The sequence below is a fragment of the Lithobates pipiens genome, unplaced genomic scaffold, assembly GCF_037356315.1.
Source record: "Lithobates pipiens isolate NorthernLeopardFrog02 unplaced genomic scaffold, aLitPip1_a1.2 Scaffold_8, whole genome shotgun sequence".
NCBI lineage: Eukaryota > Metazoa > Chordata > Amphibia > Anura > Ranidae > Lithobates > Lithobates pipiens.
In genome coordinates, this window is record NW_027507903.1 from 226,941,071 (window position 1) to 227,013,159 (window position 72,089).

A 72,089-nucleotide genomic window follows, 5' to 3' on the forward strand; every position below is an offset into this window, starting at 1 on the left:
GAGGCGGTCCGGAAGAGGGCAAGAGTTTAAGAGGGCAATAACTACTATGTATACAATTTTGTACTGACATTGATTTTAATGTTTCTATTCTATTGTTAATTACTTTCTCAAAAAGAGGTATTAATTTTTAAATAATTTCCTGGTCTGTCCTCACAATCCTGAGGGGTTATGCTGTGCCTTGTGCACTGGGCCTTTTTCTTGTTTGTCTGCTGGATTGGCCAGACCAGGCTATACACACACTGCCATTCTACAAATCCTCAAAACTGTAAGAACTTCAGACAATAGTCTGTCAAACGACAATCTCCTTCTGGTTTTCATACCTCGTGTAGGAGGCTTAAGAGTGGGATGTTTAGTACTGTGATGCCACGTACACGCGACCGGACTTTCCGTCAGAATAAACTCTGACGGTCTTTCCAACTTGCCTACACACGATCACATCAAAGTCCGTTCGTTTGGAACGTGATGACATACGACGGGGCTAGAAAAGGAAGTTCAATAGCTGCCCTTGCGTCATATTTGGTCCATCGGAACAGCATACAGACGAATGGCTTTACCGATAGGAATTGATTCCGTCGGAAAGATTTAAAACATGTTCTATTTTTAGGTTTGTAGGAATTTTTGAAGAAAAAAGTCTGATGAAGCCCACACACAATCGGAATATCCAATGAAATGATTCCACTGGACCTTTTCCGCCGGAAAGTCCGGTCATGTGTACGTGGCATTAGAAAACAATGGTTCCATTACATTATGCAATGCTCTTAACAGGCATTTTAGGCAGCTTTCACATGGAGAAGAGCACAAAGAAGGACCCTAATATTTGATTGTGCTAATTCATTGTCCACCAAGCAGGAAGGAACTTGAATAGCTGCAACATTAAATATTGGTGTCCCCCTTCACATACATTATATTACCAAAAGATTAGGGATGCCTACACTTGAACTTTAATCCCAATCTTAGTCTGTAGGGTTCAATATTGAGTTGGCACACACTTTGCAGCTATAACAGCTTCATCTCTTCTGGGGAGGATATCTACAAGTTTAAGGAGTGTGTCTATGGCAGTGATGGCGAACCTTGGCACCCCAGATGTTTTGGAACTACATTTCCCATGATGCTCATGCACTCTGCAGTGTAGTTGAGCATCATGGGAAATGTAGTTCCAAAACATCTGGGGTGCCAAGGTTCGCCATCATTGGTCTATGGGAATGTTTGACCATTCTTCTTGCATTTGTGAGGTCAGGCACTGATGTTGGACGAGAAGGCCTGGCTAGCAGTCTCCAGTCTAATTCACCCCAAAGGTGTTCTATCAGGTTAAGGTCAGGACTCTGAGCAGGCCAGTCAAGTTCCTCCACCCCAAACTCACACATCCATGTCTTTATGGACCTTTATGGAGGGGGCATCACGGTGTGGGGTTGTTTTTCAGGGGTTGGGCTTGGCTTTTTAGTTCCAGTGAAGGGAACTCTTAAGGCATCAGCATACCAAGACATTTCGGACAATTTCATGCTCCCAACTTCGTGGGAAAAGTTTGGGGATGGCCCCTTTCTGTTCCAACATGACTCCGCACCAGTTGACAAACAAGGTCCATAAAGACATGGATGAGTAAGTTTGGGGTGGAGGAACTTGACTGGCCTGCACGGAATCCTGACCTCAACATGGCAGAACACCTTTGGGATGAATTAGAGTAGAGACTGTGAGCCAGGCCCTCTTGTCCACATCAGTGCCCAACCTCACAAATGCTCTTCTGGAAGAATGGTCAAACATTCCCATAGACACACTCCTAAACCTTGGGGACAGCCTTCCCAGAAGAGTTGAATCTGCAATAGCTGCAAAGGGTGGGCCAACTAAATATTGACCCCAACAGACTAAGACTGGGATGCCATTAAAGTTCATGTGTGTGTAAAGGCAGACGTTCCAATACTTTTGGTAATATAGTGTATGTGTATTTCAGATACAAGGGTTTCACTTTACAAAAGTCAAAAATAAAAAGATAAAAATGAACAGCCTATTAAATTATAAATACCAAACTAGTTTTTGCTACACTGTTCACCTTCATTCCAAAGATTTCTCCCTACAGAACTTTTCTGACACATGTCATCTAATGGGCAACAGCATCCAAACCAACTTTCTCTGAGCTCAGGTCATTATTGACCCACTTCAGCCTGGCAGTAGACAGTGAAAGAAGAAGCTGCACAGTGATGAGCTTATCCCCGTGTCATTCTTCTCCCCTCTCCTATCAACATGCTTCTTGTCAGCACATGACCTATTCTGCTCCTTGAGCTACTTCTTTCCCTAACATTCCAGCTCTGCTGTACAAGGACTGGAGGATGCTGATACAATGCTACCCCTGCAGGAGCCGCTGGAATATTGTTGGTTCCTTACTTTGCCTCTTCAACCCCAAGAACAGACTCAACCCCACTGGCGCACCTGGTAGTAGTGTAGTGTAAATACCACAGTAAAACACATAGGTTATAGTGAACATAGAAAGTACTCCCTTCTTCACTCCAGCACCACAGTCTCAGCAGGCCCGCTTAACCACAATACCTGACCCAGTGCACTGAATCAAAACCCAGTGTGGATCCATTTGCATGAGGGGTTCATGCTGGGACTTGTAGTTCTTCACTTTTGGGGGGTCACATCCCCAGAAGTTAAGGACTACAAGTCCCAGCATGAACCCTGGCTGAGATGATGTGACCTCCACCTCTGCAGCCAGCTCATGCTCCCATAACACTCATGCTCCACATGACGCATATGTTCTATTTCAGGCACTGCCCCTGACCTCACCCCACCCCTTGACTCTGTAGAGGTGCTCCTGGCACAGTCAGTGACAGTTCCCTTCCCTCAGGCAGGCTCTGAGGCATATGCCACAGAACTGGAGATGGACAGAGGAGGTGGGTGGAGCCAAACAGTAACAGGCACGGAGGAAGCTCCCAGGACCATGATGTCATTAGTTGCTAGATTCCCTGGTAGCAGGCGATCCTAGCAACCATTGCAGCCAATAGAGGCCAGCAGTGGAACAAACGTATCTTGGCCAGCCGGGTTACTCGACAAGTAAAGCGGAGCTGCTGCTTCAGTGGCCTTTTCTGGGGGCATCAAATCGGCACAAAGGGAAATTGGCACCATGCCCCCTGGCCCAGTCCGTCTCTGTCTCCAGCTCTTAAAATCAGCTCACTTTTGAAAGTGTATGACCTGTGTTACACCACAATGGCAGGAACTCAGCTGCCATTATTTGGTTTTATTTTAGAGGTTTATCCCTGCCTTTCACCAGCATAGTGAGTGTAATGTGTCCCTGGACCACAATGTCAGTGACAGGGTACACATGGCCACAGACATATGGTCCAGTAAGCATGTACAGGGACTCCATATTCATGGCACACTGGGCAAGATTTCAGGTGGCTTAGAAGGATGAAGGATGGGGTGGCAGAGCTGGTGGTGGCACAATGTGTCTTATCTGGGGATGACAGTGCATTCACCTGTACCCACTCCTTCTCACACAATGTTGTACATTACAATGACAGTAACTTTCTGGTTACCCTTCAACTAGTAAAAATCCCACATGTACCTTGTCTGGCAGATGTCCTCATCTTGGTGGTCGAGTATTTATCCACAAGTTCCCTGACTTGCAGAAGGTCATTAAGGGTTTGTGGCAACTTATTTTTTTTCATAATCAAGTAGTTTTTTATTCGTATAAAAAGAAAAACACAATTTTATACATCTTTCAAGGTGGCCAATTAAGGTGGTGATATCTGGTTAGAGGTCACCTGGCACCAACATCATCTCCCTGCCAAATGCTTCATTTGTGACACCCCATGCTCTGGAACTCACCATTGGCCATGTTGCAGAGGTTGCAACAGCAGCAGTGTGCTATCAATAAAAACCTGTACAATTATGGCATGAGGAAGGCTCTGGGGAGCTGGAGTTTGTTTCACAGTGACAATGGATCATCATTCAGGATGCATGTATATTTTTGGAACCTTTTGAAGAGACAGATATAATGGTGAGCTGCTATGAGGCAGGATTGATGATATAATCTTTCTTGTGTTAATTCCGGAGCACACATTTTGCGGCCTGATAAAATGGACACTGGAGTTTCAGCAGTAGGTGGAAGAGGAGGATGTGTCACTGTCTCACAGCCAGTGGAATCCTTTGTTCACTGCTTCCATCACTATAAGGCAAAGAAGGAATTCAAAGAGGAGGAGGGTTGCGGTACTGGTGATGAGAAAGAGAAAACGGGAGAAGCTTCAAGAGGGATGTTTCACCCCTTCAAAACAAAGAGAGACAGTAGCAGATAATGTTATGCACAAATGCCTGCACAAAGACCCAAGGATCTGGCTTATCAAGGAAAGGGGCCATTATTGAGTGGCCACCCTATTAAATTACTGATACAAGGGTAAATGGATGCTATTTTGCCATCTCAGAGACAGCCAAAGATGTGTCGCTTTAAGGAAGTGCTGTGTAAGAACCCCTTTCCCTGATGTTGGCATGATATCCTCTGATGACAATGTGCCTTTGATCTTCTGATCCCTAAAACAGGGAGCATCAGAAGTAGTAGTGGCTGCCTCAGTGGCCAGGAACACTTGCAGACAGCACTCACAGGGAATGCCTGAACCAGATGATTGTTGGCTGCATCATTTCCAAAGCCATGGATTAATAGCTGCCTGAGTGGGCCTTAAGAGTGTTCCTTGTGAACAGGCTCACTTTCAGTAAAATATACTGCAGTCTTAGATTACCAATGACTACAACCCTCCCCCCCCCCCAAAAAAAAAAATTATAAACTGCCTTGTGTTCCCCTGTTATTATGCAGCTTAACCAGCCACTGAACAATATTTGTGGCTATTATCTCTCTGACAAAACACTCTAATTTGTATTGCAAGGAAAAACTTGCCTCTTCTGTGCTATGTTTTAGCTGTATATCATGCAATTGCTATGACTAAAAGCTGTGTACAAATATATATTTTACCTTTGCATTAATATTTACCTTTCCAGATTAGTAATTCTCAATTGCTAAAAACAGTTTAATACATTTTAATTATTTAATTCAATCAACAGAATATAATAATTGTATTTCTTGTTTAATCTGCAAAATAAACAAAAATCAGATGTGGCAACATCTGTTTAAAGACTTATTTCCAGTCCAGGAAAGGTAATTTCCAGGATAAATTACCTTTTTCTTTTGAAAAGGGTTTGGAGATTACTGAAGCGAGTAAGTGGTAACCTAGATCCAACATCAAAATGAAACAGCCTGCATATGATCTAATTCAGCAAATGAACTCACTGAAAGTAATGAATGCTAGCAAGCCACTATCATTAATGTGGTCACTGATATAAATAAGCCTGGCATAGTCATTTAGTTGTATTTGTTATTGCTATCATGCTATTAGGGGACTGCTTATCACCTACTTGTATTTCCCTTTTGCTTTTGTGTTTTTCTCCATGGCTAAGCTTATACAGACATGTAATAGGGCTCTTGTAAGGCATTTTAACTAAAAACTAAGCCACACAGGCCTATACACTTATTAAAATTTGTCAGGCATCACATTTTACCTCATCGGCTGTATATTTATTGAGTCGCTTCCCTCAACCATTCTCATCTGTTCTGTAGAGTGTTGATAATACAGAGTAAATAGACTCTGCAAAACATGAAAGCTGAGTTGTAGGAGAGCCCTTGTGAATGTAGCTTTGACCCCATTAGGGAGATTTTCCTTCACTTTCTGTCCCAATGCAATTTTGTTTTTAACTGTGTCCCAATTGGACAGGTAACATTTTCCCCATTATGAAAACAGGAAGGGCTTAGTCAGGGTTTAGTCTGCATTTTAGGGATATCTGATGAGGAAATTCACTACAATAAGCAATGGAATGGAACTCTTTCTCTATGTATTTCACAGATTAATCAAGAGCATAATCTAGTAGGCTTGTGCAATTCGTTTCGTAACGAATCGAAATTCGGCTGAATTTTGCATCTTTCGGACATTCGAATGCATCCGAATGTCCAAATAAAAAAATAACGAATTAATTCAAATGAATTCGAATGAATTCGAATGAATGTGGTAATTATTTAAAGATCTAATGAAACAAAAGGTCAGCTCAAAGTAAATCTTATAGTCCAATCAGCTAATTAATTTTGTGCCGGAGGTTGGATTACTGGCAAAGTGCATTCCTGAGAACTGAGTGAGAAGGGTGTTGTATTGTATTTGAGCAGAGGAGAAGAGACGTTGTCATTGTGTGTGTTAAAAGATTCAATAAACAAACGACTTTCCAAACTACGAATCATTATCACGAATGTCTATACATACATAAATAGTGAATTTCAACTAATATGAACGAATGAATTCGACACTCTACGAATAATAACGAATTATCCGAAAACGTATTTACGTAACATAACAAATATAACAGAACGAAATGATGTATTTTACGAATGACAACGAACCGAAACTAAACGAAATTTTCCAATGTGCAAAAGTCTATAATCTAGGCTATTCTGCAATAAACATATATCAAAAAAGGTAAGGTCATTACAGCATAGCCTCGATTATGCCCATGATGAAGCAGAATCTACCTTCTTGAAATGCATGAAAAAAAGGCTCAATTCCATTGCCTATTGTAGTAAAAAATATGCTTTTGAAACTAACGTGACATTTTAGGATAGATAAAGTTGATCTGTATGGATAGCAAACATGTTGGATGAGATTAATAATAATCTGAGGCTGCATATTATGAACTGTGAACTATATACTATAAGCATATTCATGGTGGTTTTATATGTTTAATAAACAAAATACTGCATTATTTTGTTTATGTCTATTTGAGGTTTTTGTTATATTTGCCTTTAGTGTTATCTGCATTTAAAACATAAGGCATTGTTTTGCGTTGACTGACCTTACACTTGCTATTGTGGTTTTATATGTTGTTACATTTTTTAAATTATAATTTAATTTTAATATACCCTAAATGTCTGTTGCTTTAATCACTTATAAACTGTCACTGAGGAAAAGTGACTTTTTCTATATATGGTTGTTCTCTACCCACTGATAAGCCTCAGGTTGTGATAAAGTGTAGCAGGAAGTCGAGATCTAAGTTGGTGATGGTGTATATGCAATAGACATAGACATGCACATATACACTGACTGCTGCTCCTGTTACTATTTTCACAAAGACCACTCCTGAAGCAGCCACTCTATTTTTTTTATTTAGGTCGAAAGAAGGTGGGAGTTAACCATTAACCATTAAATGTAATCACCTACCAACTTATAATAAGTAGACACTCTACTTCCTTCTACACTTCACCCAATAGGAAGACAGACAGCAAAGAAAATCTGGATCTTTGCTTTATCCATAATTATATCAAATCTTTTGGCTTGAGCTGGGCTTTAACAAGTCTGTTCGCAAAGAAGTCTAGCCCATAGCATACAGGAATATTTTACCTTTCACGAGCTTAGAGTAGTCAAGAGAAAGAAAGACCTGAAAGTCTCTGATTACTTACTCTGCGCATTATTTGTGAGAGAACCAGTGAGAGCTGCAGGGGATACAGAGATTGAAATTCCCAGAAATGTTGGTTTCCTATTGGACTTTGGAGTACCAGTTCTCTGCAGAAAAGCACTGTTGAACAGCCCAGGTGGCGGAAGTGGTAATTATCCAGTCTCTTTTAGACCTTTAATACATGACTAGGTTTTTTTTTAAATTATACTTAAAATATAGATTTGTTGGCTGCAGTGCCACCATTCCATTAGAAGTAATTAACCTTTAGGGAGTATCTCATCAACAGTTGCATTTGTTAGACATGTGCATTCATTTTTAGTGATGGACGAACTTCCGACGGGACGTTTCGCGAACGCGAAACGCGAACGGGCACAAACGTTCGCGAAAACGACCGTTCGCCGCGGGCTCCATTGACTTCAATGGGAGGCGAATTTCGCAAACCTTTAGGTCGAATTTGCGGCCACGGGGTAATTATTAGGGGGTAGCACGTAGTCCCACCACCTGGACAATAGCATAATACATGTATGAGGTGAATTTGGGATCGATAACTACAAGCATTTTTTTTTTATTTGGGAAATTGTTCTGACAATTCAGGACTATGGAGCTAATGAAGGCAATGGAGGAGAGGGAAGGTCAGGGACCAGGGTAGGCAAACAAGAGGGTGCAGGAGATACAGAGCACTGACAGCAGCACCGTAATACAGAGCACTGACATCAGCACCGTGACATACAGCGCTGACAGCAGCTCCGTGACATACAGCGCTGACAGCAGCTCCGTGACATACAGCGCTGACAGCAGCTCCGTGACATACAGCGCTGACAGCAGCTCCGTGACATACAGCGCTGACAGCAGCTCCGTGACATACAGCGCTGACAGCAGCACCGTGACATACAGCGCTGACAGCAGCTCCGTGACATACAGCGCTGACAGCAGCTCCGTGACATACAGCGCTGACAGCAGCTCCGTGACATACAGCACTGACAGCAGCTCCGTGACATACAGCGCTGACAGCAGCTCCGTGACATACAGCGCTGACAGCAGCACCGTGACATACAGCGCTGACAGCAGCTCCGTGACATACAGCGCTGACAGCAGCTCCGTGACATACAGCGCTGACAGCAGCTCCGTGACATACAGCGCTGACAGCAGCTCCGTGACATACAGCGCTGACAGCAGCTCCGTGACATACAGCGCTGACAGCAGCTCCGTGACATACAGCGCTGACAGCAGCTCCGTGACATACAGCGCTGACAGCAGCTCCGTGACATACAGCGCTGACAGCAGCTCCGTGACATACAGCGCTGACAGCAGCACCGTAAGCAGCCCCAGGAGGAAGTCAGCACAGCACAGGGATGGTGTGATCCCCTCATAATAAGAACCCCCAGGAGGAAGTCAGCACAGCACAGGGATGGTGGGAGCCCCTCATAATAAGAACACCCAGGAGGAAGTCAGCACAGCACAGGGATGGTGGGAACCCCTCATAATAAGCAGCCCCAGTAGAAATATGACACCGCTCAACCTCTTCAAAGAGGAGGGTAGGGGCATATAGTACGGTGTGCTTTTTTGGGTCAGGGAAGTGAGCCAAATGAATTAAGAAGGTCTGTGTGCTTGATTCCAAAAATTGTTTATAGACATATACATGGTCTACTGATCACATGTGTTGAATTCCTCCGAGATCCATGCCTCATTCATTTTTAGAAATGTGAGGTAGTTAACACTGTGGTGAGCTAGGCGAGTACGCTTATCGGTCACAATCCCCCCTGCTGCGCTGAACGTCCTTTCGGACAGGACACTGGATGAGGGGCAAGCCAACAGTTCGATTGCAAATTGGGCAAGCTCTGGCCAGAGGTCAAGCCTGCCCACCCAGTAGTCTAGGGGTTCATCACTCCTCAGAGCGTCCACATCGGCCGTTAACCCAATGTAGTCGGACACCTGACGGTCTAGGCGTTCCCTGATGCTGGATCCGGATGACACCTGTCGATGGGTCGGCTGAAAGAATGACCTCATATCCGAAGTCACCAACACATCTTCAAACCGGCCTCTTCTTGCAGGCGCTGTTGGATTGGTACCCGCAAATCCTTCTCTGGGAGTGGGAATTGCTCCTCTGCCAGCGCACGCAAAAGCAGAATGCAGCATTTCTCGAAGCAAGGCCTGGAAGTGCTGCATTCTGACAGCCCTCTGCGACGGCGGTAACATTTCCGCCATTTTGTGTTTGTACCGGGGGTCTAAGTACGTTGCCACCCAGTACTGGTCCTTGACCCTCATGCTTTTTATACGGGGGTCCCTATTAAAACACTGGAGCATGAAGGCCCCCATTTGCACTAAAGTGGAAGCGGTGTGGTGGCCTGGCTCCTGCTCATCATCCAGGATAATGTCGTCCTCTTCATTCTCCTCTCCCCATCCTCGCACAACAGGGATCCCAGAAAGGTTTAAAGCATGCTCTTCTTGCTCCTGCTCATCCGCCCCGGCACCATCCTCCTCTGACTCCTCATCAGACTCCTGTTGTTGACTTGTCTCAGATAGAGTAGCCCCCCCTGGGAATTCATCCAGCATTGCGACTTCCTCATCTTCCCGCTCCTGCTCCTCCACAGCCTGATCAATGACACGACGCAATGCACGCTCCAGAAAGAAGGCATAAGGTACCATGTCACTGATGGCGCCATGGCTGCGACTGACCAGTTTGGTGATCTCCTCAAATGGCCGCAGAAGTCTGCATGTGTCGCGCATGAGCAGCCACTGGCGCGGTGAAAAAAAACCCAGCTCCCCAGAACCGTTTCTTTCGCAGAGTTCATACAGGTAGACGTTAACTGCACGTTTCTGCTGGAGCAGCCTATCAAGCATATAGAAGGTTGAGTTCCATCGCGTCGGGCAATCGCAAATAAGACGTCTGACCGGCAGATGGTGTCGCCGCTGAATGTCAGCAAGGCGAGCCATGGCCGTGTAAGATCTTCTGAAATGGGCCGAGATTTTCCTTGCCTGCCGCAAGATGTCCTGGACCCCAGGGTATTTGACAAGGAATCGCTGCACGACCAAGTTTAAGACGTGTGCCATGCACGGCACGTGCGTGATTTTGCCCTGTTTCAATGCGCTAAGCAGATTGGCACCGTTGTCACACACCACTTTACCAACTGTCAAATTGAGCGGTGTTAGCCACTCATCTGCCTGTGAACGCAAAGCTGAAAGGAGTGCCGGGCCAGTGTGGCTCTTTGCTTCCAGGCACAACAGACGCAGCACGGCATGGCAACGTCTCACCTGGCATGTGGAATAGGTTCTGGGGAGCTTGGGCGGTGCAGTGGAAGAGACGCTAGCAGCGGAAAAGGAGGAGGCAGCTGAGGAGGAGAGGGAGGAGGATGGAGTAGGAGGAGGAGAAGAAGAGTCAGGCCTGCATGCAATCCGTGGCGGTAAAACCAAATCTACACGGGTGCCACGGGTTACATGCTTGACGGCCGTCAGAAGGTTCACCCAGTGGGCAGTAAAACTGATATACCTTCCCTGCCCGTGTTTGCTAGACCACGTGTCTGTGGTCAGATGTATCTTGGCACCGACACTGTGTGCCAGAGATACATTCACTTGCCGCTGAACATGGCCATATAGCTCTGGGATGCCCTTCTCTGAGAAATACTTCCTTCCTGGGACCTTCCATTGTGGTGTTCCAATGGCCACAAATTTGCGAAAGGCCTCCGAGTCCACCAGTTTATATGGCAGTAGTTGGCGGGCTATGAGTTCTGACAAGCCAGCCGCCAACCGTTGGGCAAGAGGGTTATCCGGCGTCATCATTTTTTTACGCTCAAACATTAGGCCCACGGAAGCCTGCCTTTTTGCAGAAAAATGTGAGCTTGGCGTGATGGAAGGTGGAGTGGAGGACAATTGTGAGGAGAGAGGAGAAGGAGAAGTAGAAGACGAGGCTGGACGGTGAGAGCCTGCAGTGTGGCTTTGTGTGTTCCGTTGCTCCCACTGGGCTCGGTGATGGCTGCTCATGTGCCTTCTTAAGGCGGTCGTCCCTAGGTGAGTATTGGGCTTACCGCGACTAACGCGTTGACTGCAAAGATTGCAGATGGCAACGCTATTGTCAGCAGCGGACACGTTAAAAAAAGCCCACACTGCGGAGCCATGTGCCGGTGTCCTGGGAGCGCCAGATGTGACCGTACATGGTCGATGACTCGCTCCTGATACATTTGCAGTCTGCTTTGTCCCTGCTGTGCAATGTAAGTCATTGCTGCTTCTCCTCCCTATCTGCTGGTCCATATCTCCCTCTGAACTCCCCTCCTCTTCCTCTCTTGTGGGCACCCACGTGACATCACTAGACACGTCATCATCAACGTCACCTTCCCCACCGCTATAAGTAGAGTAGGCAGCAACACCGGGGACCAACCTCCTCCTTGGGCTGATCTGGGTACTGGCGTCAGACTGCTGAGTAGCGCTTGTTGCTACCTCCTCTTCCTGATCCAATACCAAGAGTGGCTGCGCATCAGAAATGTCCTCTTGATATGGATCGGAAAATAATTCCAGTGACTCAAGCGGAAGGTATGTGGTGGTGGTGGTGGTGGTCGTGTTGTTGGTGGTAGTGTCTTTGGGGGTGCACATAGCAGAGAGTGAAGAAGAGGGTGCAGATCGAGAGGATGAGGAGGGTGCAGAAGAGTAAGGCTGAGCGAGCCACTCAACCAAGTCTGGTGCATCCTTTAAAGTAATTGAACGCACCTTCTGCAACTTCCCACTTTGGCTCAAGCCTGTTGCTCCTGCCCTACCCCTACCACCCCTGCGGAAGGGCCTGCCTCTTCCTCTGCATGTCATTTTTTAAATGACCCTGTGACAAAACTCTTAGTCCCTATACCGCTGAAGGACTGCTGCAGTATAGGTGAGCGGTCAGCAGTGGTGCACGTCAACCCTATCTATTGTGGACCTATAGCGGTCCTTACAGAACAGCAGACTGTACCGCACTCAAGCCTATGTACCGTAGCACCCTATACCAAGTTACCAGTCCTTATAAGAACTTTTGTGGACCAAGCAGGTTGTGTATTAGTGTTTAGCAGACTGTACGTCAGTCCCTATACCGCTGAAGGACTGCTGCAGTATAGGGCAGCGGTCAGCAGTGGTGCACGTCAACCCTATCTATTGTGGACCGATAGCGGTCCTTACAGAACAGCAGACTGTACCGCACTCAAGCCTATGTACCGTAGCACCCTATACCAAGTTACCAGTCCTTATAAGAACTTTTGTGGACCAAGCAGGTTGTGTGTTAGTGTTTAGCAGACTGTGCGTCAGTCCCTATACCGCTGAAGGACTGCTGCAGTATAGGGCAGCGGTCAGCAGTAGTGCACGGCAACCCTATGTATTGTGGACCGATAGCGGTCCTTACAGAACAGCAGACTGTAACGCACTCAGGCCTATGTACCGTAGCACCCTATACCAAGTTACCAGTCCTTATAAGAACTTTTGTGGACCAAGCAGGTTGTGTGTTAGTGATTAGCAGACTGTACGTCAGTCCCTATACCAATGAAGGACTGCTGCAGTATAGGGCAGCGGTCAGCAGTAGTGCACGGCAACCCTATGTATTGTGGACCGATAGCGGTCCTTACAGAACAGCAGACTGTAACGCACTCAGGCCTATGTACCGTAGCACCCTATACCAAGTTACCAGTCCTTATAAAAACTTTTGTGGACCAAGCAGGTTGTGTGTTAGTGTTTAGCAGACTGTGCGTCAGTCCCTATACCGCTGAAGGACTGCTGCAGTATAGGGCAGCGGTCAGCAGTGGTGCACGTCAACCCTATCTATTGTGGACCGATAGCGGTCCTTACAGAACAGCAGACTGTACCGCACTCAAGCCTATGTACCGTAGCACCCTATACCAAGTTACCAGTCCTTATAAGAACTTTTGTGGACCAAGCAGGTTGTGTATTAGTGTTTAGCAGACTGTACGTCAGTCCCTATACCGCTGAAGGACTGCTGCAGTATAGGGCAGCGGTCAGCAGTGGTGCACGTCAACCCTATCTATTGTGGACCGATAGCGGTCCTTACAGAACAGCAGACTGTACCGCACTCAAGCCTATGTACCGTAGCACCCTATACCAAGTTACCAGTCCTTATAAGAACTTTTGTGGAACAAGCAGGTTGTGTGTTAGTGATTAGCAGACTGTACGTCAGTCCCTATACCAATGAAGGACTGCTGCAGTATAGGGCAGCGGTCAGCAGTAGTGCACGGCAACCCTATGTATTGTGGACCGATAGCGGTCCTTACAGAACAGCAGACTGTACTGCACTCAGGCCTATGTACCGTAGCACCCTATACCAAGTTACCAGTCCTTATAAAAACTTTTGTGGACCAAGCAGGTTGTGTGTTAGTGTTTAGCAGACTGTGCGTCAGTCCCTATACCGCTGAAGGACTGCTGCAGTATAGGGCAGCGGTCAGCAGTAGTGCACGGCAACCCTATGTATTGTGGACCGATAGCGGTCCTTACAGAACAGCAGACTGTAACGCACTCAGGCCTATGTACCGTAGCACCCTATACCAAGTTACCAGTCCTTATAAGAACTTTTGTGGACCAAGCAGGTTGTGTGTTAGTGATTAGCAGACTGTACGTCAGTCCCTATACCAATGAAGGACTGCTGCAGTATAGGGCAGCGGTCAGCAGTAGTGCACGGCAACCCTATGTATTGTGGACCGATAGCGGTCCTTACAGAACAGCAGACTGTAACGCACTCAGGCCTATGTACCGTAGCACCCTATACCAAGTTACCAGTCCTTATAAGAACTTTTGTGGAACAAGCAGGTTGTGTGTTAGTGATTAGCAGACTGTACGTCAGTCCCTATACCAATGAAGGACTGCTGCAGTATAGGGCAGCGGTCAGCAGTAGTGCACGGCAACCCTATGTATTGTGGACCGATAGCGGTCCTTACAGAACAGCAGACTGTAACGCACTCAGGCCTATGTACCGTAGCACCCTATACCAAGTTACCAGTCCTTATAAGAACTTTTGTGGACCAAGCAGGTTGTGTGTTAGTGATTAGCAGACTGTACGTCAGTCCCTATACCAATGAAGGACTGCTGCAGTATAGGGCAGCGGTCAGCAGTAGTGCACGGCAACCCTATGTATTGTGGACCGATAGCGGTCCTTACAGAACAGCAGACTGTACTGCACTCAGGCCTATGTACCGTAGCACCCTATACCAAGTTACCAGTCCTTATAAAAACTTTTGTGGACCAAGCAGGTTGTGTGTTAGTGTTTAGCAGACTGTGCGTCAGTCCCTATACCGCTGAAGGACTGCTGCAGTATAGGGCAGCGGTCAGCAGTAGTGCACGGCAACCCTATGTATTGTGGACCGATAGCGGTCCTTACAGAACAGCAGACTGTAACGCACTCAGGCCTATGTACCGTAGCACCCTATACCAAGTTACCAGTCCTTATAAGAACTTTTGTGGACCAAGCAGGTTGTGTGTTAGTGATTAGCAGACTGTACGTCAGTCCCTATACCAATGAAGGACTGCTGCAGTATAGGGCAGCGGTCAGCAGTGGTGCACGTCAACCCTATCTATTGTGGACCGATAGCGGTCCTTACAGAACAGCAGACTGTACCGCACTCAAGCCTATGTACCGTAGCACCCTATACCAAGTTACCAGTCCTTATAAGAACTTTTGTGGACCAAGCAGGTTGTGTGTTAGTGTTTAGCAGACTGTGCGTCAGTCCCTATACCGCTGAAGGACTGCTGCAGTATAGGGCAGCGGTCAGCAGTAGTGCACGGCAACCCTATGTATTGTGGACCGATAGCGGTCCTTACAGAACAGCAGACTGTAACGCACTCAGGCCTATGTACCGTAGCACCCTATACCAAGTTACCAGTCCTTATAAGAACTTTTGTGGACCAAGCAGGTTGTGTGTTAGTGATTAGCAGACTGTACGTCAGTCCCTATACCAATGAAGGACTGCTGCAGTATAGGGCAGCGGTCAGCAGTAGTGCACGGCAACCCTATGTATTGTGGACCGATAGCGGTCCTTACAGAACAGCAGACTGTAACGCACTCAGGCCTATGTACCGTAGCACCCTATACCAAGTTACCAGTCCTTATAAAAACTTTTGTGGACCAAGCAGGTTGTGTGTTAGTGTTTAGCAGACTGTGCGTCAGTCCCTATACCGCTGAAGGACTGCTGCAGTATAGGGCAGCGGTCAGCAGTGGTGCACGTCAACCCTATCTATTGTGGACCGATAGCGGTCCTTACAGAACAGCAGACTGTACCGCACTCAAGCCTATGTACCGTAGCACCCTATACCAAGTTACCAGTCCTTATAAGAACTTTTGTGGACCAAGCAGGTTGTGTATTAGTGTTTAGCAGACTGTACGTCAGTCCCTATACCGCTGAAGGACTGCTGCAGTATAGGGCAGCGGTCAGCAGTGGTGCACGTCAACCCTATCTATTGTGGACCGATAGCGGTCCTTACAGAACAGCAGACTGTACCGCACTCAAGCCTATGTACCGTAGCACCCTATACCAAGTTACCAGTCCTTATAAGAACTTTTGTGGAACAAGCAGGTTGTGTGTTAGTGATTAGCAGACTGTACGTCAGTCCCTATACCAATGAAGGACTGCTGCAGTATAGGGCAGCGGTCAGCAGTAGTGCACGGCAACCCTATGTATTGTGGACCGATAGCGGTCCTTACAGAACAGCAGACTGTACTGCACTCAGGCCTATGTACCGTAGCACCCTATACCAAGTTACCAGTCCTTATAAAAACTTTTGTGGACCAAGCAGGTTGTGTGTTAGTGTTTAGCAGACTGTGCGTCAGTCCCTATACCGCTGAAGGACTGCTGCAGTATAGGGCAGCGGTCAGCAGTAGTGCACGGCAACCCTATGTATTGTGGACCGATAGCGGTCCTTACAGAACAGCAGACTGTAACGCACTCAGGCCTATGTACCGTAGCACCCTATACCAAGTTACCAGTCCTTATAAGAACTTTTGTGGACCAAGCAGGTTGTGTGTTAGTGATTAGCAGACTGTACGTCAGTCCCTATACCAATGAAGGACTGCTGCAGTATAGGGCAGCGGTCAGCAGTAGTGCACGGCAACCCTATGTATTGTGGACCGATAGCGGTCCTTACAGAACAGCAGACTGTAACGCACTCAGGCCTATGTACCGTAGCACCCTATACCAAGTTACCAGTCCTTATAAGAACTTTTGTGGAACAAGCAGGTTGTGTGTTAGTGATTAGCAGACTGTACGTCAGTCCCTATACCAATGAAGGACTGCTGCAGTATAGGGCAGCGGTCAGCAGTAGTGCACGGCAACCCTATGTATTGTGGACCGATAGCGGTCCTTACAGAACAGCAGACTGTAACGCACTCAGGCCTATGTACCGTAGCACCCTATACCAAGTTACCAGTCCTTATAAGAACTTTTGTGGACCAAGCAGGTTGTGTGTTAGTGATTAGCAGACTGTACGTCAGTCCCTATACCAATGAAGGACTGCTGCAGTATAGGGCAGCGGTCAGCAGTAGTGCACGGCAACCCTATGTATTGTGGACCGATAGCGGTCCTTACAGAACAGCAGACTGTACTGCACTCAGGCCTATGTACCGTAGCACCCTATACCAAGTTACCAGTCCTTATAAAAACTTTTGTGGACCAAGCAGGTTGTGTGTTAGTGTTTAGCAGACTGTGCGTCAGTCCCTATACCGCTGAAGGACTGCTGCAGTATAGGGCAGCGGTCAGCAGTAGTGCACGGCAACCCTATGTATTGTGGACCGATAGCGGTCCTTACAGAACAGCAGACTGTAACGCACTCAGGCCTATGTACCGTAGCACCCTATACCAAGTTACCAGTCCTTATAAGAACTTTTGTGGACCAAGCAGGTTGTGTGTTAGTGATTAGCAGACTGTACGTCAGTCCCTATACCAATGAAGGACTGCTGCAGTATAGGGCAGCGGTCAGCAGTAGTGCACGGCAACCCTATGTATTGTGGACCGATAGCGGTCCTTACAGAACAGCAGACTGTACCGCACCCAAGCCTATGTACCGTAGCACCCTAGACAGACCAAGTTACCAGTCCTGATAAAGAGCTTTGTGGAACAAGTGAGTTGTGAATGATTAGCAGACTGCAGCAGAAGGGCAGCAGTCAAGTATAATATTCTTTCTATATTTGGAAGAAAGAATATTATACGTGTACAAGCCTATTACCGTACCACTGATACCAGTCCTGAAAAGAACCTTTGTGGAACTAATAGTAACAGCAAGTCTTTAAAATTATCCTCACTGCCTGACACACTGCTTCCTGCCTGTCCCTATACAAATTGGCAAAAAAGAGTAGGCTGGAACGATTAGCTGGAACAGCTCTTTTGTGGACCTGATAGTAACAGCTAATGATGATGATGATGATGATGATGAAGAAAGACTAATCTGGCTGAGCTGTCCCTAAAATAGCAGCATACAGCGCTCTGTCCCTTTATCTAAACTGACAAAAGAAACTCAGGCTGCTGACCTAACACCTATACCAGTCCTGAAAAGAACTTTTGTGTACCAAATAGCTAGCGTTTTCTCTGTCCCTACTCCACACAGGATCCTTTCCCTACAGTGACAGAAGAAAGAATGTAAAATGGCCACCGGATCGGGTGTATTTATAGGTTAGGGGGAATGTCCAAGTGTCCATGAGCTGTCATGTCTCAATTGGTTGTCCTGTAACACATGATAAACGTGTCACGAAAGGTTAAAGTTCTTGTATACATTAAACACGTAAGTCCGCCGGGGCGAACGACGGAAAAAGGCGTTCGAACCCGCGGACGGCGAAAGTCGGAAATTCGCCGCGAAACGACCGCCGGGCGAACCGTTCGGCCATCACTATTCATTTTCGTCCAAATGCATTTTCATTCGAATTTCAGCTATTTTCGTTTTCATTTTGACAAACGATAACAAAAGCGCAGAATACGAAAAACGAAAGATCCAACATAAATAAATGCTTTATTTTCGTTTTCATTGTTACAACAGTTCGATAAAGAATAGGAGATTCGACGTGACTCTGACAATAACAATCTGTCTATAGAACCTGTGGTCGAATGTGCCTAACCTTACCTCTATTAGTCCAAGATTATATAAGAGAAAATATTCGACAGAGAAAAAAGATTTGACAGAGAGAAAAGATTCTGCAAGTTACTGTCCTAAAAAGTGTTTGGGGACCCGGGTCCTGCCCCAGGGGACATGTATCAATGCAAAAAAAAGTTTTAAAAACTGCAGTTTTTTCAGGAGCAGTGATTTTAATAATGATTAAAGTGAAACAATAAAAGTGTAATATTCCTTTAAATTTCGTAGGGGGGGGGGGGGGGTCTATAGTATGCCTGTGAAGAGGCTCATGTTTCTGGTGCTTAGAACTGTCCCTGCACAAAGTGTCATTTATGCAGGAAAAAAAGTCCTTTAAAATCACTCGCAGCTATTATGAATTGTCGGCTCCGTAATACAGAGAACACTCATTGAAAGTCATTGTTAAAAAAATAAAAAAATAAATAAAAAAGCGTGGGGGTCCCCCAAATTCAATTACCAGGCCCTTCAGGTCTGGTATGGATATTAAGGGGAACCCTGCCTCAAATTTAATAAAATATTTGACGTGGGGTTCCCCCTAAATATCCATAACCAGACCCTTCAGGTGTGGTATAGATATTAAGGGGAACTCCGCGTAAAATAAAAAAAAATTGACATGGGGGTCCCCCTAAAAATCCATACCAGACCCTTTATCCGAGCACGCAACCTGGTAGGCCGCAGGAAAAGAGGGGGGACGAGAGAGCGGCCCCCCTCCCTCCTGAACCGTACCAGGCCACATGCCCTCAACATTGGGAGGATGCTTTGGAGGTCTGTGACCCCTCAAAGCACCTTGTCCCCATGTTAATGAGAACAAGGGCCTCATCCTCACAACCCTGGCCGGTGGTTGTGAGGGTCTGCGGGCGGGGGGCTTATCAGAATCTGGAAGCCCCCTTTAACAAGGGGACCCCCAGATCCCGCCCCCCCTTGTTTGAAATGGTAAGGGGGTACAAAAGTACCCCTACCATTTCACAAAGAAAGTGTAAAAAATTGTTAAATAAGACAAACACACTTTTGAAAAATTCCTTTATTAAAAATAAAAAATAAATAAAAAAAAGATTCCAGCAGTGGTAATCCACTACGGACGGTCATCCCTCCAGCGATGGCTGATCTAAATCAGCGCAGCGAATCCATCCTTCTTCTGTCTCCACGTAGGAGACACTGCAGGGATTCCGGCGGCCTGACGTTTCTTATATACGGAGGGGCCACCCGTCACCTGACCCCGCCCCCTCTGATGCAAGGGGAAACCCGGGGTTCCCTGTGACGTATGGGTGGCCCCGCACCCCTCTGATGTAACACAGGCAGGTTTCCTTACATCAGAGGGGGGCGGGGTCACCCATACGTCACGGGGAACCCCGGGTTTCCCCTTGTGTCAGAGGGGGTGGGGTCAGGTGACGGGTGGCCCCGCCCTCCGTATATAAGAAACGTCAGGCCGCCGGAATCCCTGCAGTGTCTCCTCCATGGAGACAGAAGAAGGATGCTGCGCTGATTCAGATGAGCCATCGCTGGACCCCGGAGAGATGATCGTCCGTCGCTGGATAGCAAGAGTGGATTAGCACCGCTGGAATCTTTTTTTTATTTTTTTTTATTTTTAATAAAGGAATTTTTCAAAAGTGTGTTTGTCTTATTTAACTATTTTTTACACTTTCTTTGTGAAATGGTAGGGGTACCCCTTACCATTTCAAACAGGGGGGGGGGGCCGGGATCTGGGGGTCCCCTTGTTAAAGGGGGCTTCCAGATTCTGATAAGCCCCCCGTCCGCAGACCCCCACAACCACCGGCCAGGGTTGTGGGGATGAGGCCCTTGTCCTCATCAACATGGGGACAAGGTGCTTTGAGGGGTCACAGAACCCCAAAGCATTCCCCCAATGTTGAGGGCATGTGGCCTGGTACGGTTCAGGAGGGAGGGGGGCCGCTCTGTCGCCCCCCTCTTTTCCTGCGGCCTGCCAGGTTGCGTGCTGGGATAAAGGGTCTGGTATGGATTTTTAGGGGGGCCCCCACGTAAATTTTTTTTTTAAATTTGACGCGGAGTTCCCCTTAATATCCATACCAGACCTGAAGGGTCTGGTTATGGATATTTAGGGGGAACCCCACGTCAAATATTTTCTTAAATTTGAGGCAGGGTTCCCCTTAATATCCATACCAGACCTGAAGGGCCTGGTAATTGAATTTGGGGGACCCCCACGTTTTTTTTTAATTAATTAATTAATTTTTTTATCAATAACTTTCAACGAGTGTTCTCTGTATTACGGAGCCGACAATTCATAATAGCTGCGAGTGATTTTAAAGGACTTTTTTTCCTGCATAAATGACCCTTTGTGCAGGGACAGTTCTAAGCACCAGAAACATGAGCCCCTTCACAGGCATACTATAGATACCCCTCCCCCCTACGAAATTTAAAGGAATATTACACTTTTATTGTTTCACTTTAATCATTATTAAAATCACTGCTCCTGAAAAAACTGCAGTGTTTAATACTTTTTTTTGCATTGATACATGTCCCCTGGGGCAGGACCCGGGTCCCCAAACACTTTTTAGGACAGTAACTTGCAAATTAGTCTTTACAATTAGCACTTTAGATTTGGAACGTTGGAGTCCCATAGACTTTAATAGGGTTCTAAAGTATGCTCTATACTAGCTCCGTCGAATCTTCTTTATACATTCGACAGACACCATAAGCCTTCAAAGACAGATTCGATCGTAATTCATGTGGATTTTTGAACGAATGCAATTTTTGAACGAAAAACGAAATAAATAAAAACGAATTTCGGGAGTAACTAAATAAATTAAGTTTTCGGACGAAAACGAAATTCCTAAACTTAATATTTTACTCTGCACATGTCTAGCATTTGTCTTGCAGGGGATAGCTAAAATTTCACTATCTTGGTGCAGATTCAATCACCTGAGCAGGCAACTACATTTTTGTAGGCATTCTGTATACCAACTAAGTACAGAAAGCCTCCAGTTTTCCATATTGCATTGAATTTCACAGAACGGTACAGGATCGCAGAAAAAGAAAGATCATTTTAATATTATATAGCAATCGTATATGTTATTTTTTTTTCTTTATATTTTTTCCACGTGGAGTTACCCTTTAAGTAAAAAAATGTAGAGAACATGTGTAAAATGTCTTGTAAACATTTCTCAAGCAAGTTAATTTGATTGTATGATAAAACACGTATATATTCATGTATAATTTGCTATGTAAATGATTGGTGTTTTGGAAATACCAGAAAAAATTAATCTGAATCAGTTTTTTAATAATAAAAAGTAGGGTGAGCAGGGGGAGAAGAGTGCAGGCAGGAGGAAGGCGCTGCTGCAAGGAGACAACCCTACCAGGGGTGGAAGCCAGAGTCTGTATGGAGAGGATGTTGGACAGTGCTGGGAGTGAGCTGGGAGATAAAAGATTCTTCCTCAGCCCAGCCTATTTTGTGACGGTAACAATATTTCTTAATTGTGTCTGAATCCGTTTTTTAATAAAAAAAGTAGGGTGAGCAGGGGGAGAAGAGCACAGGCAGGAGGAAGCCGCTGCTGCAGGGAGACAACCCGACCAGGGGTGGAAGCCAGAGTCTGGATGGAGAGGATGTCGGACACTGCTGGGAGTGAGCTGGAAGATAAGAGATTCTTCCTCAGCCAAGCCTATTTTGTAACTAGTAACAATATTTCTGTGTCTGCTTTTTATATTAAAGAACATTTTGAGAACTTATAGAACTTATAGATGTTTAAATATTTTCACTTTTTGGATGTTTGGCTTTAATGCATTTTACAAAGAATGTGCTCTTGGACTATCTACACATGTTAATATTATCAATATAATGATTCTTCCTAGCTATGAAGAGTTACAACATGAAACTAAGGCTAATGCAACAGTGAAATGCAACCGTAATATTTTCTTGAAGCTATTGCTGAATCATTTGGTATTCTATTCCCCTTAATGAAAACAATATGTTTATTTTACTATAGTGTCGGGATGAGCTTAAGCTTCAGTATGAGCACAAATTCATCTGAAAGCTTCCCACTGTCAATAGTTTTTAAGGATGCCAAAGATTGCAGGCACTGCCGAGTCCTGAACAACTAGTGACATTACTGGCCCCATTCTCTTACATGGCCAAGAATCCCAGGGTGATCAGGTGGAGTGGTGGTGCCTTCCCTAACCAAGTATGGCCATGGCCAAAGACCAAATCCAGCCATATCTATATGTCTCTTACTCATCAGCATAGAGGGGAGCCGGATATTTAGGGGCCCCCTTATCCTCAATGGGCCAACAGATTCTTTTCAATCCCCCCTTGCACCCCACAGTCACTAGGCCAGAGTCGAGGCCCTTGTCAAATTTAACATACCCCCCTTTCCTGGCCTGCCAGGCTGTGTACATGGATTAAGGGTCTGGTATGAATTCAAGGGGGCCCCACTTACCTCTCTTTTGCTGGGTTCCCCTCTTAAAATCTGTACCAGATTCAAAGAATCTGGTATTAATTTTGGAATAGGGATTGTTATTTGTCTCGTGACCATCCCCTATTGAATTTTGGGGGCTTGTGTCACTTTTCATGTACATTTTTAGAAAAAGTAAGATATAGAAAAAAAAATTAATTCCCTTTTTGCTGCAAGATTCCTTTATGTTGTGAATAATGCAATAGGAGTCCCCCAAAATACATAATAGATCCTCATTCGCCTTAATGGTATGTATTTTGGGCGAGCCCCTATTGCATTTTTTTACAAAATAAAGGAAGCTTGCAGACAAGTGTGAATTTAAACTTTTTTTTGTTTGTAAATGTCACTTTTGCTATACTACTTTGCTTACATGGCAGAGAGTTTTTTCTAAAGGAATAGTGCATTTGTAATGTTGTACTTTCAGTATTATTAAAGCGGAGCTCCACTGGTTTTTTTTTTTTTATGGGCAAACATTAACACAATCAAACATTGACACTTGCAAACTCACTGTTTTGGAGATTGAGCTTGCCCAATGTCCGTTTTCGTTGTAAAGATCAACTTATATAAAATCTGTCCGGCCATTTTCATCTTGCTTGTGGGCATGTGAAGCCCACAAGCATTTACTTCCTTGTTTTCTCGATGCTGAGCTACCAGCATTCTTTGCTAGTTCTCGCGCATGCTCAATAGTAGCTTTGTGGAGTGTGTAAAAGTTAGTTGGTTGCCATCACAACGGGCGACGGTAAACAACACAGATGGTCGTAATAGCGTCACTTCTGTTCTTCCAATCCCGCGATAACTCGCGGCAGGCCTCCACAATGACTCCTGGGAACAATGACACAAGCTCCCAGGAGTCAGTGCAGCTTAAGGGAAATGACGAAATAGCCGCACAATACCCGCCCATATCTGCAGACTAGACAAACAGGAAGCAGAGAAGAACATCTGTAAAACATAGATACTTTAGGGAGAGAAAAAAAAGTCCGTTTTTATGTCGTTACATTAATTCAATCTGATTGAGATAATTTTATAAAACAGGGTGGAGCTCCGCTTTAAATTCATTGCAAAACCGTATTTTTTTTTAAAACATTGTTTGCATTGGTACATATCCCAAAGGGGTAGTGCCCAGCTACCCTTCACTTTCTTTGCCAATCCCTTGGATACATGCCAAAAATTTGAGAACATTGATTTTGACAGATTTGGCCTCAATCTGATTTCAGTGGGTTTTAGAATCTGCATCTTCGCTTGATGTATTTGTCTGAACCTCCACAAACTAAACCTAGGTGTGTTCTCTGCTGATAAGATGTTATGCCCATAACACAAAGGTGATTCTGTAGTTGGAGACAATTATCTTTAACAGAATTGAGAAATTTCAGCTTACATTATCCTGTGGAGCTGCTCTGTCACTACTTGAACCAGAGTTATGTAGCCCTATCGCCGTTCTATTGTTAAAAATCCAGTTTCAGGTGGCAATGAAGCAACTTCCAGTAATGACCACTCAAAACAATTGCACTACAATTGTGTGCTGGCAATAAGCAAAAACGAATGGTAATAATAGTTACAGCAGGATTCACAAGAAAATGAAAAGCACATCATCATTGCCAAACCAAATGCTTTAATATGAAATTCTTAGACATGCTTAGCAAAGCACTAAGGCCGCGTACACACGCGGGGACTGTTCGCCCAACTTTGTCCGTCAAACAGTTTCAGCAAACAGTCCGCTCAAAATTAGCATGGACGCACATGGCCACACACGACGAACGAACAGTTTGCTGAAACCGTGCGCGATGACGTGAACGGCACGTACGACGGGACGAAAAATACGACGTCCTATACACTGCATTATAACTTTCGGCGTGTAAATCCTTTCTGAGCATGCGCGGAACTTAGTTTGACGAACAAGCCTACACACGAGGGGACTGTTCGCTGAAACAAAGTTTCAGCGGACAGTTTTTCGGAAATTCCGAAAAACCTTGTTCAGCGGACTGTTCGCTGAAACTGTCCGCTGAAAGCCCACACACGAGCGGACTGTCCGCCGAAACACTGTTCAGCGGACAAAGTTGGGCGAACAGTCCCCGCGTGTGTACGCGGCCTTACCCATAAGAAAAATGTAAACATTCCATATATCACCAGGATTCCCTCCATACCAGATACAATCCCAAACTAGCAATGTAATTTGTAATAATAATCATATTAAATACAATCTTAATGGTCAAAATACATGGTCACAAAGGCAAAATCTTCCAGCTGTCATTCACAACCAAAACAACCACTTGGGAAGGACCCATAACCTATCAAATCACTGTGATTTTAAATAAAAATAACTCATAACTAAATAAAAATAAAGTGATACTGTTAAGCCGCGTACACACGGGCGGACTGTATGGCCAACTTAGTCCGTCGAAACACATTTCAGCGGACAGTCCGCTCGTGTGTGGGCTTCAGTTGACTTTTTCAGCGTGCAGTCTGGCGTACTAAGTATTTCGGAATTTCCGTAATACTGTCCGTCATACTTTGGTTTCAGCGGACAATCCGCTCGTCAGTAGGCTAGTTCGACGGACTAAGAATGGCGCATGCTCAGAAAGGATTTACACGGCGAAAGGTTGCATTGCTGTGTATTGGACTTCCTATTTCTAGTCCCGTCGTACGTGCTGTACACGTCATCGCGCAAGCTTTCGACGGACTGTTTGTGCATCCGTGTGTGGTCAAGTCCGTTCATTCGAAAGTATGACGGACTGTCTGTCGGATTGTATGATGGACTAAGTAGGCCATACAATCCGCCCGTGTGTACGCGGCTTTAGACATTATTCAAATCCATAAGCTGCATTGCTTCAAGTTATGCAGATATGCCATAAACATTAATTAGTGAAAACAATCAACCTTTAAAATACCCATGTGAATGTGACAGTTACAAAGGAAATGTTATTAATGGAAATAAATGAAAATTCTTTAGAATAAGTAGGGTCTTGTGGCAAACCTGTGTCTAGCATTATAAGGGTAATCCAATAGGGTTAGGGAGGGCACACCTGAAATACTCCATGTATATCCTGGGACTCCCAATTCCTCAGAAGTAGGGATGGCCGAACGGTTCGCCCGGCGGTCGTTTCGCGGCGAATTTCGGCTGTTCGCCGTCCGCCCGATCGGCGGACAATTGCCGCCGTTCGCCCGGTGGACTTCCGTGTTTACTGTGTAAAAGAACTTTGACCTATGATGACACATCCATCATGGGGTACAGGACAGCCAATTGAGACATTACAGCACATGGACACTTGGACATTCCCCCTAACTTATAAATAGACCCGATCCGGCAGCCATTTTACATTCTTTCTACTGTCACTATAGGGAGAGGTTGCTGTGTGGAGCAGGGAGAGATTGCAGTGACCCAAATCGCTAGCTATTTGGTCCACAAAAGTTCTTTTCAGGACTGGTATAGGTGTTAGGTGTAGTTCAGGATATAGATTTGAGGCACTGCTGTGCTACTGATTGTTGCAGCAGCCTGTCTCTTGTCAGTGTAGAGAGAGGGACAGTACGCTGTGTGCTGCAGGGACAGTCAGTTTAATCATTAGCTGTTACTATTAGGTCCACAAAAGTGCTATTCAAGTTATTGTTCCAGCAGCCTCTGTTTTGTCAGTTTAAATAGGGACAGGCAGAAAGCTGTGTGTGAGGCAGTGAGGGACAGTCAGTTTAATCAGTAGCTGTTACTATTAGGTCCACAAAGGTTCTTTTCAGGACTGGTATGGTAATAGGCTTGTACACGTATAATATTCTTTCTTCCAAATATAGAAAGAATATTATACTTGACTGCTGCCCTTCTGCAGTAGTCCTTTATGAGTATAGGGACTGAGGTACAGTCTGCTAATCATTCACAACCTACTTGTTCCACAAAGGTCCTTATAAGGACTGGTAACTTGGTCTAGGGTGCTGCAGTACATAGGGTTGAGTGAGGTACAGTCTGCTATTCCATAAGGACTGGTATAGGTCTACAATACATAGGGTTGAGGTGCACTACTGCTGCACTATACTGCAGCAGTCCTTTATGAGTATAGGGACTGAGGTACAGTCTGCTAATCATTCACAACCTACTTGTTCCATAAAGGTCCTTATAAGGACTGGTAAGGTCTAGGGTGCTACAGTACATAGGGTTGAGTGAGGTACAGTCTGCTATTCCTTAAGGACTGGTATAGGTCCACAATACATAGGTTTGAGGTGCACTACTGCTGAGTCTGACTGCTGCCCTATACTGCAGCAGTCCTTTATCAGTATAGGGACTGAGAGTTTTGTCACAGGGTCATTTAAAAAATGACAGGCAGAGGAAGAGGCAGGCCCTTCCGCAGGGGTGGTAGTGGTAGGGCAGGAGCAACAGGCTTGAGCCAAAGAGGGAAGTTGCAGAAGGTGCGTTCAATTACTTTAAAGGATGCACCAGACTTGGTTGAGTGGCTCACTCAGCCTTACTCTTCTGCACCCTCCTCATCCTCTCGATCTGCACCCTCTTCTTCACTCTCTGCTATGTGCACCCCCAAAGACACTATCACCAACAACACCACCACCACCACATACCTTCCGCTTGAGTCACAGGAATTATTTTCCGATCCATATCAAGGCATTTCTGATGCGCAGCCACTCTTGGTATTGGATCAGGAAGAGGAGGTAGCAACAACCGCTACTCAGCAGTCTGACGACAGTACCCAGATCAGCCCAAGGAGGAGGTTGGTCCCCGGTGTTGCTGCCTACTCCAAGATCTCTACTTATAGCGGTGGGGAAGGTGACGTCGATGATGACGTGTCTAGTGATGTCACGTGGGTGCCTACAAGAGAGGAAGAGGAGGGGAGTTCAGAGGGAGATATGGACCAGCAGATAGGGAGGAGAAGCAGGAATAACTTACATTGCACAGGAGGGACAAAGCAGACTGCAAATGTATCAGAAGTGAGTCATCGACCATGTACGGTCACATCTGGCGCTCCCAGGACACCGGCACATGGCTCCGCAGTGTGGGCTTTTTTTAACGTGTCCGCTGCTGACAATAGCGTTGCCATCTGCAATCTTTGCAGTCAACGCATTAGTCCCGGTAAGCCCAACACTCACCTAGGGACAACCGCCTTAAGAAGGCACATGAGCAGCCATCACCGAGCCCAGTGGGAGCAACGGAACACACAAAGCCACACTCCAGGCTCTCACCGTCCAGCCTCATCTTCTACTTCTCCTTCTCCTCTCTCCTCACAATTGTCCTCCACTCCACCTTCCATCACGCCAAGCTCACGTTTTTCTGCAAAAAGGCAGGCTTCCGTGGGCCTAATGTTCGAGCGTAAAAAAATGATGACGCCGGATAACCCTCTTGCCCAACGGTTGACGGCTGGCTTGTCAGAACTGATAGCCCGCCAACTACTGCCATATAAACTGGTGGACTCGGAGGCCTTTCAAAAATTTGTGGCCATTGGAACACCACAATGGAAGGTCCCAGGAAGGAAGTATTTCTCAGAGAAGGGCATCCCAGAGCTATATGGCCAAGATACATCTGACCACAGACACGTGGTCTAGCAAACATGGGCAGGGAAGGTGTATCACTTTTACAGCCCACTGGGTGAACCTTCTGACGGCCGTCAAGCATGTAACCCGTGGCACCCGTGTAGATTTGGTTTTACCTCCATGGATTGCATTCAGGCCTGGCTCTTCTTCTCCTCCTCCTCCTACTCCATCCTCCTCCCTCTCCTCCTTGGCTGACTCCTCCTTTTCCACTGCTAGCGTTTCTTCCGCTGCGCCGCCCAAGCTCCCCAGAACCTATTCGACATGCCAGGTGAGACGTTGCCATGCCGTGGTGCGTCTGTTGTGCCTGGAAGCCAAGAGCCACATTGGCCCGGCACTCCTTTCAGCTTTGCGTTCACAGGCAGATCAGTGGCTAACACCGCTCAATTTGACAGTTGGTAAAGTGGTGTGTGACAACGGTGCCAATCTGCTTAGTGCATTGAAACAGGGCAAAATCACGCACGTGCCATGCATGGCTTAAACTTGGCCGTGCAGCGATTCGTTGTCAAATACCCTGGGGTCCAGGACATCTTGCGGCAGGCAAGGAAAATCTCGGCCCATTTCAGAAGATCTTACACGTCCATGGCTCGCCTTGCTGACATTCAGCGGCGAAACAATCTGCCGGTCAGACGTCTTATTTGCGATTGCCCGACCCGATGGAACTCAACCTTCTATATGCTTGATAGGCTGCTCCAGCAGAAACTTGCAGTTAACGTCTACCTGTATGAACTCTGGGGCAGAACAGGTTCTGGGGAGCTGGGGTTTTTTTCACCGCGCCAGTGGCTGCTCATGCGCGACGCATGCAGACTTCTGCGGCCATTTGAGGAGATCACCAAACTGGTCAGTCGCAGCCATGGTGCCATCAGTGGCATGGTACCTTATGCCTTCTTTATGGAGCGTGCATTGCATTGTGTCATTGATCAAGCTGTGGAGGAGCAGGAGCGGGAAGATGAGGAAGTCGCAATGCTGGATGAATTCCCAGGGGGGGCTACTCTATCTGAGACAAGTGAACAACAGGAGTCTGAAGAGTAGTCAGAGAAGGATGGTGTCGGGGCGGATGAGGAGGAGCAAGAAGAGCATGCTTTAAACCTTTCTGGGATCCCTGTTGTTGTGCGTGGATGGGAAGAGTGAATGAAGAGGACGACATTATCCTGGATGATGAGCAGGAGCCAGGCCACCACACCGCTTCCACTTGAGTGCAAATGGGGCCCTTCATGCTCCAGTGTTTTAATAGGGACCCCCGTATAAAAAGCATAAGGGTCAAGGACCAGTACTGGGTGGCAACGTACTTAGACCCCGGTACAAACACAAAATGGCGGAAATGTTACCGCCGTCACAGAGGGCTGTCAGAATGCAGCACTTCCATGCCTTGCTTCGAGAAATGCTGCATTCTGCTTTTGCGTGCGATGGCAGAGGAGCAATTCCCACTCCCAGAGAAGGAGTTGCGGGTACCAATCCAACAGCGCCTGCAAGAAGAGGTCGGTTTGAAGATGTGTTGGTGACTTCGGATATGAGGTCATTCTTTCAGCCGACCCATCGACAGGTGTTTTTCGGATTCCAGCATCAGGGAACGCCTAGACCGTCAGGTGTCCGACTACATCGGGTTAACGGCCAATGTGGACGCTCTGAGGAGTGATGAACCCCTGGACTACTGGATGGGCAGGCTTGACCTCTGGCCAGAGCTTGCCCAATTTGCAATCGAACTGTTGGCTTGCCCCTCGTCCAGTGTCCTGTCCGAAAGGACGTTCAGCGCAGCAGGGGGGATCGTGACCGATAAGCGTACTCGCCTAGCTCACGACAGTGTTAACTACCTCACATTTCTAAAAATGAATGAGGCATGGATCTCAGAGGAATTCAACACATGTGACCAGTAGACCATGTATATGTCTATAAACAATTTTTTTAATCGAGCACACAGACCTTCTTTCTTCATCTGGCTCACTTCCTTGTCTAAAAAAAAGCACACCGTACTATATGCCCGTACCCTCCTGTTTGAAGAGGTTGAGCGGTGTCATATTTCTACTGGGGCTGCTTATTATGAGGGGCTCCCACCATCCCTGTGCTGTGCTGACTTCCTCCTGGGGCTGCTTATTATGAGAGGCTCCCACCATCCCTGTACTGTGCTGAATTCCTCCTGGGGCTGTACCTCTGCTGTGCATATTATAAGGGGCTACCACCATCCCTGTGCTATGCTCATTATGAGGGGCTCCCACCATCCCTGTGCTATGCTGACTTCCTCCTGGGGCTGTACCTCTGCTGTGCATATTATGAGGTGCTCCCACCATCCCTGTGCTATGCTCATTATGAGGGGCTCCCACCATCCCTGTGCTGTGCTGACTTCCTCCTGGGGCTGCTTATTATGAGGGGCTCCCACCATCCCTGTGCTATGCTGACATCCTCCTGGGGCTGCTTATTATGAGAGGCTCCCACCATCCCTGTGCTGTGCTGACTTCCTCCTGGGGCTGTACCTCTGCTGTGCATATTATAAGGGGCTCCCACCATCCCTGTGCTATGCTCATTATGAGGGGCTCCCACCATTCCTGTGCTGTGCTGACTTCCTCCTGGGGCTGTACCTCTGCTTTGCATATTATAAGGGGCTCCCACCATCCCTGTGCTATGCTCATTATGAGGGGCTCCCACCATCTCTGTGCTGTGCTGACTTCCTCCTGGGGCTGCTTATTATGAGGGGCTCCCACCATCCCTGTGCTATGCTGACATCCTCCTGGGGCTGCTTATTATGAGGGGCTCCCACCATCCCTGTGATGTGCTGACTTCCTCCTGGGGCTGTACCTCTGCTGCACTGGGTTCTCCTTGACCACAGGTGTCGCTGTCACCGCCGGCAAGAGTAAGAACACAGTTAAGCTGGGTGTATTGAATGCCACTGTTCTCTTGGAACCAGCCCAGTGGGAGTGTTCTCCTGCTGTGCATTCTGGGAGGTGATATTTAAGGTAACGACATCACGTGGTCCGGGGTTCTGAAGATTATTTTCTGTCTGTTTGGTTCTGGTGGTCCTCCTGACCTGGGGTGCGGAACCATGCATTTTGAGTCTCGGGGCTGGCTGGCCCGAGGCAACGCAAACTGCAGGGACAGGCCCAAGTGGATTTTGGGGCCTATTGATCCAAGGGTGTTCTGGTGCCGTCTCATCTTAAGGTAGAGGCCCAGCAACTGAAGAACCCCAGGGAAGGACTCTTCAGGAGAAGGCCGTGCACAAGGCTGGCTTCTCTGAAGGAGCCTGGAGACTTAGTTGAAGGATGCAACCTGGATCAACACTCATACGGTATCGCCGGATCAACTGAGAGATACTGGTACCATATGATAGCTCTTTAAATTTGTCTACATCCCTCAGTAATGCTCAAGTGTACATCACAAGTCTGTGGCAGAGACTTTGTCAAACATCCTATGTTCAAGTGTACATCACAAGTCTGTGGCAGAGACTTTACCGAGCACCCTACTGGCTGCTAGGCCTAGTGAGAGGAGGTCTATCCGGGAGTTGTAAAATCCAGTTGTGAAATGGTTGCTAATCTCTGTATTTTTCTATAAGGACTTCCTTTATTTGTTGCAGTCTAAAGTACCTGAACTTACCCCTAACCCTCTACCTTTCATTGAAAGACTCTGTTTCTGTTTCAAATAAATAACCCAAAAGAAGATTCAGTGTCAGTTTCCACATTTCTTTGGGCCATCTACCACGGGAATCACTAGATGGAGAAGCAGACAGGAAGGTAGCGGTGAGCCCAATAAAACGAAGCAGCTTCTTCAGGGGTTAGTGCTACAATTATATTGCTATTTTTGGGTTGCATCTGGTATGGAGGGTTGTGCTATGGCATGTCAAGTATAAGAATTTGAAAATAGAGCATATATTTTGCAATAGTAGTAAGGCTTTTTTTGTCTTTTGGAACCTGTAGCTATAAATGCAACTTTCAGTAACAGTAGATAAGTTGGATTTTAGTGATTGCCAGTGACAGAGTTGCCTGTCAATCTGGGGCTGATAAATTGGGAGAAAAAAGCTGCCTTGTTGTGTTGCATATGCACAGAAAGCATTACTTGCAATACACTAACTTCAGGTGGATTTATGGTCCAATGGCACTCCAAACTTGCATGCACAGTCAGTACAGGCACAACGAACATGGCAGTACATGTTTCTGTCTGCATGTTAAACTCTATTATTTATTAGGTTATATTAATCTCTTTTGAAGCAGACGAGTCACAGATTCTATATATTTGCCCTTGTCATAAAATTAGGTTTCATATGCTCTGCTATGCAGGATAGTGACAGGATATAAAATATAGGATTGCTATGATACATGACGATGAATGACACATCTTACTTGATAAATGTTTCCATGATTCCATCACACTAAATGTGCTTCTCTCTGCACATTTCTTCAGGTTTATTTTTCAAATTTTTTCATTTGTTTTTCTTGAACATTGGAATATGCCATGCTGTGCTCATTTTACAGAGAATTATCCTGATGAAACAGCATGGTTTTAATGAGGATATATGCTCATTCTATATATACTTGATTAGGCTCCTAACAGGGTACAGTATAGCTCTCGTATGTCAATCTGTATATCACACCCTGAATGGTGGCCTAGCTTCTCTTTAAGGAACAATGAAAACAAGCTGGATTTTCACAGACAATTAGGAACTTTGATAAGGCTTCTCTACCAAAATAATGACCTCTGTAAATTAAGACATGAATTAATGACATCTCCCGTACACCAAGACCACATTATAACTTTTGTAAATTTAACTTTTGTATTTAACAATATTGATATAATCTTTAAACATCAGAATTGAACAAAAAATATTAACATCTAAACAATATTTCAGAACTACTGTGTTTTTTGTTAAATGGTTACATTTGGTGTAGAATAGGCATTGATACATTTGATTAAATATTTGCATTAGGCTAGGTACATGTATTTAAACACCCTTCTGATTCCAGATCCAGCATTGCCTTAATAACACAAAATTATAGGTAACTTGGTTGATTTTAAGCAAAGAAGAAATGATTAACAAATATGCTAGATCTACTAAGTAAAAATGAATATGGGTATAAACAGTAAAGCGCTAAACATAAAAGTAAAAATAATTATAATGATGATGACTCATAAGATAAAAAGAAAATTGAAAGAAAGTGAATAATACAATAATAAGAGAACTCTTGTACAGTTCATATAGGTGAGTCCAAAAACTTTGTGGTGACAAGTAGTGATGATCAATCACCCAATAGACAAAAAAGGAGAAGAATCACCGCTGTGTTCAGCAACCAAATGTGATATGACAAGGCTTTCTCGAACATATGGACCGTAATCAGCTTATGCTAAATGGGTCAGACAGGCAGTGGTGTCTCAACACCTAGGTGTATATGGTCTGCTGTAATCTTCTCCAATAGACCTTATGTTGTTTAGGAGGATTTCTCAACAGCCACCGAAGCCAGTATAATAGGATGTGTAGACATATAAGGCAAGTCAAAACTGGAATCCTCTCATCAGTACTCCATTAGAACATAAATCCGAGGAGAAAGGATAGAAGACTCGACATAGTGTAAAATCGTATATACATAAAAAAAAAAAAAAAGTAAACTGCTCACATTTCTGTAAATATCAAAAGACATAGATTGAATGGTGCCTAGAAATCAAGTTGCAATGGCATAGGCAGGACAGCGGACCCGGCGTGTTTCGTCTCAGTCAGACATCATCTGGGGTGTCCTGATGCGTCTGCTGCCACAATATTTATAGACAATGTACCCCCTCACATGTGTAACCATGCTGCTTAGCACAACATCTAATCAGCCAAACACTTCTGGGTTTACTGGCAAAATGGCGTGGCGGAGTGCGTGTCAAGCCTCGATCTGCAAGAGAGGCGAGCATGTCAAGCCTCGATGTGAAAACAGGGGAAGAAAATGAAAGTAACATAATAGAGTGCGTGTCAAGCATCGCTCAAAAAGCGTGGTGAGCAAGTCAAACCTTGAATGGAAACAAGGAAAGTCCGCCGGATATGACAACATCATGGATATAAGCCAAGCCTCATGTACAAACAAAGGCCAAGACCAGCCCACGTACCCTCAAAAACCAGCTCACTGCACGCTACCCAAGCCTCTACATGGAGAGACCAGGCGAGGCAACAGGCACCAACTAGATAGCGGGTCAAGCCTCATCTTAAAAGCAAGGCAGGAACCGACCCAGATGACGCCAGTGCTGCAAATCTTTTCATACAATCAATTGTAACATAACATGTATAAACAATAACAGTAATAAAACTTCTAAATAAAATACAAATTAAACCAAGACAATAATGATAATAATTATTATATAAAATCTATATGAAAATCATATAATTAAATCAAAAATTTTATATCAAGAACTTTATATCAAAAAACCCCATGAATCATGTATTTAATACCCTTAAGGGATGAAATCACGACTGACAAATAATAAATAAATAAAAGCATTAATATCCCACTCAATGTTCATCCTGGACGGGAAGTAGGAACTCAATTGATAGATCCAGAATGTTTCAAGTCTTGAGACACCTCTGGTATGAGCCCCTCCACACCAGAATGGTATGTAATGATCGATGATCAACAATTGGGTACCACTAGGATTCCAATTGTGGTATTTACGATAGTGTTTAGGGACATTATGATTAATTACTCCCTTTTTAACTTTCAATAAATTTTTATTAATTTTGAAAAAGATATTCATGTTACAGTCAACAAAACAGTATTAAGCATTGAAAAAGCATTTAGTCACAGTTTACAATTGACATAAGAATACTTGACTCTTGGTTTTGACTAGCTCAGCAGGTCATAAAATACTGAACAGGTTGTTTGTAAGTAAAACCGTTACCCAAGATAAACATAAAAACCTGGAACGAAGTAGAAGGAGTAAAGACACCAAACAAAGTATTTTAGAGGATTATTTAGGGCATAAATATAAACAAATCCAGTGGACCATTGACAGGACTGGGTGTATCACCCACCTACACCCTGATATGTGTGGAAAAGGGGGTGAGTCAGAGGGACCCCCACCACCCCAAGAGGGCACTTGCTGTGGCAGGGTACCCCATCCCCACCCCCTGAGTCCCCGACAACAGACCAGAGTAGAACGGGGATGTTTGAGGCCCACCTGTGTAGTCAACAAAGAGCAAGTAGAACCACTAATCAAAACTGAAACTGGCCCTCCAGCGAGGATAGAGCCGTACATGGGTCTTAGCTCCCAGTATCCCAGTGAATTACTCCCTTTTTAATATTGCCTATGTGTTCATTCACTCATACAGAAAATGTTTCTGCCTACAAATAGGTTCTGCCTACATATTCCCCTGTTTTCACCACAAAGTTTTTGGACTCACCTATATGAACTGTTTAAGAGTTCTCTTATTATTGTATTATTCACTTTTTTCAATTTTCTTTTTATCTAATGATTCACCATAATTATAATTATTTTTACTTTTAAGTTTAGGGCTGCACTGTTTATATTCATATTTTTGCTCAAGTTGTCCCTTGTAGTGCTGACTGCTTTGTTATACAGTTTTTGAACACTAAAAATAAAGACTGCAAGTTTACTGTATTTAGATTATTATATGATGGCTTACAAAACAGATACAAATAACTGCCAGTTTAAAAAATGTGCCTTGGTGCCAGCTCCCACAGCCCCTTTAAGTAGTTTAGAATGCCAGGAGGTGGGGCGGGGCTTTTGGCCATGTGACCGCCGTGATATGCTGTCAAGGTGGTCACATGGTCGGAAACATGATGTTTGCGATTTGGAGGTTTCTGTTAGGTGCCGATCACTGTGCTGAGAATGCGCATGGAGCACGCTCTCGGCGTGGCTCTATTGATTCTATTGCATGCAAATATGTGACAATTACATAGTTACCTGCTCCCTATTCAGACCTGCAATAACAGCATCTTGTAGAGGGATGTCTTCCACCATCAATTTTTTTTTGCAGCTCTGAAATGTCATGTGGCTAAATGCCAAGAGCTGCAGCAAAAACAGGTGGGAGACTAGAAACCACATGCTTTGGGAACATCCACATTTCACCATGCTCACCAATTACTACAGCTTCATGGCACACATTGCTTGTTACACTTTCTTTCGCTCAACAGCTAAAAAAAAGCACCAAAAACAGTCTTTACCATGAAAGTTCTAGTTGGTTTTGCCTGCTTTCAAGCCAAATGTTTCAACCCTTTGGTTGCATGAATGTCACTATTAGGTTTATTAATACATATCTAATGCAAAGTCTCTCTGTAGCTTTCTTTGTAGGAAACTACAAAGTTACATAGCTGTAGTTAGTCTGGTTGAAAAAAGACAAAAAAGTCCATCTAGTTCAACCAATAAAATGAAATGCCATTTGATTATCTGTAAATGGGTAAGAATCCAATCACCCAAACCTTAAAACCCAATCCACAATGTGGTGAATTTTTAAAGCAGAACTGAAGTCAGCACTACTCTGTCTAAACTGTCCGAGGTCCCTCATCCATTCTGGCATCTTCTTCCCGCCCTCTTCCAGGTGCTGAGCCGCAGCCATCTTGATTGACGAACATGGGATGACATCACTCCTGAAAACGCACAGGAGTTCTATTATCCCAGCACACTGAATCACTCAGTGCATAATCTATGGAAGACTGAGAGCAGAAAGACAGGTTTATTTTGTTGCTGAAGAGCCATTACATGCCTCTTCTGCAATAAAGAGCCTGCCTACTTGCAGTTTTTTAATTGAAGATTTTAGTTCCACTTTAAGCAACATGTGTCCTGGAATTGGGTTCATCCCTTAAATGAAACTGGCCATGTCAGGTCATTTAAGCACAGGTGGTTCTAGTCTGACAAAGTTTAATATTTATCACATACATGATTATGGACAGATCTGTACAGTCATGTGATTAATGTGATAGTAAGTATACATTGCTTTCCTAAATTATATACACAAATGTTATCCCAAATATGGTCTAAAACAAGCTATTATTTGGGCAGCCATGATAGATGACCTTTTTATCCAATTTCTTATTACCGCCATTTTAATAGCAGAGATGTATAATGAGATTCATTCACATCCTCTGTATCTGCAATTTGCATATAATATGATGTAATATGTTCACTTTTATAATGTTTAGCTGCTATCCTCTTGTTGCATTTAAGCCGGCCATAGATGGAAGGTTTTTCTTTCCACCAACCCCAGGTTTCAGGAAAGAAACTTGCTTGATTCCCCAATCAAGACAGTTAGTGTTGATGTGGAAATTCCTCCCATTGAGCCATTGTGTTCTCCAAGTAGGTGGGTGGGGGGGGGGGGGGGGGGGGGCATCCTCATTGGGAGAACACAGTGATTATTGCTACTGACTACTATAGCCAATAGCAATAATCACTTGTAAAATCTGACAGGCTGGTTGTACTCAAGTTGATCAATCAACTTGGGTACATTCAGCATGCCCATACATGGTTCGAATCATGGCCGGTCCGGTCCCTGCTGAACTGGCCTAGACTCAAACCATCTATGGCCGGCTTTATTCAAAGAGATGGTGCAAAACACAATAATGATGTGCAAAGTGTAGTCATTTATAGCAACGAACTGTATTTTATTTTACAACAGATACATCAGCTAGATAATTGGTTACAATTGTATAAAGAAATTTTCATATTAAAACTGCTCTTTTCCCTGATTTGCTGAATTATTAGCAATGTGGTAATTAATAGTTATACCTCAGATCTCACCATTGACATGTTCTAAGGGTTTCCATTTAACATGATTGTTCTTAACAGGTGTTAATTCTTGTTCATTTTTGCCATCTTAGCTCAATTTATGTTAACAGACATGTAACATGCAATTTCCATTTCAGCTACCTTGATAGGTGTTAAATTATAGGTCAACAAGTGGATTCTGCCTGCTTGAAAATGTTGTCATGGAAACTAGAATTTTGACCACAAGAATTGACTATCTATGAAAGATAGTTCATGAGTAACGTGTTTATTTAAAATGAACTACAATTTATGTGGTAGAGTGCAAATGAAGGTTGTGTACGGTGCATTTTTGAAGATAAAGGAAGGTTAAAAATAACCTAATAAAGAATAATTTGCTTGCGCTACAATTATTTAATAATAATAATAATAAAAAGTAGTACATTTCTATATAAGGTTATATTCAGGAATGTTGTAGGTTTTCTATTCTATAACTGCCTATAATATCTCACAGTAATAATAATACAAGAGGATTGTGTCCATCATGTGCAATTTGGCCCAAAGGAAGCCAAAATAACATACAAAATAACATAGTGACAGCTGGGGCCCCAAAAGCAATAAAATATATTCTTTGGATCAAAATATTTCCAAAATATCCAAAATACTTGATTTTGATTAATAACATCATAGCACTAACATTTCTGCTCTGTAATTGGCCAGAGCTGTGATGACGTCACTTCCGCCCAGTAACGGCACACTCACTGAAGCAATGGCGCATACGTGCCGTTGCTTCAGTTTGCTTCAGTGCGCATATGCAGATGACGTCGGCACATGCAAATATAGGGGATATCTCCTAAACCATGCAGGTTTGGGAAATATTTTGGGTAGCTACAGGTAAGCCTTATTATACGCTTGCCTGTAGCAAAAAGCGGTCTGTAATGGTTTACAACCACTTTAAAGAATAACTTTAAAAAATAAATTCTAAATGTGTCTGTATAAAGTGATATATTTAAAAAAAATTAAAACAGGCATTGCTCCTAATGCCGCGTACACACAGGCGGACTGTATGGCGTACTTAGTCCGTCGAAACACATTTCAGCGGACAATCCGCTCGTGTGTGGGCTTCAGCGGACTTTTTCAGCGTGCAGTCCGGCGTACTAAGAATTTCGGATTGTTCGAAATTCTGTCCGTCGTACTTTGGTTTCAGCGGACAATCCGCTCGACAGTATGCTAGTTCGACGGACTAAGAATGGCGCATGCCCAGAAAGGATTTACACGGCGGAAGGGTGCTTTGCTGTGTATTGGACTTCCTATTTCTAGTCCCGTCGTACGTGCTGTACACGTCATCGCGCAAGCTTTCGACGGACTGTTTGGGTATCCGTGTGTGGTCAAGTCCGTTCAGTGGAAAGTACGACGGACTGTCTGTCGGATTGTATGACGAACTAAGTACGCCATACAGTCCGCTCGTGTGTACGCGGCATAATTCAAACATCTCAGTGCTATAGTAAATGCCATTGTTCGCAAGCCTAGAAATGTTGTTTGAAATGCGGGAACCTGTTTTTGAGAAAGCCTAATTAATAAACAGGCTAACATTTATATACATAGTTACATAGTCGGTAAGGCTGAAAAAAGACATCTGTCCATCCAGTTCAACCTGTGTAGGTGTATGTGTATCAGTGTCTATTATGATTTCCTATATTACTGTATTTTTTGGTCTTTAAGGTATACATCTTAGCCCTTGTACACACGGTCGGAGATTCCGACGGAATGTGTCCTATTGGACCGTTTTGGTGGATATTCCAACTGTGTGTGGTCTGCATCGGACTGTTTCCATCGGAATATCCGACGGACCAAGTTTTCCAACTTGCCGGTAAAATTTTCCGACAAAATGCTCCTATCGGACATACTCCGATCATGTGTAGCCTACTCCGACGGACAAAGTGCCACGTATGCTCAGATCAAATTCCTAGACCAAAGCTATTGGCTACTAGCCTGAACGTAGTCCCGTCATAACGAAATAACGTCATCACGTTATGTACAATCGGATTTTCCGACATTTTAGTCCGACCGTGTGTATGCAACATCACTTCCGGACCTCTACCAGAATTAATCCGTCGGAATTACTCAGACGGATTTGATTGTCGGACTCTCCGACCGTGTGTACAAGGGCTAAGAGTCTTTTGAAAATATCCATACTCCCCACAGCCACCACCAATTGTAGGAGAGAGTTCCACATCCTTATTGCCCTAACAGAGAACCCCCTACACAGTTTAAGGTTAAACTGATTCTCCTCCAGTCTCATTGTGTGCTCCCATTTCCTTTTACAATCCTTTTGACTAAATAGTTTATTTCCTATGCTGGGATCCCAATTGAAATATTTGTAGATCGCTATCATGTCCTCTCATAAGTGTCTAATTTCCAGTGAGAATAAATTTAGTGTTTGCAGTTGTTCCTCATAATTGAGGTCCTCCAGTCCCTTATTAGTTTTGCTGCCTTTCTTTGCACTCTCTCCAGCTGCAGCACATCCCTTTGCAGGACTGGTGACCAGAACTGGAAGGAAAACTGCAGATGAAGCTTAACCAGAATTTTATAAAGTGGCAGGATTATAGTTTTGTCCCTTTTTTATGCATGCTAATATTCTGCCTGTTTTGTTAGCTGCAGCTTGACACTGCATGCTGTTGCTCAATCTGTCATCTATTAGCACTCCCAGATCCTTCTCCATCCTTGATACTCCCAGCTGTTCTCCACCTAGTGAATCATTTTCATTTATATTTTTGACCCCAAGTGCATTGCTTTACATTTCTCTACATTAAACCTCATTTGCCATTTGTCTGTCCACTCTTTTATTTTATTCAGGTCATTCTGCAAAATTTCTATGTCCTAATGAGAGTTTATTGCTCTGCTTATCTTTGTGTTATCTGCAAAAACTGAGACTGAATATGTTGAATAGAATCGGTCCCAAGACAGAGCCTTGGGGTACCCCACTTACCACTCCAGGGCAGTCTGAGTACATGTTTTTTATCACTACCCTTTGGACCTGTCCCTGTAACTAGTTCCTTACCCAAGCACAAACTCTATGGTACAAGCCTGCAGACCTCAGCTTGTAAATTAAGTATTTATCGGGGGACGGTATCAAATGCTTTTGCAAAGTCTAGATACACCACATCTACAGACCGCCCCCTATCTAGATGGCAGCTTACTTACTCATAGAATGTTAGCAGATTGGTCTGGCAGGAACGTCCTTTCATAAACCCATGCTGATTACTACTAATGATATTCTTCTCTAGTGATGGACGAACGTTTCGCCCGGCGGTCGTTTCGCGGCGAATTTCCGACATTCGCGGTCCGCACGTTCGAACGCCTTTTTCCGTCGTTCGCCGCGGCGGACTTACGTGTTTAATGTATACAAGAACTTTAACCTTTGGTGACACGTTTATCATGTGATACAGGACAGCCAATTGAGACATGACAGCACATGGACACTTGGACATTCCCCCTAACCTATAAATACACCCGATCCGGTGGCCATTTTACATTCTTTCTTCTGTTACGATAGGGACAGGTTCCTGTGTGGAGTAGGGAGAGATAAACCACTAGCTATTTGGTACACAAAAGTTCTTTTCAGGACTGGTATAGGTGTTAGGTGTTGATAGGTTTGCTGTGCTGCTGATTCTTGCAGCAGCCTGAGTGTCTTTTGTTAGTTTAGAGAAAGGGAAAGGACGGTGTATGCTACAGGGACAGCCAGATTAGTCTTTCATCATCATCATCATCATCATCATCATTAGCTGTTACTATCAAGGTCCACAAAAGAGCTGTTCCAGTAACCACTAATCGTTCTCTTTTTTTGCCAATTTGTATAGGGACAGGAAGGAAGCAGTGTTGTCAGGCAGTGAGGGTAATTTTAAAGACTTGCTGTTATTATTAGTTCCACAAAGGTTCTTTTCAGGACTGGTATCAGTGGTACAGTAATAGGCTTGTACATGTATAATATTCTTTCTTCCAAATATAGAAAGGATATTATACTTGACTGCTGCCCTTCTGCTGCAGTCTGCTAAACATTCACAACTCACTTGTTCCACAAAAGTTCTTATAAGGACTGGTAACTTGGTATAGGGTGCTACGGTACATAGGCTTGAGTGCGGTACAGTCTGCTGTTCTGTAAGGACCGCTATCGGTCCACAATAGATAGGGTTGACGTGCACCACTGCTGACCGCTGCCCTATACTGCAGCAGTCCTTCAGCGGTATAGGGACTGACGTACAGTCTGCTAAACACTAATACACAACCTGCTTGGTCCACAAAAGTTCTTATAAGGACTGGTAACTTGGTATAGGGTGCTACGGTACATAGGCTTGAGTGCGGTACAGTCTGCTGTTCTGTAAGGACCGCTATCGGTCCACAATAGATAGGGTTGACGTGCACCACTGCTGACCGCTGCCCTATACTGCAGCAGTCCTTCAGCGGTATAGGGACTGACGTACAGTCTGCTAAACACTAATACACAACCTGCTTGGTCCACAAAAGTTCTTATAAGGACTGGTAACTTGGTATAGGGTGCTACGGTACATAGGCTTGAGTGCGGTACAGTCTGCTGTTCTGTAAGGACCGCTATCGGTCCACAATAGATAGGGTTGACGTGCACCACTGCTGACCGCTGCCCTATACTGCAGCAGTCCTTCAGCGGTATAGGGACTGACGTACAGTCTGCTAAACACTAATACACAACCTGCTTGGTCCACAAAAGTTCTTATAAGGACTGGTAACTTGGTATAGGGTGCTACGGTACATAGGCTTGAGTGCGGTACAGTCTGCTGTTCTGTAAGGACCGCTATAGGTCCACAATAGATAGGGTTGACGTGCACCACTGCTGACCGCTGCCCTATACTGCAGCAGTCCTTCAGCGGTATAGGGACTGACGTACAGTCTGCTCACTTCCTTGACCCAAAAAAGCACACCGTACTATATGCCCCTACCCTCCTCTTTGAAGAGGTTGAGCGGTGTCATATTTCTACTGGGGCTGCTTATGATATCCCTGTGCTGTGCTGACTTCCTCCTGGGGGTTCTTATTATGAAGGGATCACACTATCCCTGTGCTGTGCTGACTTCCTCCTGGGGGTTCTTATTATGAGGGGATCACACCATCCCTGTGCTGTGCTGACTTCCTCCTGGGGCTGCTTACGGTGCTGCTGTCAGTGCTGTATGTCACGGTGCTGCTGTCAGCGCTGTATGTCACGGTGCTGCTGTCAGCGCTGTATGTCACGGTGCTGCTGTCAGCGCTGTATGTCACGGTGCTGCTGTCAGCGCTGTATGTCACGGTGCTGCTGTCAGCGCTGTATGTCACGGTGCTGCTGTCAGCGCTGTATGTCACGGTGCTGCTGTCAGCGCTGTATGTCACGGTGCTGCTGTCAGTGCTCTGTATTACGGTGCTGCTGTCAGATGCCTCTATCACGGTGCATGTGTCATTCCGGTATGTCACGCTGCTGGTGATCATCTCCTGCACCCTCTTCTTTGCCTACCCTGGTCCCTGACCTTCCCTCTCCTCCATTGCCTTCATTAGCTCCATAGTCCTGAATTGTTAGAACAATTTCCCAAATAAAATAAAAATGCTTGTAGTTATCGATCCCAAATTCACCTCATACATGTATTATGTCATTGTCCAGATGGTGGGACTACGTTTTACCCCCTAATAATTACCACGTGGCCGCAAATTCGACATGAAGGTTTGCAAAGTTCGCCTCCCATTGAAGTCAATGGGGCCCGCGGCGAACGTTCGGTTTCGCGAACGTTTGGGTCCGTTCGCATTTCGCTTTCGCGAAACGTCCCGTCGGAAGTTCGTCCATCACTATTCTTCTCCTCAGTAAAGCTTTGGATATAGTCCCTAATCATGCCCTCCAATAATTAACCCACTATTGATGTTAGGCCGACTGGCCTATAATTCCCAAGAATATGACTCTGCCCTTTTTTTAATATTGGTACCATGTTGGATTTTCTCCAATCAGCTAGTACCAATCCTGTCATTATGCTGTCCACAAAGATTAGGTATAATGGCCTGGCTATAACTTGACTGAGTTGTCTGAGGACTCTTGGGTGTAAGCCATCTGGGTCTGGTGATTTATTTGAGTTAAGTTTATTACATCTTTCATTGACTCCGGCCTCTGTTAGCCACATGGGTATATCATGTATTGTGTTACTAACACTACAGTCGCTGCCGGTAAACCTGTCTTTTTCCTGTGTAAAAACTGGAGAAGAAGGCATTTAGTACAGATGCCTTCTTTGTGTCATCTGTTACCATCTTCCCATCCTCATTTTTTAAGTGTATAATGTGCTCCGGTTTTGTCTTTTTACTGTTAATATACATAAAAAAAGGTTTTGGGTTATTTTTACTTTCTTCTGCTGTGTGTCTCTCATTGTCCTTTTTAGCCATCCTGATTGTGATTTTACATTTATTATTGCATAGCTTGCAGTGCTTGCTGATGGTGACCCATTCTCTTTATATTTTTTAAAGGCCATATTTTCTCCTTGATGAGGCTACTCACATTACAGTTTAACCACCCAGGTTTAATTTTTTCTCTTCTATATTTATTGCCCATTGGAATGCACTGTTTGATACCTTTGTTTAATATGCTAAAGCATTCCCTTTTCCTTTCTGTGTTCAATGACTCAAAAATTTGGTCCCAATTAATGTCATGTAGCAGTGACCGTAGTTCAGGAAAATGGGCTCGTTGTTTTGCGTCTTATATAATATTTATCTTTTTTTGTTTTTTAAATAAAGCCAGTACCGTGTTTTAATTTATATATATATTATTATTATTTTTCTTGGAGCATATATTTTCTACAGTATGTATACTTGTGTATATACTGCCATGTGCATTGAGCATGCCTTTTGACTTTTAGACTTTCGAGTTATATGAACAAAATGGTAGAAAAACTGCACATTGGTGCTCAGCATCTCAGTATCTAACAAAAATCGAAATCAAAACTCCCACAGCTGTCTTCGCAAACCACACATAATACTAGTGCTGAAGCAAAATTAAAAGGAATACAAATGTTACGATGTTACTAAATTCAATGTGTGTTAGTTATATGTATTGCAATACAAAGGATCATAATATTATTCCAAAAAATGTGATATGTGTACCAACATCATAAATACACATAAAAATGTAAATACAAAAAAATTAGAGGGTGACACCACTATTCTAATAAAGAAAAAGAAAAAGTCTGGGAACCTGATATGGTATCTACAAAATAAAAAAACAGTGAACACTGCGCTATCCAAAAAATAGGAAAAAAGAAGCTGTTAACCTGCCAAAAAAGGATATTTCAAGGTGAAAACATGTAAATTCAATACGAAAGTGTAGCGCTAAAGAACTGAGCTAAGTGACATAAGCTTATGTGCCACCCATCAGTATTCTCCAGTATTCCTTATAATAAAAACATAAAATTACATAAACACCAGAATTATACTATATCAAACAGTCATTTATAATCATGAAATAACAAAAATTCGTGCATATACTATTATGTAGACAAAAATAAAGTGATTCAGCAATCCAAAAATCCAAAAAGTAAAGAAACAAACAGATCAGCAAAGTCTCTTATGTAAGATGATCCAATCCCACGTGTGTAGTCAAATTCACATTCCACCTTCCTTAGACATGAGAAACATTCAGACACCACGTGACATTCCCACCACCATTCACGATGCGGGCTTACCAGATGTATTGGATCCAAACGAATGTATATTTGAAGGATCACAAAGGCTTGTGTAGTTTACATAAATTCACAAGGATGTACTCTCCAGGAAAATTTCAAACATGACCATTCCACTCATATAATGAACAATACGTTATCTCCAGCTATATGATCCAGCTCAGATTGTTGGATACATGTAATAAGAAGATGGGGCCATATAGCGTAATTCCGTTTTAAAAAAAGTTTAATAAAGTGGTAATAAACTCACATTTATACAGTAGATCAAGCGCTTTTTCAATAAAAATTCGGCTGCAGTAGAGTCCTCATATACGACGTCCTCCACAAGTTATATAAAAGATATATATTAAAAAAAGCACATAATCAAAATACAAAACATTCCCAGTCTCCCCCCTAAAATTATAGACCCCCCAGTTTTAAGGGGGAGGCGGGGTATGTTAGGACTGGGAATTTTTTGTATTTTGATTATGTGTTATTTATATATCTTTTATATGCTTAATATACTTGAGGCGGTAGCCTTTTGGGTGTACACAATTTTTGTTTTTGGTTCTGATGACACCACTATTCCACAGTGACACCCCAATAAAGAAATAATATAAATTCATAAATCAATCCACCATCATTGCAAATCTTGGCATACGTTTACCCTTATGAATGACAATAAGCAGCCTTGTGAAATTCACACCAACACCAATTGCAGCCTCTTACCAAGCACTAAGACTCAAAATATAGGTGGTCTTATAGCAGCATGTTGTCAGTAATTATCCATCCACAGCTTTGCATATGGAATATCACAGAAACAGGTTGTTCATTGGCACTCATCAATGATTCACTGTTTGGATCTCCCCCTCCTGCACGTACATTAAGGCAGTTGAGGGTTAAGCAAGCATTACATACATTGCATAGTGCAACCTGCAGGTTTTGTGTAATAAATATTGTCCATCTACTCACATAAGTACAAGGATAAATCACATGGCTTAATGTACATGGTGGAGCAGAGGTGAAAACAGTGAATCCCTGCTTTATATTTATTTATTTTCTTGTGTGTGTCACTTTGGAATAGTGGTGTCACCCTCTGAACCCAGGGCTGGTTCACACCATAGAGTTGAAGTCTACATGCATGTGGAAGCACAGTGGCTATGTGGTTAGTAATTCTGGCTAGCAGCACTGGAGTTGGTTTGAATCCCAGGCATGGCGCTACCTGCTTTGGCGTTTGCATGTTCTCCCTGTGCATGCATAGGTTTTCTCCCACACTCCAAAGACATGCCGATATTTGATTTGTCTCCTGTCTAAATTATCCCTAGTATGTGTATGTATAAATATGGACTTTAGATTGCAAGCTCCTTGAAGGCAGGACTTGATGTGAATGTATAATATATGTAAAGCACTGCATAAATTGACAGTTCTATATAAGTACCTAAACTAATAATAAATGCATATTTTTTATGTGTCTTTTGCAATTGCAATCTATACATTTTAGAAGGGTTTCACATAATGGAAACAAAAGAGCTGAGATTACCAATAAAAAGTTTGAGTGTGTGTGGATGGAGGGGGTGGGGGGGGGGGGGTTAGGCTCGCTCTTCTACCCCCCTCTCTTGGCCTGCAGGGCTGTATGCTTAGGGTGTGTTAGGGAGTGTTAGTGATTTTGGGAGAGGGGACACTCTCTATTTTTTGGACATGGGGTTTCCCCTCAAATCAATGACAGATTGAAGGGTTCATGCTCTTTTGTGATATGTTGACTATGTTGCTTCCATTATGCTGTCATTTGGGAATCACTGCTGACGGCAGGGATGAGTCACTGGTTGTTTTGTTTTTTTATCACGAGAATGGACATTTCACTCAAATATGCTAATATAACTGTTGCTTTCTTTCTGTGCATGCTATTAGATCCTTGGTCTGTAGTGTGTGAATGGATACACATAGCCATGGCTAACGCAGTTGGAGAGAGATTTTGTGCCTGCAATCAGCTTCAGGCACTTTAGGCATAATGAAGGGACAGATTGAATGACGCTGGTGAGCGCATCCTTTATTGAGCATGTGTAGACATGCTCACAATTCAACCTATGTTTTATAAGGGACTGCAGGAGTAAAGTTTGCTTTGCCTAAGAAGAGGCCAGATTATTTGCTGTCAGTGCTTGCATATTTTTTTTCCTTCCTTTTTGGGGGTGGGGAAATGACTCCAATTGTTATACTCTTACAACTCCTAACTTTGCTTAATCATGTAGACGGGAATGCAGCTTCCTGCTTACCATAATCAGAAATGTATGTGTGTGGAAACTGGGGGGTTGATGCCATGTTGAAGTTTATTGGTATGGTGCATTTATTTTTATCCCGTCAAATTGATGGGGGTGGGTGGGGTGATGAGAGTTGTTGTACCATAAATGTGTTGCCTGTTTCATATTAGCCTTTTGTTCCCTGCTGTCGACTGTGAAAGGGCCGATGCTGCATTTGTCCCCCGGCATCTCTGCACTCAGAACCAAGCAATCGAAACATTGCCAATGGCAGTTCTCTGTCAGTCAGCAGCTCTCCTCTCTGCTCCTTCACACTCATTGGAGTGCTAAGCTGTGTAGGGGTCGGGAAGCGGCCGTCTCAGTCTCTCAGTGGCTCACCAGGCAGGAACCTGGTCGATCCAGACTTTATTGTCGTGAAGACGCGGTGCCTGGACTGATTCCAGTGACGTCAGCAGAGAGCAGACTTCAGACTGCTCTCCGCTGAAAATGGGTCACAGGAGTGCAAAACGAATTGCACTCCTGTGACCCATAGGAGAAGCCCAGCCATAGGAGAAGCAGGGGAAACCTGCATCAACCCTTAACGGTAATGGTTTTCCATCCCCAGAACAGAACCCTTGGGAGTAGTATGTGGCTGGGATGAGGCAGTTCCAGATACTGTAAATCTAAATGTCCCCAAGGAATCTTCTTCTCAAGCCTATGCAAACTTGCAGTGCATAAGCTCCCTCATGGGACAGCAGGCGGAATTTTTTTTCCATAACTTTTGAAATAAGACAAGAAGACAAGTGTTTGGATAATAATGGGCGCGGTTGTTTATTATTGGTTTCAAAATGTTGTACATAACTCATCAAAACTCATCCAATAAACTTAAAGCTAGCCCAGTCACTACGGCTCAGGTAGCAACACAAAATCCCCAAAAGGGGCATGTAGTACATATCTCAACCAAACTCATCCAATAAACTTAAAGCTAACCTAGTCACTACGGCTCAGGTAGCACATATTTGAACACTATAATTAAAAGTCTTAATAACTTGTCCCCCTTTGCTGTTATAATTCAGTATTATTATTATTAAATATTTTTTATTTTATTATTATTATTTTTATTTTATTTTTTATTTTATTTTTGCAAAGGTGACTTACCACATAACAACAACCGCGACAGAATAAATTAACATAACCATACAGAATTAAAATACAATTAAATACACATCACCGCGGGATATTGCATGCCACGGTAGCATATTTCACCTCAAACGATCTTACATGCAAGGGCATATCGTACTTTTACAAAGAGCTTTCCCGATCCTCAGATGATCCGCTACAAGCCAGTATTTTAAAGTGGTCTAAACACGTCCCAAGCAGCCCACCTAACCATGTATGGCTCCAAGCTCTCTCCCTTCCTGCCAAGCTCTCACGCTGTACAACACACTGGGAAACATTACAAAAAATATTCCATCACTGGTATTACACGCCCGACAGACTTGCACGGTTCTTTCCAGATGTATCTCCTCTGTGCTGGAGGGGATGCGGATCCATAGGAACGCCTTTTCATATCTGGTGGGATTGCCCATCGCTTAAAGACTTTTGGTCCCATATTCGAAACACTCTCCAAATAATTAACTGTGCTACCTCTAATCTGACACCCTTAGATATCCTTCTAGGACTAATGATACCATCCTGGCCCAAAAAGCTACAAACGATAGCCACCAACATGTTAATAGCCGCAAGACTGGCTATCGCTCGTAAGTGGAAATCCTTGCAACCTCCGGACTTACGAGAAGTGATATCCATTCTAAACTCCAATTTCAAATTGGAACACAATTTCTCCAAAGCTCACCTCTCAAAGAATAAATTCCTCAGGGACTGGGAACCTTGGATCACTGATCCGAGAAGTACTCGACTGACATAACCCTTGGCACCAAACCCGTTCAACGTACAACTCTGATATGTGTTATACTCTAACTGTCTTACTATACGGTAAAATCAGCTACTCACAATCCTTATAACTGTTTTACATAACGTATGTATCTTGTGTTATACCCAGATGAGTTGGCCACTCGGCCTATCAAGTGCAGTTGTATCTCTGTTATCTTATGTTCACTTGATATATTAGTACTGTTGTTGTTAGACCTACTATCAATCGCTGTTAACGAAAATGATGATGTACCCAAACTCTTCTCCTCTGTTTTTTTTTCTTTTACACGAGGAATTGCAACTACATCCTTTTTCTTGTAATGCATGTATACGCCTTTGTATTATGAAAACTATCAATAAAAATCTAAGTTTAAAAAATAAAAATAAAAAATACAATTAAATACAAATTTATTTTATAGGGAGGGAGGGAGGGGAGAGAACACCACAGCTTTTCTTCTGAGGCGAATGAGCCCCCTCAGCGGAACCCCCTTTTTATAACCCCAAGATAACTGGTTTAAACCAGTTCTTCCCAGGCTTTTCACATGTCATGAAGAGAGGTCACCTGTACCCCTTCTCAAAACATGTGACTAACAGCTGTTTCCCCGCTGGCCACAGGCTCTGCGGGGGAACTTAAAACTTCCTATCCAGCCGCTCTCCCATGAGGAAAAGGGGGGGCAAGAAACTGCCCTCTCCCTTTTCCTGTCATGGGACAGCAGGCCGGAATTTTTTTTCCATAACTTTTGAAATAAGACAAGAAGACAAGTGTTTGGATAATAATGGCCGCGGTTGTTTATTATTGGTTTCAAAATGTTGTACATAACTCATCAAAACTCATCCAATAAACTTAAAGCTAGCCCAGTCACTACGGCTCAGGCAGCAACACAAAATCCCCAAAAGGGCAGGAGGACCTAAGGCCAACTGCCCACAGAACCCCAACCCGCGGCCATCTCAACACAGTAACTTAAATTTACATTGAAAATATCCAAGCCAATATCAGACAGATGGATGCCATCCTGCCTGAAAAGGCCAGGGATACCCCCTTCCAGCTCAGTGTGCCTAAAGGATAGCATTCCCAATCTTGATAGCAACTTGGATACTGCCCGATTCACTCTCTTCCTGATTTTTTCAAAAGGACGTACAGAAGGATGAGAAAGCCAACTTATCCTCTGCACAATTTCTGAAAAAAAACACTACTGAATTGGGAAATGACAACTGTATCCTAAATGATAACTGTATCTTCTGTAGATCATCCCTAATCCGAAAATGAAGGTCCAAAGTTTTATGGTAACCAATATCATTACCACTTATATGAATAATTAAGATATCCAGAGAGGGAAAATGAAGAAGAAGCTGTGAAATAAAAGAAATTAGGTCTGAACATAACATTCCCCTCTTTCCACACCAAAAAATCTTAAATTTAGAAGCATCCAATCCTAAATTGCTAGTATAAACTCGTTGCTGAGCTCTCAAATTCGCCCAATAGATGAAGGAGTGTCCAATCATCCACACAATGCGAGTGTTACCTGAAATAAATCATAGTATTGTGTTAGGATGAATATAAAGCAAATACCTATCCGACTTCCATCTATCAAACTGTTTAATAGATCTAACATCAAAACCCAATCTAGTGGCCTCTGTTGCTGCTCCAATCCGAAAAGAATGCATCGATAAATGTTCCTGATCTAAATTTAAGGCCTTCAAACATCTCCTGAAAACACATAAGAACTGGTATTTAGTAAGGGGTAACCCTGATTCATGAATGAAAAACTTAGAAAACCCCAAAGGCCTAATTGATGAATATTGATGTATCAGAGCCACCGGGCAAATGCTAGTACTCATACACATATCTAATGTTAACCAATTACCTTTACCTACCTGATCCGTTTTGGATCTGCTAATTAAAATTTTTAATGAACTTTCAAAAATAACAACTTCAGACATGTGTATTTGAACCAGCTCAGATACCCTAAGCGCCGCAAAAAACATAACTGAAAAAACCGCCCAAAAAAGAACCGATTCAAAATGAGAATTTTTTTTTTATTTTTATTTTTTTATCCGTCACGGAGCAAAGCTCACCCAGTACTAGAGGAGTGATGGGCTTCCTTGAATCAGGCCTAAAATTAATCCTTTTGTAAACTTTTAAAGCTTGTTTTATAGAAAAATACTGCATGCAAGATGGCATGTTATTTAATTTCAAGAAAAAATTAATTCCCGACAGGGTTTTATGTATGTACGACCAAGAAATAATTCTGCTCAAACAAAGAACCAACAAACTTCAATAACAGCAATTCAGACACGGAACCCAATGGTTCACCTAATATGTTTAAAAATTCTTGATACATAAACCCCGCAGATTGATAACCTGCACAAGTAGAAGGTGCCAAAGAATTGATAATATTCAAAATAAGGAAAATAAAAATAAAAATTGTAGCTGTCATGAAGCAAAGCAGAACCAAGAAACTTTAATAAACAGTAACAAACTTAAAGCTAGCCCAGCCACCACGGCTCAGGCAGCAACAACAAATACACTTAAAGCTAGCCCAGCCACCATGGCTCAGGCAGCAACAACAAATAAACTTAAAGCTAGCCCAGCCACCACGGCTCAGGCAGCAACAACAAATAAACTTAAGGCTAGCCCAACCACCACAGTTCAGGCAGCAACAACAACTCAGACAAGGAACCCAACGGTTCACCTATCATATTCAAAATTATTATTATTATTATTTTTTTTTTTATACAGAAACCAGGCAGAATTGATAATATAAATAGAAATAGGCCTTAAACCAGGTCCCATAAATTGATTGGACAGGAGTGTCCCACACGATCCGCCTCCAGAAGTAGCTTGAAAAAACGCTCCACCTGTGAACAAGACAACTCATCTGCCAAATCATTGTCCTTACCTGGTACATGTAAAGCCTTTAACCAATATGTTCAAACATAAGCATTTAAAAATCAGGTATCTTATACGGACAATGACTGGCGGAGACTTGGATGTTAGACAATTAATAGCGTACATTACTCCTTTATTATCTGTACATATCAAAATTATTTTATTTTGGAAGAAAGAACAAAGCTCAAATGCAACAATGATAGAAAATAATTCCAATAAGACTATGTTTTTAATGTAACACTTTACTAATCAAAAAACATGCCAACGTTCAGCGCACCAATGCTTCTGCCAAATTGCGGCAAAGCCATGTGACCCTGCTTCATCAGTGAAGAGAAGGAAATCCGAATCTAGAAAGAAATCCCCCTGCCATAAGGCCCTACCATTGTTAAATGTGAAAGAAATTGCAACCAAACCAGCAAATACTCCTTCACATCACTGCTTTTTTCTTTTTCTTTTTATTAACTTGAACAATAAAGAGGCTATTTTCTCAATTTTTTCTTCTGATAACCTAAACTCCATTAACCAGTATCAATAACGATACCTAGAAATTCCAGACAAGTTGAAGGCCAAATAGTCCTCTACTGAGCCAATGGGATACCAAAATGGTCGCAAACCTCAAAAATTTTCTGTAATAAATTAATACAAAGGAAAGAATCGGGAGGGCCTAAAAACAAAATCATCTAGATAATGAATTAAAAATTGTGAACCGGAAATGGCAAAAACTACCCACTCTAAAATGAAGAGACTCAAAATAAAAGCAAGACAAGGAACAACCCATAGGTAAACATTTATCAAAATAAAAATCATCAGTAAAGAAAAAAACCCAAGGGAATTAAAAGATAAAGGATTAATGGGAAGTAAGCGAAAAGCTGACTTGACATCCGCCTTTGCTAAAATAGCTCCCTTCCCCAACATTCTTTACTTTACTAGAGCACCTCCAAAAGAAGCATATGAAACTGATGACATACTCTCATCAATTTGGTCATTAAGGGAATTGCCTTTGGGAAATGATAAGTGATGAATTAATCTAAAATAATTATTTTCCTTTTTTTTTTTTTTTTTTTTTTTTTTTTGGAACTACACCTAAAGGAGAAATCCTGAAATTTGAAAACTGAGGGAAAGAAAAGGGGAATTTGAAAACGGAGGGAAACAAAAGTTGCAACCCTTCCTTCTGAAATTTCAAAATTAACCTTATCTAAAATTACTTGAGGAAATTCAGATACTGATTTGAATTATTAACTATGGTACAACCCTGACCTTGAAATATAGGCAATAAAAACCATCCCTAAAACCTACAATGAGAAGATGGGCCTTCAACTTGTCTGGAAATGCCTGAAGCCATGGGAGCATGTTTGCTAATATCACTGGTGTGTGCGGTTTGAAAAATCTCCAGATTACAAATTTGTTGCTGTTTTTTTTTTTTTTTTTACTTCTGACGAAATGCCTCATCAAAATTAAACCATGCCACTTAATGTCTAAGGCCGCGTACACACGCGGGGACTGTTCGCCCAACTTTGTCCGCTGAACAGTGTTTCGGCGGACAGTCCGCTCGTGTGTCAGTTTTACCACAGTACATGAACTGATGGTTTCAATTGTTTCTCATTATAGAAATGTATGCAAGTGTCTGGTGACAGTCTGGTCAACAGATGTATCAGTGGAGTACCCAAGCAATCAGCATTTTAGAACAGAGATAAAGACAAAATGCTGACATAGATACAAATAAAAATGATTTTCCTTCTTGAATAATGTTGAGTGAACTGGCCTAGGTTCAGTTCGGGACATGTATCAATGCAAAAAAAAAAGTCTTAGGCCGCGTACACACGGGCGGACTGTTCGCCCAACTTTGTCCGCTGAACAGTGTTTCAGCGGACAGTCCGCTCGTGTGTGGGCTTTCAGCGGACAGTTTCAGCGGACAGTCTGACGAACAAAGTTTTTCGGAATTTCCGTAAAACTGTCCGCTGAAACTTTGTTTCAGCGAACAGTCCCCTCGTGTGTAGGCTTGTTCGTCAAACTAAGTTCCGCGCATGCTCAGAAAGGATTTACACGCCGAAAGTTATAATGCAGTGTATAGGACGTCGTATTTTTCGTCCCGTCGTACGTGCCGTTCACGTCATCGCGCACGGTTTCAGCAAACTGTTCGTTCGTCGTGTGTGGCCATGTCCGTCCATGCTAATTTTGAGCGGACTGTTTGCTGAAACTGTTTGACGGACAAAGTTGGGCGAACAGTCCCCGCGTGTGTACGCGGCCTAAGTGTTGAAATAAACCTGTACTTTTTTCAGGTGATATTTCACATAAAACACCCGCAAAAAATACAAAACGCCTGTAACCGGTTATTAAAAAAAAAAATTTGATACAGGTCTACGTCTGTCGTCATCCTCTTATTTTTTTTTTAATAATAAAATCTTTAGCGGAAGGAAAAATGAAAGAATATCTAAAAATTCCCCCCCCCCCCCCCGACAAATTTTTCCTTAACAACCTGACACAAATGAAATCCCAACGGAAAAATATCACAGGGCATGGACTCCTTTAAACAAATTTCCAGCAAGTTTTTTGTGATTTAGCATTACTATAATACACATTGATATTCTGTTCTAAATGAATTGGCAAAGCTGGAGTGCCATTAGCAGAGACGCCACTAGGTGGCGACCAAACTTCCATAGTTGAAACGTCAGAGGCTAAAACATTACTTATAGCTGGCTGACAAAACGATTTCTGAATAGCTAATTCTTTAGACACTTTAGATAATAGTACCATTTAATAATTCATTAACAGAAGGTTCATACATACCTACATACCTGCATGGCCCACTATCAAGCCCTGCTTCAGTGAAAGGCAGCATGGTCGGTTGCCTAGGTGATGCCTGACACTGTGGAGGGGAAGACTACTCCCTCAGAGAGGTTGCTCCGCCTTCCGTACCACCTCTGGCCCCACCCACCGCTTCAGATGTGGATGCTCTTCCGCTCAGCTGGCCGCTCTGCCTGCCCGCTCCAAGCCTTCCCCCGCCCACCTGCCCTCTGGTACGGTCCTGAGAAGGACCAGCTCTTCTGAATAGCAGGGCACGGCGGGTAGGCGAATAGCTCCGGCGGGGGTTTCGCTTCTTTTTCGCCGCCCCATCCGACCGAACCGCTTCCTTGCTGATGCGCTGGCTCCTCCTCCACATCTTCGGGATCCGCTTCTTCCTGATGCAGCAATGGCTCCCCGGCTTCCACCGCTGACCCCTCTCCTCTTCTTTCCTCCGGACCAGGATGGCTGACAGGCTCCCACCGGAGCCTCTTGACACGACGGGCGGGTAGGTCTAGGCATTGGCGAATCCAGGCTTCCCTCCTCTCTCATCTTCCGGCCTCAGAAGAGACTGTTTGTTCAGGGCAGAACCCAGAGAGAACACCACAGCTTTTCTTCTGAGGCGAATGAGCCCCCTCAGCGGAACCCCCTTTTTATAACCCCAAGAAAACTGGTTTAAACCAGTTCTTCCCAGGCTTTTCACATGTCATGAAGAGAGGTCACCTGTACCCCTTCTCAAAACATGTGACTAACAGCTGTTTCCCCGCTGGCCACAGGCTCTGCGGGGGAACTTGAAACTGCTGATCCAGCCGCTCTCCCATGAGGAAAAGGGGGGGCAAGAAACTGCCCTCTCCCTTTTCCTGTCATTCTTCAAAAGGACCCAAGAATATGTAGCATCAAGGAAAAGGATCACTATTGGTTAGCAACCCTCCTTGACCACCATTACAAGGGTAAAATCTCAGAACTCATACCATCCTCACAGAGGAAGTAGAATATTTTCTTGAGGACACCTTTAAGAGGAGCTTTTGTAATGGCTTTCCAGACTCTGGTAGGTTACAGTCTCTGGAAAACGTGTTTTGAGGCTTCTGTTAGCCAAGAGAGTAGTGATGCTTTTCATATTTATACATACCATTGGCAGCGTCTGCATCATATGATTGGAGATTATCTAGGGGCGAAAACAGACATGAAGAGCTTTCCAGTTGACAATCCACTGGGATAATGGATCATTAGAATAGACCACTGGCCAAAACTTGCCCAGCATGCAATTAAGCTACTGGGCTGCCCTGCATCCAGCGTGCTTTCTGAATGGGCATTCAGTACTGCCGGAGGTTTTGTGATGAATAAGAGAGCGCATCTGTCCACAGACTCTGTGGACCAGCTGACATTTATCAAAATATATCAGCCCTGGATTATCAAGCCCCCGATGATGATGTCATTGATTAAGTGCTTTATGGAATCTCTGAAAGACTGTCTAGGCTGACTAGCTTTTTGGGTGTTAATTTCATATGTAAGAATTTTTTTAGTGTAGGTTTCATGGGCAATTAACACTCAAGGACCAATTTTTCCACACCTGTTTGACATGTGCATGTCATTTCATTTTTGAGAGCAAGGCTAATTCTTGCTTTCATTAAGAGTACCTCTATGGGGTTACAGTGTGAAGGTACATATCATTAAAAATTTTGACAGGGACAAAGTCAATTCTTGCTTTCATCAAGGATACTTCCGTAAAGGCACTATTAACACCCAAAGCTCCATTTTTCTACACCTGTTTCTTCTATCCAAAGTCTGCAAAAGAGACACCAGAATTGATCCAAAAAATCTCTAATCTTGTTCTGAGTGCAGTAAATTGTGGCCTCATCATCCAAGACAGAGTGTTAAGGCACTGCTTGCAAGAATTGATGATACCTATGAATCTGAACTCTCATAGTCCACATCCTTGTAAATGAGGCAAGGCACCCCAAAACTCAATGGTAAATTTATTTAATTATTTTTCTTCTTTTTTTTCCCTTTAAGTGAGATTGGGGCTGGAGCACCTTTTCTGCACCCAAGGATTACTGCTAGCTTACAATCGGATTATTTACTAAAAGCCACAAACTCCTCGCAACTGGCAACTTGGGTAATGATACCAAAGACTAACATGATAACACATTCACTCTCTTTTACAGGTGCACAGATGGTAATTGAGATGACTCACAGGCACTAAGGCCAGGTAGGACCGAAACATTATCTAGACACATCACCCATAGGTGATGCCCTTCTGTGTCTCTACTGAGCCACAAACTTTACTCCATACATCCCTAGGTACTACTGCTCCAGATGCTTGGAATAACTTCATACCGACAACATGACCCTGGGACACTCTTGTGAGTCATCTGCAATGCATATCCTATATAAGATAGCAAAGAACTTTCAACCCCTAGTAGGAATATATATGAGGTAAATCTTAAATAATCAACGCTTGACCTAGAAAAGCCCAAAAGCCTCTGGTAGGAGCAACATGGCCAAGGATAGGCTGAATATGACCAGATGGCAAAATGCAGGGCAGACCTTATAGAGGCCTTTAATAGCGGTGACCAGGTACATATGGTTTCTGCTATCATGAATTCTTGCAACAGGGCAAACTAATATCATACCGAATATTACCAAACCCAATTGATTTCCACATTCCCCTCAGGAAACATACTGTATTACCTTGCTCTTTCATCCTCCCCCACATGGTATCTCTCAGGATTGCTATTTGTTATTTGAAAAGTTATTTGAAAGCTATGTGACGAGATTCAGTTACGAAGTTCAAGATTCCCTCCCTTAAAAAGGGAGAGAAAGGGAGAAGGAAGAAGAGGGAAAAAAAGTAATGGGTTTCTATACAGTTACACTTTAACAAATGCTAAATCTCTACTTGTAACATACACCTGCATACTTAAATATATCCACACCTGGCAACAATCTTAAATTCACCCGCTTTTCACAGTCTCCGCTCAAGTAATTGCTCTACTCCACTGTCTGGAGAGATCACTCACTGACTTTCTACTTTTCCCGGACCGCCTCCCACACAGTGATAAGCTTGGTATTTAAAATCTACTACATTCATTTTCCACATAAAAAAAAAAGGTGTTGGGTACAGGAATAGGGAGTGTGCGGAATAAATATACAATTTGGGTTAGGAGAATCATTTTAAAGGCTGCTAGGCAACCTGACCAGGAGAGTTCTACCTTAGATAGGTCCTGAAGTTTTGCCTTTAATTTATCTAGGAATTTACCGTAGTTGGCCTTGTAAAGTTCTTCTGTTTTTGATGTTAAGGTAATGCCTAGATATTTTATGCCCCCACTATTCCATGCTTAGGGATATAGTTCTGTAAGCCTCAGTTGTGTATTTGGAGGGACGTTCAGCCCTAGAATGTAGTATTTGGTCTCATTTACTTTGTAATAGGAAAGATGGTTAAACATTTTCAGTGCTTGGTGTACCGAAGCCAGGGAATTTTCCACATCTGTGTGCATTAAAATGACATCATCTGCAAACAGGCTAATGGTATATGATGAGTTGTGAGTCGGAAAACCAGTAATGCAGGGGTGTCTGCGAATGTGACTCGCCAGAGTCTCCAGCAATAGGTTAAAAATTTGTGGTGATAATGGACACCCCTGGCAAGTCTGTTTGTAATATTAAGTGGGGTTGAGAGGGCTCCAAAGGTGTACACCTGGGTTGAGGGACCTATATATAGAACCATAATTGCTGAGAAGATTGGGCCTGTGAAGCACCTTGGCCAAGTATCCCCAGTGTATGCGGTCAAACGCTTCTCAGCATCCAGTGCTAGAAGCAGAGAAGGCGACCCCTGCATTTTTTCTAGGTGGATAAAATTTATTAGTTATCTAGTGGCATCCGAGGTCTGATGTCCCCTGGGGAAACCGGATTGGTCTGGATATATGATTTCAGGGAAAATATCTAGCAAATGTAAGGCTGAAAGTTTTGCATAAAATTTTAGGTCGTTGTTAAGAAGTGAATTAGGCCTAAAGTTCTGCAGAGTTGATCGGTCTTTCCCTGGCTTGGGTATCGTTATAATGAGATCTTTAAGCATTTCCGCAGGGAAAGAGGAAGAGGCAGTAGTAGCATTGTATATGCAGACTAAATAAGGTGTTAGAGTCTTTTTGAACTTGATAATATTCCCCTATGTAACTGTCTGGTCCAGGGGACTTTTTGGCAGTGAGTCAATTGCTTTGATTATTTCTGTAGATTGAAAGGGCAAGTTTAGTCTTAATAATTGTTCTGATGTTAGCTGGAGAAGGGACAATTTGGCTAGAAAGTTTATATTCATTTCAGGATTAGGTTGGTGGGTATGTGAGTCCTTCTCTACGCTGTAGAGGGATTCATAATAATGGCTGAAAGCATCCAATATATCTTTAGGGTGGTGGTGTTTGACTTTTGTGAAAAGATGAATTATAAATGAATTATAAATGGAATTTTAGTTTTGTATCTACAAACATGGATTTGTTGGCTGAAATGTTCCCCGCTCTGTTGCCGCTGGTGTAGTGAGTCATTTTTTATCGTCTGGAGAACTTTTCAAAGCTCTCCAGAAGATATAGTCTGAGATCATATCGAACTTGTGTCAGCTTTTGAGAAGCGGGTGATGAAGGGTTTTGTTTGTTTTTGGTTTCTAGTTTGTGGATCTCCTCAGTGAATTCTTTCGGCTACCTCTGCCTCTTTACTTCAGCCCCGAACTTTATAAAAATACCCCTCATGAATGCCTTGTGGGCATTCCATAATGTAAAGCGATCATTTACACATGTTTCATTATCAATAAAGTACTCATTTAAATGCGTTTCCAGTGTTCTTTTGTTGTCCTTCCTTTGTAGGAGAATTGGGTTTCCCACACTGGGAAAGCTGCAGAGGATAGGGAATCTGCAATTTTCAGAGTCACTGACGCATGGTCTGACCATGCGATTGTATTGATTGTTGTTTTGGTTGTTTTCTTCAGAAGACCTTGGTAGACAAGAAAAAGGTCTATGCGGGAGTAGGTGTGCTTTGTGATATAGAAAGTGTAGTCCTTTCCACAAGCATGAAAGCAACGTCATGCGTCAAAAAATCAGTTGTGATGGATTAAATGTAGGAGCGGATACCCCACTCATGTGGATGACATGGTAGAGTCCATGTATTTGTCTGGGATGAGATTAAAATCTCTGCAAATCAACAAGGATCCCATGTAATTTCCGCAGTATTTTGTTTAGGCAGTGAGTCTGATGTGAGTTTGTGGTGTATATGTTGCCAGTTGTATATGTGGTAGAGTTGATATCACATATTCAAATTAGGTATCTTCTTTGTGGGTTTTTAATTGCTTCATGGAGTTGGAACGATACTGTATCACTGCCGTAAGAACTCCCCGTTTCTTGGAATCTGCACTAGCAGTAAAAATGCAGGGACTGTTCTTATTGGAACATTTGGGTTGTGCTGTGTTACAGAAATGTGTTTCCTGTGCACACAGAACATCACTTTTAAATGGTAGGGCTTCATTCCACATGGATTTCCTTTGGGTTGGATGGTTGAGGCCTCTGGTGTTAACAGATAAAAATGTCACCCACATGTGGATGGATTAAGAATGATTGACTGGTATGTCTTCCTGTTGAAATGCTTTTTGTGTGAGAAGGGTCCCCCCAGTGGTTAGAGTTGGAACTGCGCTTCTTGTGGAGGTAGGAGGTATAGTGTGCAAACATGTATTATAGTACTTAAGTATTGTCGCTCGGTCTTTGCATTTCTAGGGTAATTTTGGTTGCTGATAGGCTCAGGGATGATATGCCATTCTTTTAATAGGGAAAGGTATTTTTCCCAGGAGTCCACTATGTAAGTGTTCCCGTCTTTAGTAATAGTGAGTTTTGTTGGGTAACCCCACCTGTAACTTAGCTTGTGGTTACAAAGTGCTTTAGTAATAGTGGTAAGGTTCTTTCTTTTCTGGAGAGTATATTGGGATAAGTCTGCATAGAATTGTAGATTTTGGTGCTGTGATGGGATGAGATCTTTGGTGTGAGATCAGGGAGGTAAGCTGGTTTGGGTAGGTGATGTGTACTATCTATGGTGACATCAAGCTCAGTTAGCTCAGGGAGGATTTCTGTGAAGAGAGTTATAGCGTAAGGCCGCAAGTCTCCTTGCTGTATGGACTCAGGGATACCTCTAATTTTCATATTGTTCCTCCTGCTTCTGTCCTCCATATCTGCCATTTTTGATTTAAGCCACTCCATCTCTTCCTCTTTCCCATCATGGGCATCAATTAGATAATTTATTGTGGATGCAAAATCTCCCATTTTAGTTTCAACATGGTCTACTCTGGTTTCTACCACTTGTATATCTTTATGAAACTTTTGCAAACAGGACATCATGTCAGTCTGAAGTGTGCTCCGCAGTGATAACAGCATGTCCTTCAATACAGTGTCCATAACAGGCTGATTCATGGTGGGGAATTCTTCAAGCCTATCAGGAAGCTACCTGGTATCCTCCCCAGAATCATGTCAGCCATCGGGCTGCATCCAGAGCCATCCATCCTAAATTTAGCTTTAGCAGGGTTGGCCGACTGAGGTGTGTTAGGGTAGGATTGGGGGGTCCCAGAAGAGACACTATTCTACTGCTAGATGTCAATTTAGGTGATAGGGAGTGGTTGCTATAGGCTGAGGTGGAGGATGAGCTGGCGCCATCTTGCCTACCTGTATGCTGCCGCTGTGTAAAGTATTCGGTCAGCTTCTGTAGCTTCCTTTGCTCCCTCCTCTTCCTCTGCATCACCATCAGGGTGCTTGGGTGCAGTTCGCCCAAGTGGGGTGGCTTAGTCGTCCCCTGGTAAGCTGCTTCGTTCTGCTGTGGGTCCCAGTGATCCGGAGCTTCTCTCTCAGGCTCCCATTCCAATCTACGGCTAGCCACGTCCCGATCCAATGTTTTTATCAGATCACCACCCTATCTCAATGTAATTCCGGGAATCTTCCACCCGCTCTTCACTCTGGCGTCTAGACTCACCGCTCCTCACTAATCCCACCATGATAACTAAGATACAAAAAATTCTACTCCAATACTTCTTAGAAAATGATCACCCTGACACCTCCAAGATAACCAAATGTGTGGTGAGATGGGTACTAACAGCCAAACGTAGGCGTAAGCTCATCTTGACGCATTGATTGCTTGAATCCACAAGATGTCACAGGCGACACTCCCTCCTGGATCTCATTCAGGTTAGAACCGAGCAGTTAAAAGAGATAGACAAAAAAATTTAAATAAAATACTTTTTGTCTCAAAAAGTGTTTTACAAATGTGCAAATAAATCTGGTAAAATGCTGGCGAAAGCACCCTAAATCTAAAAGAGCGACCATCTCGATAGACTCCTCGGCCACAAGTTAGTATCAAACACAGATATAGTAAAGCAATTTGTCCAGTACTATACTAAGCTCTACAATTTATCCTCCTCAGATCCGCAAGAGGACACAACCAGACTCCAACACCTCAAAGAGTTTTTGCTCAATTAAAGCCCCAAGTCATTATCTGACATGGAGGCTAAAAACCTGGAACATCCTCTCACGGCAGAAGAAACAAAGCTTGCTCTTAAACAAGTACAAACTGGAAAGAGTCCCGGCTCAGATGGACTGAAGGTAGGTTACTACAAAGCCTTTACAGACACCCTTCTGCCCATTTCTTAAAATCCTTTAACTCTTCTTCTTCACATACACCCCCACCAAGAGATCTACTACATGCACACTGTAATCCCAAAACCAGGAAAGGACCTCTCTCTAGTCACGAATTATAGACCTATCTCCCTACTTAACATAGACCTCAAATTTTATGCCAAAATCCTTGCAAACCGACTACTACCTTTATTACTGCAGCTTATCTTCCTTGATCAAGTGGGGTTTATACCAGGAAGGGAGGCCAGGGATAACACCTTAAAAGCAATCAATATACAACACTCGTCCTCCAATCACAAACCCAGATTCTTTCTCTCCCTTTATGCAGAGAAGGCATTCGACAGTATTAGAATATTATTCCAAATTCATAATTCAGCACTTATAGGTGTTATATTATGTTCATGGCAAGCTTGCAAAACATATTTGGTTTTATATTCAGAATTTTTTGGGGAAAAGGAACCCAAATACAGGGAAAATGGGACATTAACAGTGCGATATTTTAATTAACAAGATATAGAGAGATGTTTTTTAGAAAAATATTAAAAATATATATTTATTATAACAATTCGATAAAACAAAGCCAGCCTCATTAAATATACAAGGATGTTACATATAACATGAGGTCCATATAGTAGTTCAGTTAAGATGCTTGTAATCGCTTATCCCGACATGTTTCGCAACAGCTTCCTCAGGGGATATACAAGCTAACAAATAAATGACAAATAAATTACATAAAGATAAGTAAATTAATAACAAAATACATTCAAAATACAAGATCAAACCAAAAATTTTTCTTAGAATATATAAATGTAAATATGACCAAAGCTTTAAGTAGAGAGGTGTGCTTACCCTTACTCCACAACTATACTTCCTGCAGAAAGAGACCATCCAGATATTATAAAAAAGAGAGTGCACAGGCATCGGATCAGATAGCCGAACATGCAGCAAAGGGAGCACAGACGGGGGCCAGTCTGGACAGTAGAAAAGATCAAAACAAATGAATAGATATTTCTCAACAAGCCAATAAACTCTATATTTTTTAACCAATTAAAAATTAAAAATTATTTTTAAAGAATAGAGGTAAAACAAAAAATAACCTCCAGAGAAATTTTTCATTTTAATTAGTTCTATAGTTATCTAAACTTTTATATCTGGAATAACAGACATTTAAGCCTTTGTGTACTTGTGAGGATTAAAGGTATCTTATTTAGAAAAAAGGATTTTTCTTTTTGAAAAGATGTATATAGTAGTATTATAATTACTTACTTAGTTGCAAAAATGTTATATTTGGTTTTATGATAAGTCATAATAAATATAGTATGTGTGAATGAACTTGATCAATTGATTTGATATGATTCTTCATCTAAAGCTGTGTATTGCTAGAAGTATCTAGTGTATGTAGTTAGTTTGAGAATGACATATAAGGTATCTGATATAGAATGTCAAGAAAGGTCCAGAATAGACCAGTATTTATGTAGTTAGAGGAATAATACATATTTGTTTATATCCTGTTAAGTTAATTTAATGTAGTCTCAGTCAAATTAATAAATATTAGTATATAGTTACTTAATGTAGTTAAAGTTGATAATATGTGTTCATATTAGTATTTGGTTATACGACATTACATGATCAGCACATTACTACAAGTATAGAGTGTTACATGTGGGCTTGTCAATCAAAATCCGTATATGACTCTCTGAGTTAGTATCTCCTTTTGTATAGAATATTGCTGAAGTTAGCAGAAATGAATGTGTGCCGTACAAGGTTCTAAGTTTTTGTGAAGTTATGACGTTCACATGTAACATATAAAGCCAACGCTTCAATTTTGAAGGTCAGATAGACACACACACACCCACTAGGAGAGATGACACAGATATATTCACACAAAGACACTTTGACAAGTTGGAACAACTGAATTCTCCAAGAAGTCTAAGAATGTAATTTCCTGATTCTTTTTGGTTACACAAGACAGCATGGAGACAGAAGGCAGCAGCCATGATGCACACATGCTTTCCTAAGCTTAATACAGCTTTATAACTATTTTATTTATTCTATTTTAGATATTTTTTACCAACACTGAACTGAACTATTATACTTTTTACATTGTATTTATGATGCTAACTGTGTGAAAATAAACTCAAACTTTGTTTTTAAGTCAGTGGACAACAGTCTTTATTGATGAAATAGCTAGAGAATGCAGGCTAGAGTTTTAAGATGTGTCTTTTTATCTAAATGACAGTCACCTTTGGATATATATGTACAATGAATGTTTACAGGTTAATACACAGCAGCTGAATGGCGTACCTGAAAACAAAAAAATGGTTAACAATAAAACACAGTAAACAGTAAAGTATAAAAAAAAAATGACATGCCTGAAAAGAAAACATGATAAAACATAATAACAATAAAACATTTTAGAATAGAATACAGTAAAAAAGAGCAGAACAATAGAGAGAGAATAGAGAGAGAGAGAGAGAGAGCAATAAAATGACAACTATTGTTGTTTTTTTATTATATATATATATATATATATATATATATATATATTTTACACTTTTATTTGTAACTGTAACTGTAACGGTTCGGTTCCAGGTTCGGGTCTCTCAAAATGCGATAGCATCTTGGCAGACCCTGTGAAAGTGTGTCCTAGTCTGTGCAGGGCTGTACCCTATGCTAAAACTCCACTAGTGTATGGTAGCGTTTAAAACATTCACCAATGCAAAGACCAGGATTGTCAGGATAGGAGGAACAATAATAGCGGGTGTCATGCCTATATCGGTGCTTGCTACAGACGTAACATCTTCTTTGGGGGGCTCGTTGAGTAGGGGTACTCGGGAGGACATACAGAAAATGCCTCTCATGCAGCTGGCTTACTGCATTTGGGTTGGGAAGGTGAGGTGGAGCACCGTCTGGAAAAAGAAGGGCTCTGACGATCTCTTCCTGGAATTTAAGGAAGGATTCAGTCCATCCTGAAGCTCTGTATAGCACATGAGCGTTCAGCAAAGCCAATTGAAATAAGTATACAGACACTTTTTTGTACCAGCGTCTGGCCTTACGGGCAACTAGGTATGGTGCCAACAACTGGTCATTGAGGTCCACCCCTCCCATATTTTGGTTATATTCATGGGCACAGAGGGGTTTCTCCACAACACCAGTCGCCGTAGGAATTTGGACCGTTGTGTCTGCATGAAGGGAGGACAGAACGAAAACATTCTTATTATCCCTCCACTTCACAGCGAGCAAGTTATTACACTTCAAACAGGCTCTCTCCCCCAACCTAAGACAGGAATCTACAAGCCCACTGGGGTAAGCCCTGGTGATTAGATCGCACGGTGCCACATGTGCCAATCTGATGATCAAACAAGTGACTAAAAAGTGGCACACTTGTGTAGTAATTTTCCACATACAAATGGTACCCCTTTCTGAATAAGGGTGACACCAAGTCCCACACAATCTTGCCAGCGCTCCCTATGTAATCTGGGCAGTTCAGCGGCTCTCTTTCCTCGTAAACCATAAAACTATATGTATAGCCTTGCTGAGAAGATACTATTTGAAAGACAAGCGGCCAGAAAGCGGCCAGAAAACTTAATCAGGGACTCATAAATGCAGACAACGTGATGGGGAGTAAACAATGCTTCAAAACGGTTGAAGTGGTTTAAGAGGGGCCGTATTTTGTAGAGCCAATCATATCCAGGGTCTGCACGAGGACAACAGAGTTCATTGCTGTTGGAGTGCATGAACTGCAAGATCTGCTCGTATCATGCCCTGGTCATGGAGGCAGAGAACACGGGCATATGGTAAATTGCGTCAGTGGACCAATATGACTGCAACATACTCATTTTAACTATGCCCATGTCAAGGGATAGGCCAAGAAAGGTCTTAAATTCATAAACCGTAATTGGTTTCCAATCTCTGGTAAGGGAGGACTGGGGATTAGTGGTGATGAATTGACCAGCATACAAATTACTTTGGTCCACAATAGTTCATAAAGATCTTCGGTGAAAAACAACAACTAAAAATCAAGTAACGTAAAATCATCTGTTTCCACCTAAATTCCGGTTTGACTAGTGAATGGGGGAAGTATGGGTGCTGCAGAAGTGGTGAGCTCACAATTAGGATTGGCAAATTTTGCAGGAAGGACACTATGGGCACGACGGGTCTGTCTTTGCCTTCTTGGTGGCAGTGGGACACTACTTGTGCTTGCCACCTCGCCAGCTTAAACTGCACATATGGGACTCGCCAAGTCACCACGTGATACTGCAGTGCTGGATGTACGACCAGGGTGTACTATGCTCCTGGTGCTTACCAGTTCACCAGAAGGATGAGCGGCACTAGTACTTCTCTGGTTCATACGAGAGCCCTGTGGTTCTTGCACCTCAACAACAGCAGAAGAAGATCGGGGTCTGGTACGCCTGACCATGGCAGGAACCACAACTCCATCATCAGAACTATCAGTCATGGAGCTGCTGTGGTCTACAGGATCGTATTCTGAGCGTAAATCTGACAGATGAGCGACTTCCTCTTCACTATCTGTCATGCTCAGAAACGTGTAGGCCTCTTCACTAGCGCACATTAAATTTGCCATTTTGGGCTTAAATTTACTGATATACTAGTGAGACTTACAGGTAAAAAAGCTCCTAGGCTGTCAGCAACTGTATCAAACGCTACCGAAAAAACTGTTAACGATCGCAGGGATCAGGCCTGACTCTGCCAATGCTGCAGTTATATGTTAATGTTTTGTAAGTGACAGTGATCAATCGATACTGCACTTGGGTGGGCTGGGCTGGGCTGGGCTGGACAGAGGGGAAAAATGCAGGTGCTAGCAGATATCTGGGCTGATCCTGTTAACACTACATTTTTGGGAACACTAAACTGCTGGGGACGCTATTATATCTGATATCACCCACCGGGCGAACAGGGGGTTAAACCTTTATTGGGTAATAAACGGCGGGTATAAAAAACAAACTAACGAAGTGTCACCCGTAACACTTATACAGTGATCACTGGTGAAAGGGTTAACTAGGGGGCAATCAGGGGGTTAAAACCTTTATTAGGTAGTATATGGGGGTACCTGACGCTATAAAAAGCTGACGGTAAAGCCGTTGAGCAAATACCGACCATAGACATGTTAGCTCTATTAGAGACTACTGCAGAAGTTCTATTTGAGTTTAAAATACAATTTTGCAAGGTAATGACTATGATCCAGGTTCGAAAATAGCTTTCTTAAAAAAATTTCAATACCTTGACCAAACTTCAGTAGCCATAGCACGGGAACATAAAATTTTTTATGATATAGTAAACTTCATTGATAAAATTAGGAGACAATTGAATCAAAGCAATCTCACACTCGAGGTAGCTATAATTCAATGTGACAAAAATAGTCAGGCTACAGACATGTCAGAAACTACAGTTCTTAGCAAGAATGATGATGACAAGTGCAGACAAGTGAGGCAAGGAGAGCCTATCACGTGTCTACTGCCATAGATATGGCCATATGAGAAAACATTGCTGTAAATGTAAAACCACTTAAGGACCAGGCCTCTTTTTCAGATTTGGTGTTTAGATGTTTAAAACAGTTTTTTTTGCTAGAAACTTACTTAGAACCCCCAAACATTATATATATATTTTTTTTCTAACACCCTAGAGAATAAAATGGCGGTCATTGTAATACTTTTTTCACACCGTATTTGCGCAGCGGTCTTACAAGCGCACTTTTTTAGGAAAAAAATCACTTTTTTGAAAAAAAAATAAGACAATAGTAAAATTAGCCAAATTTTTTTTATATTGTGAAATATAATGTTATGCCAAGTAAATTGATACCCAACATGTCATGCTTCAAAATTGTGCCCGCTCGTGGAATAGCGTCCAAATTTTACCCTAAAAAATCTCCATAAGTGACATTTAAAAAATTCTATAGGTTGCATGTTTTGCCCTACAGAGGAGGTCTAGGGCTAGAATTATTGCTCTCGCTCTACAGATTGCGGCGATACCTCACATGTGTGGTTTGACCACCGTTTTCATATGCGAGAGCTACTCACGTATGCGTTCACTTCTGTGTGCGAGCTTGTGGGAACGGGATGTTTAAAAAAAAAAATCTTATTTATTTTACTTGATTTTATTTATTTTTACACTTTAAAAAAAAAAAATGGATCACTTTTATTCCTATTACAAGGAAAATCCCTTGTAATAGAAAAAAGCATGACAGGTCCTCTTAAATATAAGATCTGGGGTCAAAAAGTCCTCAGATCTCATATTTGGACGTAAATTCAATAATAAAAAAAAAATCTCATTTGGAAAAATGACATTGAAAAAAATGTACCTTTAAGAGGTATGGGCGGAAGTGACATTTTGACGTCGCTTCCTGCCCTCCTATGGTATAGAGATGAGTGGGGGCCATCTTAGCCTCACTCGTCTCCATACCCAGCAGATGAAAGGACCCGATCGCCGATCGGACCCGAGGGCGAGGGAGATCGCGGGAGGGGGGTGGCACCTCTCCCGCTGCCGATAATGGTGATCTTGTGGCGAATCCGCCGCAGAGACTACCGTTATCGCACACAGGACCGCCTCCTCTAAAGAGGGATGTCTCGGCTGTGGCAGCCGCTGCTGCCGTTACTGAGATATCCCTCTTCAAAGTACCGACGTATATCTACATGAGATGGTCCTTAAGTTGTTAAGAGAGACACACAAATAGAAACTAAAGATATGGAGAATAAAAAATCAGCTTTTGTAGAACCTGTTTTTTTATGTCAAGATAACATTTTGACTGAATTGCCTTATGCCACTGATGTCAAACTGATCAGTAATTTAACGGTCAACAACAGACAATATGGCAAAAGCAGCTGTCACTGAAAGAGAGGGTTTATTGCCAAAAATAGAATCACATCGAGATTCAATTTCTCTGCCATTACAATATGTAGTACCAATTATATTGGATGAGAATGGTAGACCATATATACAAGGTTTGCTGAATGATAAAAATATTAATGGTCTCATTGACCATTGGATCTTACATAAGCCTTACCTGAGAAAACATAGGTGGGTTTTAATAATACAGGCAATTCCACTGCTAGACAGGTATCTAATGTAACATTTGAAGTACCTGGATTAGTAAAAACTAATATTAACATTTGGGTCTGTCACAATGTAGAGAATATACTTGGCATTGATGTAATCAATAATCAAAAGTGGGTGATTTGGCTAATAAAAGTATTTGTAAAGATCCATCTAGGCCCAAATCAGTGCTTATTGATTCTTCTGTATACAGTAATGTTGGTTCCATTACCAATATCTTTACAGAACAAAAGTGGCCTGATATTGATTATAATTGAGCTTTAAAAGAAGTTATACAACGTTTTCCAAGTTTGTGGTCAGAGATCAAAAATAACATTGGAACTTTGAAAAATACTGAATTGAATATTGAGGGAAAACATCCAGAACCCCTTAATCAGTATGAGTTACCACTAGAATCAATTGGTCCACTTACTGCCATTAATCAAGAGTTTGTACAACTTGGAATTAAAAAGAAAGCTAAATCAGTGGTAAATAACTGTATTTGGCCTATTAAAAAAAGTTGATAATTCATATTCTTTATTAGTCGACTTAAGGACACTGCGTAAACATATCACATATAACCCAGTTCTTCCTGATAAATCTAACATAAAGTTAAATTTGAATGCTTAGGACAAAGTGTTCTCTGTACTAGAAATCTCTAATATTCATTTGTCCATCCCTATAACTAAAAGTTGCCAATACAAACTTGTGTTCACATTCAGAAAAGAGACTTATATGTTCACTTGATTAATACCTGACCTAGGTATCGGTGATGGTGTAGTTCATGAAACTATAGCAAAAATACTTTCAAAATTTTCTAGACCAGACTGTAGGATATGTATACGATTTTGCTGAGTACTCAGAATATCGATGAACATTTGGCTCTTTTGTCTGAGTTGGTTATGATGTTACAAGCTGAAGGTCTAAAATTAAACACGGCGAAAGTTCAGCTGATGAAAAGTCAAGTGAAATACCTTCACATGCAAATTAGTCAAGGAAAGAGACAATTGTTGCAAGAAACAGTTAGCCCTTGTACACACGGTCGGATATTCCAATGGACAATGTTCGATAGGACCGTGTTGTCGGATAATCCGACCGTGTGTGGGCTCCATCGGACTGTTTCTGTCGGAATATCCGATGGACCAAGTTTTCTGGCTGGGCTATAAAATTTTCCGACAACATAATCCGATCGGACTTTGTCCGATTGTGTGTAGAGAATTCCGATTGGACAAAGTGCCACGCATGCTCAGATCAAATTCCTAGACCAAAGCTATTGGCTACTGGCCTGAACGTAGTTCCATCGTAACGAAATAACGTCATCACGTTATGTACGATTGGATTTTCCGACAACTTTGTCCGACCGTGTGTATGCAACAGTTTCGGACAAAATCCAACGGATTTGGTTGTCAGAATGTCCGACCGTGTGTACAAGGGCTTAGAGATATCACTGCAATCCCAACTCCAACAACTCATAAGGCATTGCATCAATTTTTGCATAAAATAAATTATTGCAAATAGTTTGTACACTGTTTCGCAGAATCCACTATATAATCTTTTGAGGAATAAAGGTAATATAGTTGACCAATGGGGTCCAAATGGGGTCCAAATGAGAAAAATGCCTTTGAAATGTTGAAAAAAGATTTGCAGAATGCTCCAGCATTAAACACAATAGAGGTTTGTTCTGAAGCATCTTTTGTTTTGAAAACTCATGTATCTGAGAATG